The sequence below is a fragment of the Patiria miniata genome, unplaced genomic scaffold (genome assembly GCF_015706575.1).
Source record: "Patiria miniata isolate m_02_andy unplaced genomic scaffold, ASM1570657v1 HiC_scaffold_3, whole genome shotgun sequence".
In the NCBI taxonomy this organism is placed as follows: Eukaryota; Metazoa; Echinodermata; class Asteroidea; order Valvatida; family Asterinidae; genus Patiria; species Patiria miniata.
The window spans coordinates 40,493,539-40,565,627 of NW_024037069.1; the positions used below are offsets into that span (position 1 = coordinate 40,493,539).

Genomic DNA, 72,089 nt, shown 5'->3' on the forward strand with positions numbered 1-72,089 from the left:
GGACACACAAAGAATGCTTACATCATCTTACCAATTCATTATTTCGCAGCTGGTGTTTTCAACATCGTCTTTCTCGTCTTTCTGGACTAACGAAATAACTCAGTATGGATGGACAATCACAGGCTGCTGTCAGGGAGGAGGACACTCAGGATGAAGCCGGTCCTAGCAGGCCAAAAAGAAGCAAAACCAATCCCAAGAATCTGGAGGTATGTATGGCTTCATTTCATTTTACTGCCTATTTTAAAATGTGATGTACTAGGGGATAAACTACTTGAATTGTGTTTTTTGTTCGTAGAAATGTAAAGGGGCGTCACCAGCTGGGGCGGGTAAAAGGGGGGGGGGGATTTACCCCCCAATATTTTTTAAAGACTGCCCTTTCCATTTTAATCCCCTATTTAAACAAGCGCTCCCCCACTGTTTTTGTAAGTGCCTTTTTTAAGAAGTCCTTTTTTTATTATCAGCGTTCTGTCACGAGTGCCCTTCTTTTTAGTTGTGCGCGACCGTCGGCGGCGTAGTCAGGGTTTTCAAGGGAGCGAAGGGGGGGGGGGGAGGATGTTACAGTGGAGGGGTGCCCAATTTCACCCGTGGTTGAAAGGTTGACAGGGCTTTTTTTTCACCGGACACCCGGCCTCCGTACATTCAAAAGTTGGAGGGGGAACGGGCAAGTGAAGAGCATATGGATAAACTATTTACATTTTGGAAAGTCATGTAGGCATACACTCGCAAAAAGTGCTGGGTCAAATTATGACCCGGAATCGGGCCCTATGGAGCGTGACACTTTCCCGGCTCAAAGTGACACTTTTCCCGGTCAAAATTAAACTCCTTTGACTCATTTTTTGGGTTATCTGACCTGGAAACTTGTCAGATCTCATAGGACCGGACTTCGGATAATTTAACGGTAGCATATCTAGGGAGTAATGGGGAGGTCTTAATGACTTTAAGCATAACCCAGTTTTCTCAAATAATTAAAAGAAAATCTCAATCTGGATCAAACAGCGAATACAAAGACTCATAAAGAATTTGCCAAGAGAAAACAAAATCTTTGCCGAAGAAACAAAAATGCCATTGGATAAAATTGTAAGAGAATAAAAGAAAACCAAGGTATTAAAAGGCGGGAAAGGGAAAAAACAGGCGAAAATCCACACTGCACAATTGCAAATCACACTTAAAAGTACAAAAACAAAAACGGAGCAGACACTTGTGGAAATGAAAAGTACATGCAATGTAGCAAAGATGCTAAGGGCTTACTTATGTGTGTGTCTTGTCTGAGTGCTGCTTGTCTGCTGCATAAAACTACATGTGGCTTGACCATGTAGCAACGGTTTAAGGAGGGACTTGTTGTCTGACATAACACATTACCAAGACTGGAAGAGACACATCTCAACTAAAACTAAAATGATTTTCTTTTTATCAAGGGCAGCTTCTCTACTGACTCAGGTATCTCAACACACTGACTCAGGTATCAAACCATTTTGAGGTCTTATCTGATTAGTTTTTGAACTGCCTGATTAGAAGGCCAAAGAACAACATAACTATTTGTTTGTTTACACTAACTTCCTGCAAATTGATCGCAATAGGGGACTATAATATTGTACACAAAAAGATGCAGGTATAAATGGTTTAATGTTGAGGTCTTTTATCGCCCGTGTTGGTCTGTATAGTGCTAAATTTGTTGATTTTAGAGGTTTTTATAAGGCGCTCTTATGGTCGACCTGCGATTTGCTTCAGTTTTGTGCTGAGGTCACACAACTGATATGAGAAATTGCGTGATTCTCGTGGAACATGTAGTTAGCATAGCCACACTACGAACGTCTCATAATCCGAGCATGCAATTGTATGTTACCCCGTTCGCCAGCCATTCGGAGTCAATTAGAAACTGGGACGTCATTTTGAGCAGAAATGCGGACTGAGCTGTTGATTGGTCAGTTTGGCTGTCATGTTTTAGCTATACAACAACAGGTTACGGAATACCCGATAGAAGGCGCTTGCTGAATGGTCAGAATCTGGAGGTCAAGATGCAGTCTTAATGTCAGTTTGCATAATTCTTGGCCGAATAAGCGTATATCACCGATTGATACTCATCGTCGACCTGAGGGCTGCTTATTAACAGCAGTTTGATATCGTTCTACACAATCATTCGGTTTATTTAGCACTTACTGTAAAAAAAAAAAAAAAAAATCAAAATACAGTTTACTTTTTTTGCGTCAAATTATTGGCAGCTGAACTGTGAGGTTGGCAAGTTGGAAGCAAACAATCCTGGTTTTATATTTTGCCTAATGGGGCGCAGATTATCGATATTTTTTTTTTGCAGATCCATGTTTAGATGACAAAACTCTGTCCAAGGTCGCTACGATGCTTGCTGGTAAATGGGTAACACTAGCAGTTGAGGAGCTGGGCTTCACCATGCCACAGTTGAGACTATCGAGAAAAATCATGAAAAAGATCTCAAAAGGCAAGGTCTGGAAATGCTTGTAACATGGAAACAGCGCCAGTCCACCAGTGTTAACAGCAGAAGAACCACGCTGTGCACAGCATTGAAGAAGATCGGAAGAGCAGATATTGCAGAATTTCTTCGTCGCGGTAAATTCATGTTTATTGTATGTGTAATGTGAAGAGAAATTTAATGATTGACGTTACTTTCAGATATTGAATTTATGTGTTCAGTAATATTGCTAAAAAAAAAAAAAGTAAGGTATTTGCTCTGGGTTGCATGTCTATGATTGTATGTTCTAATGTCATGGAACCGCAACAAATTATTTAATGCAAACTTGTTTTCTTCTTTAAAAAAAAAGCAACGAAGGATTTAAAGCAACTTCGGAATCGATGGCGTATTTTTCACATATTTTTTTTTATTTCACTTGGTAGATGTCCACAATCTAGGATAGGGGACCACTGAATCAGGTGTTAATTTATTATTTCGTCACTGCTAAAGAACTCCCTGAAAGCAGCAACAACCTTAAAGTTGAGTTTCCTGTGCTCAACAAATTTTTCAACCTTTCACCACTATGTTTATTCCAAAAAACTCGCTTCTCCCCTCTGTGGACAATGGTAATCCTCTAAACAATAAACTTTTTTTTTTTGGGTACAAACAGATCCGCTTTGGGAGCAGACTGGCTCCCGGTCCGTTCACTATCGTTTCTGATTGTGGGGCGGCAATCAGCTTTACCCCACACCATTTAGACCAGTATTTATTGTCTTGAACCAATCATTCTAAATTGTAAAGTAATAATTCAATAACTAAAAATGGACTGATTTTGTCGGTCGATGTCTAGTTCAAAAGTGAATATCTTTTATATTGCTAGTAAAATAACAATTTATTTGAAACGGAATCTGTTTGCCCGTGAATATACTCGAAACAAGCGTGGGGGAACACAGCTTTAACTAAACCTGGGATGGTTATGCATTTACAACGACAATAATATAAGCATATTGTTTGTGAGACTCTCATTTTGTAGAAACGGGATCGAATGCCGAAGAAAAATAAGAGTACAACTTATCTTAACATTCATCTGTCACCGAATGAACTTATAATTTCAATTGCACGATAATGAAACATTCATTGTTTGTTTTATATACAACGCCTAAATGAATCCTCGTCTTCAGACTGTTAATTGTAACTGCTGCTAACACACGCTCAATGTTTCAGCATCAGAGCTGTGTTATAACGCAACAAGAGTGTGACCGTGCATTGGACGATTTACGGTGGAATTGAACTTCTATTTTTTTTCGACACGATCACGCTGTCCGTTGGGACGAATTATTCAATGACTCGTGACCAACGACCCACCAATCAGATGACGGGGATTTGCTCAGGAATTGTATACTCAACATATCTTTCGATCGACGGGTTGTGATTTCTGTGTTTGTTTTGATATCGAATGTTTTCTAATGTCCCTTCTAACAAATCGAAAGATCAAACAAAATCTTTTTGTTATGTTTCTCATACTGCATTAGGTATGTCACATGCCCAGGAGACCGCTAAATCAGGTATGTATTGGTGAATTTGGCGCCCCTTAAGTTATCAATGCATCACAATGCTGGAAAACGGTTTCTGCAATGTGGTGGCTTTCTAATAATAATAATATTCAAAATTCATAATATATACTAGGAGGTTTTGCAGCGTTACCGCTGTGAGGTAAAGCTCAGCCAGTGTTACTTAACATTGATGCTTAGTGTGTCAATGATATGAAATATTTGTAGCAAATGTCCAGTCCGCTGAGATGTATAAATCTATAACACATCCCTTTTTGATAAAAACAACATTGTTCATACTTTCCTGGCGACTAAGCTAAGGGCGCTCTTCCTTGATATTACTTAAAGGACACTGGAACCAAAACGCTCTTGAAATGACAATATGAAGAATATTAAAAAAGCAAGTTAAATCGGACACAGATGTTAATTTCAAGCAATGAGTTTGAAGAGTTTTATTACATGGGCCCTTTAATGTCTCTTGAAAGTTCAGAGTGCAAAGAAATGCAATCAAATTCACGCGAGGTGCTGACTTTGCTGGATACACACCCGTACCCCCGTAAAGGTCCTGGGTCGGTTTCGACTCTGATTCTGAATCAGATTTGACCTAACAATTTTCAGGGTCAAAATGACATTTTCATGGGTTCACTTTTCTAGGCCATTTTGAAAGTGTCATTTTGCACAAGAAAATATTTTCATCTTGACAAATAGTATGTCAGGTCGTATCTAACCAGATTTTGTTTTTTTAGAGTGCACGAAGCTTCTAGCAAGAACGGTTTGGGAGAAAGATAAATTCACAGCACCTGCGTCGCCAGATCACTTTTTGAGGAGGGGGGGGGGGGTTGAAGACTAAATTTGCAGCAAACCACTCGGTGCTGGTAGGTAGCCAGAACTGTTCCACGACAAAATTGAAAGTACGGTGGCTTGACAGCCTCTGAGTTACTTGGCTTGCTGTTAAAAAAAACAAGAGAAATCACTAACAATATTATCGACAGGACCATTTTTCCGAACAAAACAATTGGGGGGGGGGCCACCCCAACGCCCCCTGATTAAAAGTCATTTAAATATATTTATGTCAAATGCATTATATTTCATGAGTCATAATCATGGAATATATTGTGGCCTTATGCATTTTTAATATGGACACCTCTCACTTGTCCATAGGTCCTGATCATCTAAAGATTTGCCAGCAGCTGCTTTTCAGTTTCTACGAAGCCCATGCAAGTAAAATCCCAGAGCTCGTGTCTTCTTCCGTGTTACCGGCGTTGGGTGTTGATGAGTTTCTATATTCATTTAAATCTCCTTAAGAGTGGTCAGCAAACAACACGTGAAGACGTGAAAATGTATGAGAAAACTAAGATTTTGAATAGACCCAAAACACAGAGCAACTGGACACATGGGAGGATATGTATGATGAAAAGAAGGTAGGGGAGAAAATGGTTCTTCTTTCAGGTGGGGCTGGATTCGGCAAATCGACTCTATGTGTGTGACGATAGCGAATACTTGGAAGAAACGTAAAGAGTCAAAAGTTGCCAAATTACGTAAAGGGTCAAAAGTCGCCAAATTACGTAAAGTGTCAAAAGTTGCCAAATTACGTAAAGGGTCAAACGTTGCCAAATTCGAGCTCCTGTTCTTGTTGAAGTTGAGTCAATTCAAGACAAGTTGTGTCATAGATGAAATTTTTGATCAGTTGTTGCAGCGCACTGACAAACTGACCAAGTCAGATGTGAAAAAGGTTATCAGTGACAACGAAGATAAGGTCGCATTCTTGATGGATGGGTTGGATGAAATACCGAGCCACATTTTACAATCTACCGAGGGTGTATATACAATCAATGATTTGTTGACAAACAAGGTATTGCTCAAAGCTGTGTGTTGGTGACAACACGGCCAGACATGGTTCGACTATGTCATTAGGGCTTCGAAGGTTACGCTAGGGTTGAAACGAAAGGCTTTACAGTCGATAACAGAGATAGTTTATCAAAGCACACTTTCCAACAATATATCGCATCCGGAGAAGACTTAATTTCGTGGTTGAAATCACACCACTCTCTCCAGGAATTGTCACTGAGTCCAATCATTGCATGTATGCTATGTGTGCTTTGGCCGAACAGACCTGACCCATCATTACCATTGCCAGACAAGTTAACAACTGTGTACACTGAATTTGCAGAAGTTCTTGTTGAACGCCGCTTTAGCTCACTCAGTGATGCTGATAAGCAGCAAGTAATGAACAAATCTTGAAGGGATCGGGACAAGTTGCATTCGAAGGGCTTCTAGATGGAGAAAGACTTCATTTCTCCCAGAAGAGTTCAGTAGGGACAATCTGTCTTGAAGGACGGTTGTCAAATGGGTATCTTGCAGAGAGAAACTGTCTCGAGCGGTCTGAAGAGTGTTGAAGTTGTCACTTTTCTTCATAAGTCCCACCTAGAATACTGCGCGGCACACTACCTTATCAGTTTGCTAGATAGTGATGAACAGAGCTTCCGTCGATGTATTGATAAAATCATCATAGCACTCGGTGTTTCGAAAGTAGAATATGTGCTTCGATTTTGCTGCGGTTTATCAAAACAGGCTGCTGCCCTCATCCTGAGCCGTGTAGGACACGGTGACGACAATGTTGCACGATTGTGTTTGTTTGAGTCTGGTTCAAAAAGGCTAGCATCTAAACTATGGCCTCCAAGTAAAATTTTCTGCTACGGCCAACAGGACTTAGTAGCACTGCACTATTACCTTACAGAGTCTGGTATTAAACTAAATGGACAGCCTTCAAAATCAAGTGCAATTCATGTGCCGACCTGCGAGTTTTTGGAGATATTGTTCGATGTTGCAAAAGTGACATTCGGAGTATGACCATCGATTGTGTCCTGCAGGATCAAGGTAATGAGATGTTGCGGCTACTTGCGAAACACTTCAAGCAGCGGATAGGGCATTGCTAAACAAGAAATTGTTAGGTATAAGAGGTTTCCATTCGTGATGGTGAAAATGTTGATGCTAAGCGTCTAGCAGAGTGTATTTCCCATTTACCAAATCAATTATGGACGGTCCATGTACCCTACATATCGCATGATGACACTGCGCATTAGCGGATGCACTGAAAGGATGCCAGTTACATTTCTTTACATCGCTGCGCGTCAACATGCACAGTCACGTTGCTAGATTGGGTCCTCTTGTTACACCATCCTTGAGGTCCTTGGCGTTAAGTTTCTGTAGACTGGATGATACTGATGTTGAGGGCGTTGTCAGCCTCCTCCCTAACGGGCATGGTTTGACCAACATTCTTCTTGATAAAAATGCATTCATTTTGAAGGCAGTGAAGACACTAGCAGGTCATTGTCGGGCTCTTTCTAACCTGACCTGTTTGGTATTTAGATTATTTGATGATGATGATGTCGAGGAAGTGTTGGAGCAATATCTTCCACAACTGAAACACAATTCTGAAAAAAGTATGGAGGGTAATTTTATCTGCAACTCATATCAGGAGGTACAACAGCTCAAACAAAATCTTGGCGTGGCTGATCTGTCCGGAGGGATATATATATACTACACCATGTCGGAGCGCTGGAGAGAAGAGCTAGAACTGCTTGAGGAAACATTCCGATCATTAGACGAACGGCTCCTCGGTCAAATGGAGCTCATATTAATGGTTGATGTTCTGAGTGTCGTTGATATCGAGTGGCTTGCAGGATGCATGAGCCATCGTTACACTCAAGTTGAGAGGTTAAGCCTCCAGGTGTTATCCCTATCACCATCATATGTCACTGGCCTACTAAATGCACTGACTGAGGGATGCAGTTTAAGCAGTCTTGAAGTATGTGGAACCAACATGCACGGTCATGTGAGGGATTTGGCTTCACTTGTTACTCCATCCTTGGAGAGGTTGACATTAGAAGACTGTGACCTGGATGATGATGACATGACAGACTTGACTCGCATACTTTCTGCTGCGCAGTATTTGGAATCACTGGATGTTTCAGGCAACAGTTTCAGTTTGAGAGCAGTGAAGGCTCTTACTATCTATCTCCAAAGTTTCCAGTACCTGCACTATTTGGAGCTTGGAACGACGATCTCGATTGCAATCTTGTAAAACGGGTTGTTAAAGAAAATCTTCCAAATGTCAAGATAGAATCTTGAAGATTCTATGAAACAAAGGTCTTGACAACAACTAGCTCAAATAAAAATCACTTTTAGTTGGTTGGTTAAATGTAAGCTTCCAAACGTAACAAAATCAATATGATCACCGAATCAAATCATAAATTCGAACCAAAATAGTGATTTGTTTCTTCAGAAAAAAAGCTTTTTCTGTAAGAAAAAAACCCAAGATCGAACTAGTCTACACACATTATAATTACATTAATATCAGTGATAGGCGATCGTAAAAATGAGAAACACACAGCATCTTATGTTTGAAAGTTGGAAATTATCTAAGCGTATAAAAAAGGAGGAAATTCAATTTTGTATTCAGTCTCTGCTATTGCTTACATTGACAAAATGGAGCCGTGATGTCCTCTTTGATGATAGATGCGTGATTTGCAGGGACAGTATTTTTCAGAGTATTTTTTCGTCCTTGGTTTTGAAGCAGTTGTTTTCTCATCTACATTTGCACTTGTGTTTACTGTGTCGGAGTTTTTGTATGGTTCCTTTTTTAACAATTGGAAGGCTCATGCTTGATTCCCATCGAAGCTTAAAGTCACAACAAACCAATTGCGCCAGAAAAACTAAAAATGTTTCCACACAAGTGTTGACTGAAATGTTTTGAATCCTCCGAAAAATGTTTTCCTGTATTATATAAACTATCGAAGCCAAATGCATCATGCATGTGATGTGAACACCCAAGACATGAACGCCCCCCAGTCGCCCCCCCCCCCCCCACTCCACTGAGATTTTGAGTTTCTAAAAAAAATATCATTGATCTACATGACGCCCCCATGTAATGTTCCAGCCCCCCAGCGCCCCCCAACACTGAAAAATTCCTGGCTACGCCACTGATGAACGCAAAGTTCGTGACATATTTTCGTTGAAAGTTTCTTGTTTGGTTCTAAACATTTATGCCATGTGTCAGCATTATCAATGTCAACAATTTCATTGGCATGAATAATTTAGCTCACTACATCATTCCTTTAACACGAGCATCAAATATTGTCTCCCACGCATAATTTGCTGTCTTTACATATGTCACTAATGATCTGTCATACCAAGATGACAGTTCAAACCATTTCATCTTAAAACTATGTCATCTTAAGGTCATCTTAAGGACTTGTGAACCTTGGTCCGTATAGTTCTACGTTCTCTGTGTATAATACTGCACAAGATGGGCCACAAGCAGCACTGAATACGTTATGAACCGTTGAAAGAAAGAAGTACAAATTACAAACAGCAACTGGTAAATGAATTGCATCTCTGACTGTTTATAACATGGAGCATCACCTGAAAGAAGTAGCAGGGTAAAAAGGGGAATAATTTTGTAGCTTTAATTTTGATGGACAAACATATTTGTTTAAGCTTTCATAATATTGAATTTCCACAACCACGGAGAGAACTCAGATAACAGGAGCATAAATATTCATAATTCAATTTCGTTGTGGTGTTTCATTTTTTCACCGAATGATTAATGTAAGTGATGAAATTCCAACAAGAGCAACTCTACATCTGGCTCAGTAAGGGGTTTGTTTTTATTAATTGATTTCAACAAACTAATCCAGAAATGCAGTCTAAAATCTTATTTTTTATACCAATAACTATTATGATCTTGAAAACACCTGTATGTTTTGAAAGCAGAATCGTGTCAAATTTGAGGTTTTGTGTTCTTTCTTTACGTATAACGTTTTCCTAACTGTATGTTTGTATATATAACATTTGCTTGGACATTTGTGCATCTTGAACAGAAAATTAATGTTAAAAGCATTGTAGAAACAAAATCGTGAAACAACTGGGGCAAGTTGTCTGTGTTAAGGTTTGGCATTATATTGTCACGGTTGAGCAGTTATTTACCGTGTATCACAAATTTAAACAAAGCTTAGATTAGAATGTGTTTGTTGAAATCACTATAATGTTGTTTTCTACGTCGTCGTCTTCATTTAGTTCTTTTTTTGTAATGAGTAAGAATTATATTTGTAATGAAGATCACCATTTTGCCTTGAACCAGTTTTTATTATACTGACACATTTGTAATTGTTGGCAATCATAACGTGAATCATAAATCTCAACAATGTTTCTATTTTTAAATGAACTTCCACATGGTCTACACTGAATAGGGCACAACGAGATTGAAACTTTGATGAGAAATAAACTAGTGATTTTTCCCCCACAATGTTGACATATCAAGATACTGTAAACAAAACTGTGTTAAATGTTTGAACAATTTTTTTTTAAACTGAATTATAACCACTTCTTTTCATTGGATTTTTTTCTCAGATGTCAGTTGATGACGAATGCTGGTTAGTACCATCAAGTACACATTGTAAAAGTAAATATTTACTTATCGGGTTGAAGTCCAATGACCGGCTAAATACCCGATTGTTTGATCAACAGTTTCAGAGGAGCACACTTTAAAATAAGTGTGCTTGTTTTTATATTGTTGATAATACTAACAGACTTTCATACTTTGCAAAAAATCTAAACATGTCTTTGACCAAAGTTTTGAGGAAGTCGGCACAAAAAGTGTTCAAACTTTATGTATCAATTGTAGAGTGGAGAATGGGGAAACGTGGAACAAACAAGAGTCAGAATTAGAGAATGATTAATAATTTGAAATCAATGGGCAATGATAATTGCTTACATGGGGATTGATAAGGACGATGTTGAAAGCTTGAAGATGGGTAATGAACATTATGTGATGTTATCACACGAATGTATTAATTGAGGTCTCTTTCATTGAAGGATTATAAAGTTTTGCGTCAAAGATAGAATGAGATTCAATAAATGTGGTTGTAGATTAATGAAAAGGACCAACACAGATTGTTATTTGTTATAATTATATTTGGAAATATTTAGAATTTAGAAAGCTTTCTTGTTTGATTTGTTGAAACACCAAGTGTCTTTTTGCAACACTGATCATATCTCAAGGGATGCTTGTGCAGTGCACAAAAGAACGTGAAAGTATCACGCGACTGCACATCCAATTTGTAAACATATATATTTTGGTCTATACATGTAGTTACTGATTCAAGATGGTTCCTGTGAACCATCTTGGAAGCAGACAATTTATCTGAAGATTATTCATCTTTGATGTAATCAACCCGTTCATGAATTTCTGTTACAGTTCATAAACCGATATGCCAGAAATCATTCAATTTTGTAGCAAAGTTCCTTTTTAGAGTAAATGATGCATCCACATGGATTGTACTAAACTGTATTGAAACTGTAGATATGCAAGTGTGCCTAAAGAATATAAATGGTTTATATTTTTCTGTGTAACCTTGTTCAACTTCCAACGTTGATCTTTTTTCGCTACAACTCTAGCTAATGATAATGTGTATATTTTGGACAAAAAAATTATATTCTTCTATAAACATTTGCTTTTCTAATAATTTGCCAAAATATTCCCAACCGAAATAAAAGGATTGAAATTAAAGAAAAGAATTTCATTTCAATGTGTTTTATTGTAGCATTGTGTGTTTATTTGATACGGTGACAAGAGGCGCTCACTTGTAGCTCAGTCCAAAAAGCACTAATATGCTATTTAAAAACTGTAATTTCATTCATTTTTTTTTACAAGAAAAGGAAACTTATAAACAAAACAAAGAGAAAAAGACAGCATAATAACTGTCACGGTGACCATAGATGAAAATATGATGTAGATCAATAATTCCATGTCAACAACCCAAAGTAAACATGAACCCATAAGTTTAAAAGGGCCAGATTGAAGGGCCATCGCTCCACTAAATCAAAAATAATTAATCAGTTGATAACAGCTGGCAGCTAAACTTTAAACAACAAAGATGACTGGGACAAATTCCAGGCTTCCTTCCATCACACGCCCTGCCAGCCCTCATTCTAATTGGTCTGGAGACGCCTGTGCTGGAAATAATAGAGACAACGTTTCTTTAATATGTTGGAACATCACCTAGTAGGGAGAATCCCAACTTGCACAGGGTTTGTAGTCAATACATTCTCCCTCGAGATGTAATAATGGGGATATCCAAACTCATTACCAATCGAATTATGAAATGATACTTATTGTATCGCTTTAGTTGTTGATAGAATATGAAAGAACACCTGTCCAATACGATTGGATCTGTGTGGAAAGTCGTTCCTCGTTTCGTTTCGTCTTCAGATGTCACGAATGTACACGGTGCCACCTCAAACAAAAACCCGAACCGTTAAAGCGCCCTTCTTTTCACATCTTGTATTTAGTGCATGCATGCCATGATTTTTTTTATGGTTTTTATTAGGCATAATAGTAACGATGTTATCACCACATCCCCTTTTTATTACCCCATGCGACAAAACAGCTGGTAAAGAAATCAGGCTTCGACAAGTAACAGAACTTTGTTTACGTTCGGCCAGAGCAGTTTATTGCCAGATCGATTATCAGCAAAAGTTTTCCGGTCGCTGCAATCCGCGAAAACTTGTTCATTTTGTTAAGTAAAACATCAAATTGTCTCCAATTGTTTGCGATCATAGGAATTGTTAAACATTAACGCAAATATTAACAATGATTTTCCGGTCGTGGCGATCCCCGCGAAAATCTATAGCCCAATGTCATGTTCCCGGTCGTAGCGATCCCCGTGGAACCCAATAACAGAGCTAAACAATAACTGTACAAGTATTATTTCCGGTCGTTGCGATCCCCGCGAAATAATAACGTATATCCAGTATTCCAATTTTTTCCGGTCGTAGCGATCCCCGCGAAACAGCAACAAAGCAATAACATAACTGTACAAGTATATTTCCGGTCGTTGCGATTCCCGCGAAATAATAACGTATAAACCAATAATCCCATTTGTTTCCGGTCGTAGCGATCTCCGCGAAACACGTTAACGAAACAATCACATTAACTGTACAAGTACAAGTGTATTTCCGGTCGTTGCGATCCCCGCGAAATAACAAAATATATCATCACTATTCCAATTGGTTTCCGGTCGTGGCGATCCCCGCGAAACCCAAAATCCGCCTTACGGTTAATTGCGTGCCAAGCAAAACATTCCATCATAATTCTCCGTCCCCGTTAATTTGCCAAACAACTTGCATGTTTCCCGAACTCCACTAATTTACACGGATTTATAATACATGAAAAACAAGGTCTGTTGTACAAAAATGTACAGTGAGGTTCAACACGAGCCCGTGATAAATCGGTGTAGTGATTGACATTAAAAATGTTGTCCGACATGACTTTTATCAAATTCAATGATTTCAATGGTGACTACAAAATTCGGGGATGTCAACCTTGAGTAAATTGATAAGCTTTAGACTTATGCAGGCGTTCTGAATGAAATTCCGCTCTGGACTCCAATTCGGGGAGGGGCGAAAACCTCCTGGAAACCTCAATAAATTGCTCTTGATCTGTTACCGTGAGTTTCTGGTTTAATTGTTTCAATTTTAATCAGTGATGCAGTTTGCTTTTATTGTTAACTTTGATTCACGTTTTTTAAAGGTTGCATTCGCTTTTATTATTTGAAGACAGATCATATTCGCGATATGGAATGTATTCTGGAAACAAAACAAGGAACGGGTTTAGATTCGCAGAGTTCCCAAAATGAAACCAAAGCGGTCCCATTGAGATAAGTATTTGTGGATAGCTTTAAAGCAATTGTTAAAATGAATCAAAACATAATCACGTGTAGACAAAAGACTGTTAATAAACCATTTTAAATAGTTTGTACATTCTTTGAGGGTTTATCACAACGCTAGCACTGCTTCTTGGAAACATTTCTTTGAAGACAATTTTGTGCACGACAAAATTGTATTTCCCTGCAAGTTCAACACAGTCCCCAGTGAAATTAATTTTCAGGTGTCGTACAGCGCGTCCTTCACACGCTGCAATAGTTACCATTGAGCTTCATCAGTTTCAGCGTAAGCACATTTGTTGTGCTCTGGTAGATCTGAATGGGTTCTGAGTTGAGTATTGCGTTCTCTACGCCTCCCCCGTCACAACACCACAGCACTGTATCTATGGTAACCGACTTGTTTACCTGTCAAACCATCGCTCTTATTGCTTTGCCGCGGCTGGGAGTCGTCATTCCAGCACTGATTCGCTCTGTATCAAGCCTCGTCCTGGTTTCAGAGATACAGATATTTGGAATAGTCCTTAGCAACATCTTCAGTTCATCATGGCGTTTTGGTCCGAATTTATCGTCATCGTTGCTATCATTTCATCTATCAAAACTGTACTTGGCTCAGGGTTCTGTCCTTCTCGGCTCTCTGTCAAATGCCTCTCTCGGCTCATTGTGGAATGTTCTTGCCCGCCAGAGTGGCAACTGTGGGGGAACGAGTGTTATCGCATCACTCCTTTACCGCATACTAGGGATGACGCCAAGACAGCTTGCCAAGACATGGGAAGCAAGATGGCTGCTCCTCGCTCGCTGGAGGAAATGAACTTTATGGTGGAATTGGCGCAAAAGGTGGACAGTGCATACTCTGCCTGGATCGCCTGCAATGACAAAGAAATTGAAGGAACTTGGGAGTGTGACGGTCAGGAAGGTCGCAAGCCCTTCTTACTTTGGGATGATGGGCAACCAAATGATTTATTCAATCAAGATTGTGTGGCAATAAAGTCGACAAAAAACGGCAAAATGGATGACGAATACTGTTATCGCTCTCACTTGGCGTTTTGTGTTCGTCGAGCTGCCTGTACTCACGGCCTATTAAACCAAACTTCGTCACTGATGCCTCTCTACCGACACACACGGCCGCAGTCTCAACCCAACCTGCCTCCGCGACCGCAACATCCGGGGGTTCATCACCGAGAGCGTGGCCGTCCGTGGCTCAACCGACAAGGAGCCCAGATGTCGCTCTTTCAACAATAACATATCTGCAGAAGGGAATCAGCTGAATCCAGGACACATATCAACAGAGGGCACCGGCTAGTCATGGACATTGAAGTGTCTTGGAAAGGTAGTCTACCAACATGATTTAGTTTAACACTTACATTTACTTACCGGTACAAGAATTGTATACGGGAAGTTGGTGACGATGCAATTAATTCGCTTTTCCGGAAAATAAGAAAACGGGCGACCGAACTTTTGTTCGAGAAAGCAAAAAAGGTTATCAATAATCGTTTCTATAGCAGATAAGATTTGATTTGAATTTTAAAACACAATTATATTTGAATTGCTTTTGTCTGACTCGTTTTATCCAAATAGAAATGCACTTTAATTTATAAGTTTCTGCGTTAGTCAAACCGCGTAATTACAACTATACAAACAATTCAGTTTTAAATATTCTTAAATTCTTATGTTTTCGTAGATGTGACTGTGAATGAATAGTTCTTGTATTTCCACGTCTGCTTGCAAATTCACATGACATAACTCAAAAGTTTGTATTGGTTTGTATGTGTTAAAAAATCAAATGATAGATTCAGTCTTAACAGCAAAATATCAAAACTAATACTTAGTTGTCAGATCGATGTGATGTTACGTGAAATTAATTTTAAAACAAGATTTTGGTGGTAATTTATGAATAATATTGTAACGAAATGTGTCCAAAGATCAGCCAACAGCCGGAATTTTATTGAACATTTAATTATTTGAAACTGTTTAATCACTTAATTTGGTTACATGTCTGTTTCAATTGAAAAAAAGTGTGAAACTTTTGCTAGTAAACGTACGTTGAATTTCACACTTAGGAGGACAGTCAAGCAATTTTTTGGTTATGAATGACGTTACTTTCAACAAAATATATATATATAAAAAATAGCCAACAGCCGGTCATTTAACTACCGATGTCTATGAACCATTTAATCATTTTAATTAAATGGTTTTAGCAGCTAATTTTGGATCCAAGTAGGTTTCAATTTTAATTGGGAATAGTTAGGATTGTGAAGATATGTTGTGGTAGTTAATTAAAAATAAGTTTTGAAGCTAATTGTATCTTTGTTTTGCGGCTGTGCTTTCTACCTTTGCAAAGCCCCATTTTTAGGGCGTGCCTAAAATGGTTAAACAAGTCAAAATAGTATCAAAATTCTGTGTCAGACATTGACAACCCGTTTTCGTTAATCCATTCGACTTCAATGCCAAGACACTAGAATGGCGTACACGTATAGCGAACACATCTGATCATCTTCAAACTCTTGCTACCGAAGGACTAACGAATCATCATGTACTTATTCAAAGGTTTTAGCATTGTAGCAATCACTTCAGCGATCAATGCTCAATTTAGGTCAGGTTCCTGCCACTCTCGACTCACTGCCCAATACTCTTGCCGGCCAGAGTGGCAATTGTGGGGGAACGGGTGTTATCGCCTCACCCCTTCAACCGTACGCATACTTGGGTGACGACAAGACAGCTTAATTTTGCCAAAACATGGGAGGCAAGATGGCCGTTCCTCGCTCGTTTGAGGAAATGCATTCCATGGCGGAATTAGCAAAAGATGGGCAGTAAATGCTCTGTCTGGATTGCTTGCAATGACACCGAAGTTGAAGGAACTTGGGAGTGTGATGGTCAGGAAGGAAGCGAGCCCTTTTTGGAATGGAATGATTGAGAACCAAATAATTCCGGCAATCAAGATTGTGCTCGGATGGTCTCATATCACCATGACAGAATGGATGACAGTCAATGCAGTCAGTCACACAGGGCCTTTTGTGTTCGTCGAGCAGCCTGCACCCACGACCTAATCCAACTCCGTCACTAACTCCGCCTCTCTACCGACACCCACGACCGCATTCTCAACTCAACCTGCCTCCTCGACCACAACATCCGGGAGTTTATCACAGAGGGCGTGGTCACCTATAAGGACATGTCCGCCTAAGGACGAGTTTCAAAACACTGATTATTTCTGTCTCTACTCTGAATAGTGTATCAGCTAGTCATGAACACTGGAACCAAGTAGGATGGTTTCTACAAACCTGAACTACCTGAACACACACATGTCACTTTTAGTGACAATATATTCGTTGTTTCCGCTTTTTAGACAAAAAATACGGCGCTCGATATTTTTATTAAAAAAAACAAGGTAAGCAAAACTCGTCCTCATAACAAAACAGAAAGAAATTTGATCTAAAAGGCGAAATATAACTGATTGAAATGTTAAGACAGACAAATTAAAACCGAATAGCTGTAAATAACTTGTGTAAACCGCATTTTTGAACATTACAAACAAGCTTATATTTGAATATTCTTAATTTCGTAAATGGTTATTGTTAATTGTTGTGGGTGTGACTGTTAAAATTTCCCCACGAGTCTGCTTGTAAATTTGCTTGAAATTACCGACACATTCTGTGGAAGAGTTTGTGTAGACCTGATCATTGAGGTGTAGTAGAGGTTTGTATCGCTTGGATTAGTCAAACGTTTGTGCTTTCATTGTTACTCAATTATAAGAACAAAGAACAACCTCAGACGTTCCTTCATCGAATAGGGTCTCTATGTGCATATATTGTTTGCCTTTAAAAATATGTATTCGGTGCAGAAAAATAATACGTAGTTGTCAGATCGGTGTAGTGCATTTTACATGTATTGGTTATTTATGACAAACGTTACTTGTCAATCATTTTCCTCCGATGTTAACACTCACAGAGTTTATCTGAACACCTTTTTCATATTATAGTTTGAATTAATATTTTATGGTTGTTTAACATATTCCAATTCCAATTCAATTCAATTCAAATAATTTGTGCACGACAATTTCCTTAAAAATGCATCACAGTCTCCAGTGAAATTAATTTGCAGGTGTCGCACAGCGAGTCGTTCACACGCTTCATTAGCTACCCTTGAGCTTCATCAGTTTTCAGCGGAAGTACATTTGTTGTGCTCTGATAAAGTTGAATGGTGTCCGAGTTGAATATTGAGTTTTCTGCGCTTCCCCTGAAAGACAATTAATCAGTGTCTCTATGGTAACCGACTGTATGAAGTTGTTTACCATTAACAAAAATCGTTTCGTATTGCTTCGCCGCTGATTCACTCTGTATCATGCACAGTCCTGGTTTCAGAGCTACAGATACTTTGAATAGTCCTGAGCGACATCTTTACTTCTCCGTTCATCATGGCGTTTTGGTCCGAATTTATCGTCATCGTTGCTGTCATTTCATCTATCAAGGCTGTATTTGGCTCAGGGCTCGGCCCATCTCGGCTCTCTGTCAAATGCCACTCTCGGCTCATTGTTGAATGCTCTTGCCCGCCAAAGTGGCAATTGTGGGGGAAAGCGTGTTATCTACTCTCCGAAACACCGGCTACTTGGGACGACAGCCAATCGGATTGCCAAGCCATGGGAGGTAAGATGGCCGCTCCTCGCTCGCAGGAGGAAATGACCTTGATGGTGGAATTGGCGCGAAATGTGGACTTAAAGTTCTATGCCTGGATTGCTTGCGATGACAAAGTCGTCGAAGGATCTTGGGATTGTGATGGTCAGGAAGGAAGCGAGCCCTTCTTGGCTTGGCATCAAGGAGAACCAAATAATTCGGAAAGCCAACAAGATTGCGCTCAAATAGGCCAGGGTGGAATGGATGACGTATCTTGTGATTTGTCAAGCAGGGCGTTTTGTGCTCGTCAAGCTGCCTGCATTCACGGCCTGACCCATATCCGTCACTAATGCCTCTCTACTGACACTCACGGCAGCAGTCTCAACCCAACCTGCCTCCTCGATCACAACATCCGGGAGTTTATCACCAAATGTCACCTGTGGCTCAGCCTGCGTAAAGGAGCCCGGATGTCGCTCCTTCAACATCGAATAACTGACAAAGGGAATACGATATATCAACCGAAATCTAGTCATGAACATTCGAACAATTTTTGAAACGTAGTCTGCAAACTTGATCTTAACACTCATACATTTATTCGAGAATTTTGTGACAATTAATTCGCTTTCCAGCTATTATAGGAAAAATGGGGCGACAGAAATTTGTTCAAATACGCAATGTAAACCATTTACGAATGAGGTAAAAATTGAATTGAAATGGAAAACAAATGTATTTAAATGACTATGGTCTGACTCTGTATCTCAAACAGAATGCGGTGTTTTATATTATGAGTTTTTGTCATTCGACACCGAATATCAATACTGTTTCATCAGATATGGAAACCATGTAATCTCAATTTTTAAAACATCAATTCACTTTACGTTCTCTTAATTTCGCAAATATAAATGACTGTGAATGAAGTGTACTTTTTATCCTAATCTGCTTGTAAATTCGCACGAAATTTCTCAAGAGTTTTTATTGGTTGTATTTGTTAAACTTTAAACTGCTGAATAATTGTCGAGCTGCAAATAATATTACTTTTGTTAAGACATAATCTAATAACTGAACGTCAGTGCATTTTTTTCGGTCGATGTCTCATTCGAAAGTGGATACAAGTATGAGGAAAACAATCTTCTTTTTGCGAGGTTAAACTTGATATAACCGGGAAAAATGCCTCTTTAATTTATTCGATATATAGTGACGAAATGTGTTTTAAGATCGGTTCAAACACAACTTTTATCTTATCTCGATTTGATTTCGTGTGTTTCTTGTTTCTTTATTTGAAATCAATTTGCTTAATGATTGTTACGTTTTTAAGGTCATATTTTGCCGTTTTATAAATTGTAGTCATTTCAGTATTAATGTAATTATGACTGCCCATGTTGTTATAAAAATGATTTTACTTTATAGAAGCAACAAAAAAAAAAGTGCCTGACTTTTTGTTGGACAAATAGTCAAAACCACATTTCTGAAAATTTAACTTCGTGAAATATCACTACCATCATATGGAATTGATTAGATTTTAAGTTTTATACAACCATGGATTTACTCTGTTGCCTCAAATCTATTAGTTGTTGAAGTTTAGGAATATAAAGTAGTCAAAATGTTATGGTTTCTTTATATCTTGTCAGCGACTCAAATAACCCACATTGATGTATGATGGAAACAAAGAAGTGTTTGGTCAGGTGACAAGTCAGGTGACTGCGGATATATTCTGCCCTGCACGGATAAGGAAAACAAATAGGTTTTTAATTTTTGCCTTTGAAAAATATTATGTTGAGATTGAAACATCAGGCAATCTAATTTTGTGGATTACAATACACAAAAAATAAACTTTCAAAATTTTTCGCATTCCAATTTTCCTTTGTTCAGCTTGGGAATTTTGAAATTTAGGTTAAGTGGGCTGCAGGGGGTAAGATATACCAGCTGTGGACACATCTCCAACACATTATTTTTTTAATATTGGAAATGGGAATAGATCCTTAGAATACATAGTAGGGTACACTATAGAGTGGGCCCACGGCGATTCAATAGACTACGGGACATTTTAAAGAAAGTGTTGGCTTTTTTTGTTTAAATGTTGCATGCGGAGGTAGCATAGTCATTTTGAAACGATGAAAGCACTTTGTTAAGAGCGAACCATAAAACCTTGGAAGGCCAGAGATTTCGAAAGGCGGGCGTTGCATCATGCCGTCCGGCTGGCGGCTGTCACGTCATGCCGTCACTTCGCTACCCCATCCTGCCGTATTTCTTGCCTACACTTGGCCGATGCTGTCACGAATTTACAAATTCACTACTTCCACTACAATATTAAGACTTAAATTAATCTGCAAAATGAAAAAAAATACAAAAGGAAGTATTTCTTTAATGTCAGCTACATGTAAAATAACGTTACTTACTTTGCATTCACGTGTAAACCGAGTCCTCTTTTGTGACCCCTGTAGATGAGGGTAGATAGAAATGAAGGGTCGTATTGCTCTGAACTTGTATATCAGTGACATTTGGGATGAAAATTATTGCAATGGAGTGGAGGAATCATATTCTTCAGCAAACGATGGGCTTCGGGACTGCTTTGGGAGGTGATCATTTTTGAACGGAAAACTCACCATAAAGACATCTGTGATAATCGCCCAAAATCCCCCAACGAATAGTAAAAGAGGGTAAAACAGGCTGTGAGTTGATATTTGTCTTGATCACCATGATTAGTCCCCCCTTGTTTGGACCTGGGCCGAATTGTCATTGCTGCCTATGGCGGTCTATGTGCCTCTATTTTTGAAAGGCCTATGGGTACTGGAGGGAATCTCACTTAAAAAAATAATGATATCCACATAGAACTAAATAATTCGGGTCAAGTAATTCGTGGTCATTGGTCCTTTTTAGTCAGTTTAAAAGATTGAATATGCACAATGTGAACCTGTGATTTATTAACGTGTTTATGTTTAACTTTGGTCACTACGCCCACTGCAGGAACATCACGTGCACTTGCTATACAAACATCCTTTTCCTTTGTAATCATTTCTATACGAAACGCAACACAGCTCAACAATCCCAGACAAAATTACGTAGCAAAAAAGTACGTAGTTCTAGGTAATATTTTGAAAAAGATGCATGAATAACAATCATCGTAGGTTATTTTGGTTTTAGCAAAAGTGCATCTAAATATTAAAGCTACATATATAATTGACATGCTATAAGAGGCTTCAAATGATCACTGCCCTGCAGAATTACTGAAGTTGATACACAATTTATGTACTTCACATCCAAAACACCTCAGTAATAATGGTTTTGTCCAGTCTGCTTGGTCATGTGATCATAGCTTGATCACGCCACTGTCTGCATGACGGTAGCGCCAGTATCACAACTCGAGTGATACACTTATGGTAATTTATGCGGTGATTATAGCGTCATCGAACTTATGAATTATGTACAATGTACATGTACATGTGCATGGGTTCGGCAGTACAACTACGTGCCGGGTGTATCTATAGTGTCACTTAGTCGTAAACGTTGGTACCTTGATCCTGTCTGAACTTATTTTTTTTAAATGGGGCTTGCGGTCGCTGCCGAAGTTATAGAGCGTGATGATTGAAAGGGAGTAATAAATAACCGTCTGATATTTTCATTTAAAACCCCCGGTGTAGGGGGTTTTGCACAGAAACAAACTTTTACCACAATGTGTTAGTACAATCTAAAAACTGAAGTGTTAAATAAGGGAATAAATGTGTGCTCCGGAGGTTTTTATCACTCTGTTTAATACCACTTAGAGTCTGGGTGCTGATAATTACCCGAGCCGGAGGCGAGGGTAATTATCAGCACCCAGACTCTAAGTGGTATTAAACAGAGTGATAAATACCGACGGAGTACATATTTATTCCCATTCATAAATACCTTTTCGGTAAAAAAAAATCATATAATTCGTTCAAAACATCCCGATTTTGTTCAACAAATTCACTTTATGCTTTTGGAATCACCCCTCCTGCAAAATAATGGAGTGTTCAGCTGGCGAGTAAGATAAAAACAACCCTTTTATGGAGATTGACGCGCGCGTATCATGTTCTATGCGATGTCGCGCAGAACGCACCTGGCGCGTTGCGTTTTGAATTTAGAACTATAAAATTCTAACTCCCTGGTAGTGTTGCGCATGCCTACGTGAGGATTGTGAACGTTCAACCAATGAAACGATCAGAGGCACTGGATTTTTAGGAGTCCACATTTTATTGTGACCCTGGAAAAGTGTTTAAGACCAGCTAGCCATGTCTTTATCATCCGTTTAATACCGGCCACGTGACGGGCTCTCGACCAATAGGAATGGCTAAACTGTCTGAGGTATTTATGAATCCAACTTTACAAATGATAAGCTCGACACTTGCTATGTGTTCGGTCAGTGACCACACTTTAAAAGTTGATTCAACACTTTCCAAAATGTTACAGATTCCAACACTTTTAGAAAGTTGCAAAGGTATTGGCCCCTTTTGCAATACGATCTGTACTTTAACATGAATTGATACATCATGCAAATCAAATGCAGGTATGTATAGCGATATCCATCTGGTCACAGGACTAAGATCTAAAATTATCCTTAAATTTCGTCCGACATGAAAGTAATATAACATCAAAATATGCAGTGTTTCTATATACGATAATATCTCAGTATAAAAAAAATCTCACCTTTATTTCAACTGGTTATATCATATCATGATGGTCGGCGATGTTGGTCGATGTGTAGGACAAAAGTTTATGAAGAACGCAACGCCATATTGCAGCTCGGACAGAAAATGATCTAGTGCGCGCGCGCGACGCGATGACTCGGTATCCAATCAAATTGCCCAGTCGCCTAATACATTACTGCGCATGCGTCTATGCGGGAAAGCTCACAACACTTTTAAAATGTTAAAAGTCGCATCTTGTCACAAATTCAACACTTCAGTTTTTAGAGTGTACTAGGTTATAATGAATACTAGAATAATAGAAATATATACTAGAATAATGCATCATTTAAGCTTGCATGGTGGGCCCATATGTTTTCCTCGATTAACCCCCCCCCCCCCCAAAAAAAAAAAAATAAAAAAAAAAATATGGTAATTATTTTGGTGATACCACCAGCCATCTTGGCACAAAAATTACCCCTTGTTTCTGCATATGTGGAAAGTTTCAGCTTCACAGTTAATTTATTGTTCACTGTGGAAAATATTGAGACAAGCAAGGTCAAGTTGGTCAACTATCCCTTTACACTTTGAACACTGAATTGCATCTCCGAGGAATTTTGTGGTTATGCGCTATAGTCCTCAGACAGTACATATCGAAGTAATCGAACTTTTAGCGCGGCCTCCCCTAATCTATTCGTATTATTTTTAAACACACGTCGCCTATCGACTAAATGCCGACATTGTGTAAAATATATCCGCCGAGCACTAGGCATGCTAACTCTAGGCATGCTAACCTAGACAAACTTACACCAACCACGGACCATGGTCCGTGCACCAACTATATACTGACAGACCAGAGCCCGTGGCCCAAGCAACCGAATGCGATTGTTTATACACTAGTTGCATATAGTTCGAGATAAGGTGGCCGTACACGTACGTCAGAGCTGGCCCTGCTTTAAACACAACATTATTGATGATTAGGCTTATTCCGGGCCTGTTCATGACCGATTTCGATGCGAAACCCCTCCCCCCTCATTCCAGCTCTCCGCTTGTAGCTGCATAATTTTGACTACTGTGACGTACCGTGACTTGTGGTGACGTAAGAATAATTTATCATAAGTGTATCGCTCGAGTTGTGATACTGGCGCTGTCACGCAGTTCACTAATGGCTGTCTATTCAGTGGGATACAACCGATCTTGCCTAGACCCAAAATATGAATACATTCGCACTTTACAGAGGAGTATTTTCCTGTTGCACCCAATACAAGGTATCCCACCTTGTTCTCATAATACAGGGTCAGTGATTTGCCGGTACACATAGGTAAGTAACTACAGTGTATAAGTTCCAAATTTTTTTGCAGCAGGAATGTACGTATGACCAAGTAACACTATCAGCTCACCGCTGTTTTCAGGACGATATTAGGTTTGGGCGCATGTCCGTGTTTTAGCTCGTAAAAACGCCCTTTTGGGACCGAATGTATCCAGTCTTGTTTTGCGTAGAAACAGCTGAAAATGGAGGACGTCTTTTCAAATCACCTTTTTAAATTACAAATAAGTTTTTGATATTCGAGATATAACAATAAATCGACAGAAAAATGGCTATATTATATATATCTTTTTTATCAGATAGGACTGTGAACTTTTCGGACAGACACTTGATGAGAAAACACCTCCGAAAATTACCTTTCATTGCAATGTTCATAAGTGTCTCAATCGGAACCAAAAAAATGGTCACGTTTCGTGGGATTTTTCGTCATCTTGGGAAGTTTATTATGAATCAAGTAAATTACCATTGAAAATACTAAATAAAGGAGAACACCACTGTGGAAGACTTTTGAGAGCAAACCATGTTGGAGCCACTTATGTGCTATTAAATACAGACACTAAATGCAAACAAATGAAGCCATGTGTGCACAAATCCACATACCGGTAGCATGCAGGCACTATGCGTCCCGGCCCTGGGCATGTAGCACGGGCCAATCACGTGTCGGCATGGTTGTTTGAATTGCAAACCCTGAGTTCTGTGTTATATTGTGCAGTTGAGTGTGAAAACCACACTCCAGGTTCAGCAAACCCACCAGGGAATCCCCCATTTGCAGGCGAGTTTAGGGGTTGCTCTTTTGAAATCACCGTTAATACAACATTTAAAGTCTAATAATTGATGCTTGCATGGCAGTCTTAATACTAGCTTAATTTACTTGATTGCAGAAAAAAATGCTTTCTTTCGGACCTTTTTTTCGCTGGTTGCTTATTTCGCGAAAATACGACATCGCATTTAAAATATACGATGTATATGGTATGGATATATGTTTTTTAAAGGGAAAATACAACATTTGCAAACATCAAAAAATAAAACTACCAAATCATTTTGAAAAACCTTGCTGGACTGTTAGTGAATGACAGTGTAAAGCATCCTGTAAAATCATGGCACCTGGTATACTGTCATTTTCAAGAAAAGTGGTATTTTTGTATCAATTTCCAACGCTGATCGGCCGATCAGCGTTGGAAAAAACTGGCTTTTTTTTCCAATACTGGCCCAAATTGACCATCGCACTTGTTTGCAATCGATTACAAACCTATGAACGGGTTCGAGCCAGCTAGACTGGTTCCCTGACCTTACAATTCCACAATGTATATAAACTGCTCTGTTTCTTCTTATATAGAGTCAGGGAACCAGACTACAGAAAAATGATGTTTTTCTTGGTTTTTATATCATTTTCGAACCCAAAACCTCAAAAAAGTCAGTGTAACTATATTTGCTATATATTTCCAACCCCCCAATTCCATCTATTTCTGAAAATTACAGCAAAAGCAAATGATGTATATTCCCTTTAACCTACTTTGGGACAAATCTTTCGGCTTCACTACCGATTTCGTGCATTTATGAGCAGTTTTTTGGAAGGCCGTTCTCAGCGACTTGTTTTTTATGAACGAGCTCATGAATATTCATTTTACAGCACAACCAGGAGAAACATTAATTTTGAGTGAAACTTTTTGCTGAAAAATAATTCCGAAATGAGTGCAGGATTTTTAATCAGGCAGGTATATAGCTTTCATATAGTTCAAACTCAGAGAACATAACTTTTTTCAAGAATTTTAGCGCTCATTGCTATGTGTGGCACATGATACGGAGGAAGTCCAGCATTTGAGACACATGGGACTACCTTTAAGGGTTAATCTCAAATTGTTAACCTTGAATAGAGTGTGAACATGCGAGACAAAAAATAACTGACTCAAGACCAGTCTAGTCAATGCATAAACAAAGTGTGTCAAGGAAACCACAAGTCTGTCTGTGCATTATGTCTTCGTTTTGACACGCTCTACTCCATTTCGATATTTGAATTGAAATTTGATATTTGGGCAGACATCACATCACAGGCTGCGGTCCTCGTAGTCTTGGAGTCCAGTGGTTGAATAGTCCAGTTTTTATAGCGATTGGATACACGTAGGCCTACATGACGCACATGTACAGTACACAGTGGCGTAGCCACGGGGGGCGTGGGGGGGGGGGGGGGGCGACAGCCCCCCATGAAAGCTTGTGACCCCCCCCCCCCCCAGTCGCCCCTGAAAAATTATCATTGATCTACATGACGCCCCCCATGAAATGTTCCAGCCCCCCCCCCCCATGAAACCTTGTCGCCCCCCAGGCGCCCCTAAAAAATTATCATTGATCTACATGACGCCCCCCATGAAATGTTCCAGCCCCTCCAGCGCCAACCCCCCCCCCCCCCCCCCCTGAAAAATTCCAGGCTACGCCACTGGCCCCGGTTGACCATGCACACCATGGCTCGAACTATAGTTTGATCCGGTACACTCGCTGGCCCCGTCCAGCTGTTGCTTCCCCGTCACTGTAGCGGTCCGCTCCCGCTTCAGTCCGGCCGTCTCTGCGAAGCGAAAGCTCGTACCGTGCCCACTCGGTTCAGCTAGAATCTTTGGTATACTTGGTTCCCCCAGTTAGTGTTGTGAGACTCCGATACCGGTGTTGAAACCAAGGAAAAGCCTGACGTTGGAGGAATCCCCACGAAGTTAAATAAACCAGTAAAGTCACTGAGTGAAAGCTCTGTTTCCCGCCAAATTCGTTATCATAGATAATAATGTTGATTCTAATATAAAGTTAATGAACTAATAGGGAATGCAACAATAATTTCAGGAATGAATTGCAGGGCAGCTCCGTCGCACAGCCTTTAACGTTTCACCACTTGAAACTTAGAACTGATAGACACATGGATTACAAGATAAGAGAACTGTGCAATTGCCTCATTGATGTTCTCCGAAGTCACCGTGTTAAAATTAGAAAAAGTTTTAACTATGGAAGGTTGTGAATCTTTTTTTTTTTAAACTGAGGGAGGAATTATTGCAGTCATATTTATTTTATCGTCAATGTAAAATTGTATCTTATTTCATTTTGTTCCCGGGTATTTTCTTGTTGTTTCTTTAGTGTGTGTATTTAATGTGAGTGTAGACGTATGTATGTCAACTAGGTTGTTTGTTTTTATGGTTTGCATTTTTCTCTCTGGGGAATGGGATTGCTTTCGTTTCTCGGTTTTGTTTGGTTTTGTTGGTAATAATCTTTTAAGCCCGTTTGTCATTCATTCCCGTTATTGAGTCTGGTTGTTTGTTTTTGTTTGTTTGTTTGTTTGTTTGTTGGGGGTGTAAGAGTATTTGTTTATTAGTTCGTTTTTATATTTTTGTATCTGTCTGGCTTGTCCAATGTTTCACTCTATGATTTTTTTGCTGAGTCTTGTCTCATCTCCCCGTCTTGTCTCGTCTCGTCATGTCTCGTCATGTCTCGTCTCGTATGATTTGTACAATTTACTTTTCAATAGTACTTTCATTTTTATGAATGGAATTTTAAATCTGTTTTATTGGCAGGGGTTTGGATAAATGTCTGATGACAATTGTTTTTTTTTTACTTTTACATATCCGTGGCAGCCTGTTCAACTTTTAGCTTTTATTTTATGTTTTAAAATTTAAAATAAAATAAAATAATTGAATCATATAAATCAATTAAAGTTTCTTCAAGTCTTTATTACGCTGGAGATTTCCCGATCGCAGTACATAATGAGAGGCAGCCCAAATAGGCGCGACCTAATCCGGCCAAATTACGATTTGTATACTAGTTTATCTGTAATAATAAAGAATTTTGGCCCCTGCACTTGAGGGTCTGTATTTGTAGAAGTGAAGGGTCCATGTTCCTGAATTTAGATTTCTGAACCAAACATTTGAATGGAATCTATATTGATATGGAGTGGAAGGAATCTGTTTGTTTTTGTTTTGTTTTCAAAATGGCGATGGGGTGATCATCGTTGGAGGGAAAAATCACCTAAAAGTCATAGGTCAACCCCCCCCCCCCAAAAAAAAAAGATTTCCAAAAAGATAAAGAGGATTAATTCAGCTTTCATTTGATGTATGTTTTGATCACCTGTGAGGGTTCAGAATATGTTCCCCGATTTGTTTAAATCGGGGTATTTATCTTTGGTGCCTATGGGAATTTATGTATTTGTGGATTCCCAGCACAACTCCTCACAATAAGCCCAGTGTTAACAATATTTCTCGTTGTGGGTCTGAAAATGAAAATTGTCGGTTTGTGTATTATGGATATGATCAAGTGAAATTATTTATGCAGTATTTTGCCCATTTCCCTCAAAATTGCATAGTGTAATATTGTACATTTTTAACAATTTGCTAGAATATGTGATACCTCACCAACAAGTATCTTTTAACGAAATTCAATCAGAATATTTATCAATTGTTAAATTTTTTTTTAGTTGTGTTACTTGTTGGTGTCCCTGCCACACTGTACGATGGTGTAGCCGTGCGTTATGCACGTGGATTGTGTACTTTCGTTTTGACGGGGACTTTACTGAATAGAGTCTGGTGACTGTACATAGAAATTTCTTTGAATAAAAGTCGAATCGTTCCTTTATGTGCACTTGTTATGCAAAGCAGGGGCAGTGGTTCAAGGATATCTAGTATGTCGACTTGCAGAAAGTGTGCAAGAACGCGACTTGAATGCTTTTATGAGTTCACAATACAACGACGCTGTTTAGTTATTTCACTGTGTGACACAGTGAGAAATTTTGGAATCATAATGGCGTCAGCGATACTTGCTGGGGAGCTCTTGCGTACGACTTTCTGTACTTTGGTTCTGTTGTTTCCAGGACAATTGTGTGTACAGTAACCCGACGTACCCAGATTATTATATAATCGATGTTGGTCGAGACTCACGGTGAGTTAGAAAAATTGTTAGTACGTTGTAAGTTCACGGACTCCGTCGGCTGCTCATCGAAGAACCGTGCTCCCCATATATATGTGTATTTAACATGTTTTGTTACAGCGAGGGATGACAGGCGCAATAGGAAATAATTTATTTCCGTTTGAGCTTGCGAATTAGGAAATAACTATCTTTCTTTGTTTTTTTAATCTTTTTTTTCCATGGAAAGTGAATTTCGATTTTCAATTATGTAGCTTGACCCACCCACCCACAATTTGGAAAAAAGATCGAAATTTTAAAACATTGCAAATTCTGAATGGCCCCTAAGGATCTCACATTTGTCCTCAAACATTGTATCAGATGAGGAATGAGTGAGATTTGCCTCACCTAGGCAGATTTTTCTGCACTGTATCGTGGTCCAAATTCGAGACGAACATTGCAACGGTGGGACACTCTTTGCCTGCAGGACACGCAAATAATGCTGGGATCATCCAACTCTTATTGTGATTGTTGATTCATTATTTCTCAGCTGATGCTAAAAGCATAGTCTTTCTCCAATCTGGACAACGAAACAACGCAGCATGGACTGTCAGGATGAAGCAGATCTTAGCAGGCCATCTACATGTGCAAAACAGGCCGCACACAAGCATCTGGAGGTACTTGTTCTTTTATAGTTGTTCACTAAACTAATCAATGTTTTTAAACACATTTTTCAATCATCAATTGTGTCTTTTAAGTAAATCCCAGTGTATATAGTTTACCTTGTGTGTGTACATGTTGTTTAGACCCAAGATGTGTTTTCCTTTTTAATAATTCCCAGTGTACAGTGACGAGAATGATCTAACACAGAAAGCCCTATACATGCCCTTACCTTCTCCTCCACTGCATGAATATTTCCTGATTACAAAGTCTTAAATGGAAAGGTTGTGCCGATATTCTGTACACAAGGTTATAGTTTTGACTGATTTTGGTGGGGGCAGTGAAGTAAAATCCTAAAATTTGGAATTGGTGACACTTATTTTTTAGTTTCCCATGGTTTCCCAAAATAACGCGATAATTGGGTACATGTATAGTCATCCGGTGTAATGCAAAGTACATGTAGTGTCCGCCTAGTATTAGCATTGTCGAGAATATTGCACTTTTGACTACATTGTGCGTCCAGACGGCGCCGTAAGCAGACACTCTTTGGTACCGGACAATTTTTGGCATGACACCAGGCCCTGCTGCTCGTCGAGCAGGCGCTAGGCGTGCGTGCGTGGCCCCTGGATACGATTTTGGACAGCCAGGAGAGGCCTTCCAAAAGGGCGTTTATCGCGTTTTGGATTAAACTCTTCATACATTTGTATCTACAGTGTGTCCCAAAAGGGCATCCCACAAACAAACGGATGATGTGAACAGACTATGAACTTATGGACCATAATTATTTATGATTTGTATAGACCAGTAAGCTTTCATTTATGTCTTAGATCCACTCCTTTGGTCATGAATCACCGAGTGGGGGATAAGGGATCATGGTATGACCAAAATCCTAAAATTGCCCGGTTTAGGAAATTCCAAGGGGGAGGGAAGGGGGGGGGGGCGGGCTGGACACCACATTGCATAAGGGGGCACTGTTTATGGCACAAAAGTACATCTATATGGTATAGTCTGTTTTCGAACTATCTATCAAATGGGAAGGATGGGCCCGTTTTTTTCTGTAACAAGATGGTATTGTCTGGTTTCCGAACTTTCTTTTAGGAAGATATTAGTCACAGCCAAACTATTGATGAGTTTTCATCATGCTGATTCAAGTACTACAATTTTTTTTTCATTGACTATAAGAATAATTGTGCAACAGCGAAAAGTGATTCCCTTAAAAAAATCCTGGCTCAAATGATTATGGCGAGATTTACTTTTAGAAACTGGAACAAAAGAAACATGGAATCAAGGATTTAAAATGGAATTCTCAAACAGCTCTAGTTTTTCCTATTAAAAAAATGAGATCTTTTGAAACAAAAATGTTTTCGTTAAATAAATGCAAAAAAAACCCAGTTTCCTCAAATAATTCGAAAAATTTCAAACGTGATCAAAGAACGAATAAAAAAAATCAATAAGAATTTAACAAGGGGATAATAAATCTTTGCCAAAGAAAAAAATTACGATTGGATAAGCTTTTAGGAGAATACGAAGGAAAACAAGGTCCATAAAAGGGAGAAATGGAAAAAAAAACAGGGGATAACCCACACAGCACATTTGGCAAATCACTCCCAAAATATACATGTACAGACATGATCTATAAACCAAAAAACGGAGCAGACACTTGTGGGAATGAAAAGTGCGTGCAATACAGCAAAGAAAATAAGGGCTTGTGTCTTGTTTTAAATGTGGCTTGACCAGGTTGCAACTAATAAAGGCGGACTTGTGGGCCATACTTCGAGCGTCTGATATATCTGAGAATGGAAATTTTATGCAACCCCTAATCCAGAATGACCCAGAATTATGCCGATTAAGTGTATTCGTAAGTTACTCGTATAAAATTTTTTTGATACACTTTTTTGATACATTTGCATTGATTTGGCATGATTCTGGACTATTATAACACCAAAACAACTCAACGAAACTTGCAAGAATGCTGTAAGAATGTCCAGAATGCTTTGAGAATAAACAGAATAAGTTACGAATACAACAAGAATAAACTAAGAATTGAAATTGGTTCCCGAATCACCCCGACAATTTTGAACATGTCCAAAATTGTCGGGGCGCTTTCCGATAACAGAATCATCCAAAGGCAGCCAAGAACCATTCCCCGATTTACTCAAGAATTGTTATTATCGGCGATTCGGGAATGTGTGACCCAGCATAATGTAAATACGAAAAATCGTGCTAATTCGCCTGATTGCTACAAACAAGCATTTAGACATCGAAATGAATAATGAAAACGGACCATACATATGGGCCTACATAGAAAGGGAGCAAGCTTTGTGAATTAACTGAAAAAAGACATATAAATATTAATACAAGATTTCGATATATTCCATTGTTTCCAACACATGTCTGCGTGACATGTTTTACGTTGCTGAAGTATGTTCCATGGCTCGAGCATGTCCCAATTTGGCTCTTATTTTTTCAACGTCATTGCTTTTAATGTAGTGATTGGAAATAGTGTATGAATATTGCATTCATGGATGCCTTATGTTCTTTCACTAGACTCACTGCGCCATGCGAAAAAAATCTAGTTTATTTTTAACTTTGGTCACAATGCCCACTGCAGGAACGTCACGTGTATATCATATACAAACAACCTTCTCAACCTTCAACCGATGCCATGGGGTATATAACCCCCCCCCCCCCCACCACCACACATTTTGACCGGGGACTAATGGGGCTATGGGCTATTGGATCATCCCCCCTCCCACTTGTTCTTGGTGTGGAACCAAAAAAAGGCTGATGTTGAGGTATTTTTCGAACTTGCCAACAACCAAATGTATTCAATAGTACCAGAAAAGTCGAGAAAAAAGTAAAAAAGTACAAAAAAAGTTAAAGGGCGTAAGTATACATAAGATGTGCATCTGTATCATTAACAGCGCCCTTACTGTCGTGTGGTGTCCAGCAAGCCCCCCCCCCCCCTCAGTCCCCGGCACAGATATACGCCACCGGCCGTAGCAAAAGTGCACCATTAATGACCTACACATGTATAATCAACATACTATAAGCGACATCACACGATCACTGCTCTGTAGAAATAATGGTTTTACCCAGTCCGCTGGGTCATGTGATCATAGCTCTGTCACGTCTGTGACGCTGAGGGTGACCGTTTTAGCCGATTTCGGCTAGATCTGACAAATTTGTTTTGGACAAAAAAACGAATCCAGCAGAAAATCTATTTCTAGCAAAATTCTGTAAAATCGGTGATCCTAGCAAAAAAAAAATCGCAGATTTGGTAAGAAGGGCGTAAATCATGTAAACGAGACGTACCGTTCAATTTTGGGCTCTTCGAAATTTGATGTACGATCACAATTTTCAGCCCCTAAGCCTGCTCTCAGCTGTATCAGATCAACGCTGGCTAGCGGGATTCCGTCCACCGATGCTCACTTCACAGATCATCTGCAGGATAAAAATACCTACTCTTTATTTCTTACTCTCACCGACCCCTCTGAAATCTGTCAAGTTGTTCATGAACTTGAAAATGCCAGTTGTGGGTTTGATACTATCTACCAGTAGTTAAATCCTGCATTCCCTTCATCTCTCCTCCTCTTGCGCACATTAATAAATTGTTCGTACAGGTTACGTTCCTTCTAATCTAGAAATAGCAAAGGCAACTCCAGTTTTTAAAACCGGTCACAGCCGTGAATTTTCCAATTATCGGCCTTTCTTTTTCCTTCGATGCTTCTCAAAAATATTGGAAAAGCTTCTCTCCAAATATCATCTTCTTTATGATTAACAATTCGGCTTTTGGAACAAGTATTCCACAAGTATTTGCACTTATCCATCTTGTTGATTACTTCGCTCGTACCCCTGCCCTGCAAACAGGACGCTGAGATACTTTGATGAATTCACGCTCTGATTGGATAGATTTTGCGTGACCTATGGCGAGGGCATGACCTGCAAGTCATCACGGCCACGACCCCTGCAAGGTTTCAAACGGCTCGCGAACGGCCGTTAAGACTGATTTATTACTCTTTTATTCCAATTCATAAATGCTTTTGTTTTCATCGAAAAAGCGTTATAATGTAGAAATTTGCAATTCCGTCACTTGCTATAAGGCTCCGTTTCGAAGTCATGAAGGGTTAATGATTGCATTATGCGACGCTCAAAATTTGTTCACATGGACCGCAATGAAAAAGAAATCACGTCCGGCGCATTTCTGGGAGAAGTTTTCGGATAGCATTCGCGCGCATTGTCTAACTGCGGTCTTAAACAGCTACAGCCAGATACTTTATTATGTCATACGTCACTTCCTTCACAAGATTCTGTAAAGCTCATCAGCATATCCAAGCGCCCTGTGTGCAGGGGGGGGGGGGGTGGGTACGAGCGAAGTTGATTACATCTTTAGCTGTCTCTCTCTTTCTCTGATAAAATGCACTCTGTTAGTGTATTTGTTGATCTTTTTTTATATAAGGCTTTCGATACAATTGACCGTGTCTTGAGCGTATTTTTGAATAGGCGGATTTTGGCGCTATATGAATGTTCATTATGATTATACATGTTTTTATTATTATTATTGTGGGAGTCCCGATATTGTAGGAAACCGTGGCTATGGGTCGTAGAACTTTAAATTAGGGGTTCCATTTTACTATGACACCGCTGCTGTATATTGCGTGCGGAGGGATTTTCCCCTATGAGAAATATTTTGTGTGCACAGCATGTTGGGCAGTGGGATTCTCCCCAATGAGAAATAATTTTGTGTTGAGTGGACGATGAGGAATTCGAACTGACGCAGTTCACTGATGGCTGGCTATTAGTAGGATGCCATCGATTTTGACTATGAATAAACTTGTACTTTACAGATTTATTTTTCAATCGCAACGAAGGCAAGGTTTTCTCGCCATGTTCATGATCCAGTGTCGGCGATTTTCCGGTACACCAAAGTATAGGTAAGTAACCACAGTATATAACTTGCCTATGCAGCTTGTTTTTGCGGCAGAAAGGTAAACATTGTATATGGCACAATGTCACATGATTTAAGCCTACTCGAGAAAAGTGAGACATAGGCCTATTAACCTGAACAGGTCCTGCTCCTCATTTTTGTCCAGAACCTCCCTGCATCCTCAAATTTCTTCACGAGAAACCAGTGAACAAATTATCTTGATTTCTTTTTCATTCTTTTTTTCAGAGAAAATAAACAAGTCCCATTTATACTACAAAATAGTTGCGCGACTCTATCATTCTCTGTCCGACAAAATCCTACAGAAAATCCCGACGCTTTTGTGGTTTAATTTATATTGTTTGTGCTGTTACCTTGTCGCGAACGTTTCTTCATGCCACATATTAATTCACTCCACATTCACCTGTATTATGTTAAATATTATAAAAAAATAGGCCCGTTTATTCGTCTCAAATACTGTACCGTATTATAAGCCACATCAATGTGTGCTAAATTTCCTTAAAATTATGTTCCCCAAATTTGAAATCTAGACTCGATATTCACCTGGGGGAAAAAAAATCAATTCTCCTACATACTATAGGCGCCTATATAGGGCCTACTGTAATTGTTAGGGGCATTCATGCCGAGCAAATTGTCAAAAATGACTGCGTGATTTTGTAGAGGATACTCACATGTGTAGACGTACTAGAATATTATATTTCCAGGTAAGAACATAATGCCTTCATATACATGTAGTTCAAATACAGGGAACATAAATTTTGTAGGACATTTTCTGTGTGGCTCACGATATGAAGGATGTCCAGTATTTTTGACACATTTTGAGGCTGACTAATAAGAGTAAAAGGGTGAATCTCAAAATTGTAAGCCTTTGATTATATGTTAATGGACTAAAAACATTCGAGACAATGAAATAGACTGGCCCAAGACCAGTCTAGTCAGTGCATAATGAGCACAGTGTGTCAACAGAAACACAAGTACTCTAAGGCCAAAAAAAAAATTCTCCGGTTTCTGGTATTAAGCTTGCCCCAAAAGTGGTGCGGCGACGCAGCTTTTTTTTTTTTTTACCTGTTTTTTTTTTTTTTTTTTTGGCTTCAAATGTCGGCTGATGACTGCAAATGGTGCCCGACTAAACTTAGTGCAAATATATGGGAGTCCAGAGAGGCCACATAAATCTTATTCTTGATCATAACCCCATCTAAAAACACGTTAAAATTGTGCAGCAGCAGAATTCCAGTCAAACCAGTGAGTTTGGCGGTTTTAAAACATCATCTTGTATTGAAAAAAAACCTTTTTCATTTTGCCGACGCGCATGGCTACGGCGACGCGCGCTCATACCAGAAACCGGAGACTTTTTTTTTTGGCCTAAATGTGAACGAGTGACAAACCACTCTTTTTAGGAGCCGTGGGGAACAATAATTTTTGCGAGTGATTTCTTTCCAACCTTCTAGGGTGAGGCTTGCATCTGTTTAATTGTTTTTTCAATTTTTCTAAAAAGGTAATTAAGTTCCACTCTTTTTAACCCTAACCCCCTGTACGTGGCTGTCATGGACCAAATACCATAGAATATTACATGTGTTGTGCACACTGGAAAGAAATGCATACTACAGGTTCCATTAGTATTTTGTAGCTTTAGGGTTGGTTGTAGGGTTAAAGAGCAATATGGGGGACACCTTCGAATGATTTGTCACTCTTTTACATTGAGATACTCTGTGCATTCTGTCTACCGTTTTGACACACGACTCCTTGTTAGTTTTTGAATTTAGACTTCAAACTTAATCCGTGATGTATAAGCATCTCACCTCCGCCGTCAGAATTAGTTTTATCAGGGGTGTGAAATCTCAGCTTTAAAGCTGATTTCAGCTTTTTTTGTTATGGATTTCAGCTCTTTTTTCAGCTTTTTCCCTCACTTGCTGTGTACAAAAGTATAGGAGATTTCCAAAGTTCTGCTTTTTTACACTTTTTCCAGCTGTTTTCAGCTATTTTTATCAGTGGTCTCTCACACCCCTGTTTATATGAAGAGTTAGTGAAAGTATCCTTAATTTAATATGCTTGTTTTTTTTCTGCACTCGTGGTAAAAAATTGAGACGAACACTTCAAACGGTGGGAAACATTGATTTTGCATTTAGGGCACACAAAGAACGCTTAGATCATCCAACTATAGTTGTGACTGTTGATTTATTGTTTCTCAGCTGATGCTGTAAGCATCGTCTTTCTCAATTCTGGACCACGACACAACACAGTATGGGTGCAAAAAAACGGGCTTCTGTCAGGAAGGGGGACATTCAGGATGGAGCAGGTCCTAGCAGGCCAAAAAGAGCAACACCAGCAGGTATGTGTGGTTACATGTCATTCTACTTTCGCCCGCCTATTTCATAAATCTTGTTCTGGCATCTACATATTAAGTGAAGCTTCAGGGAAGTGGTAACTTTAGTTAAACCAGATAGCCCAACTGCAGAGAAAAAAGAACACGATGGCCAAAGGTCAGAGCTTCGGTTTCCATTTAGTCTTTATTCCACGGTAAACTGTAATGAAAAATAAACAATGGCAAAATTAAGTATGTCGTTCAAATCAAACTCTAAAATCATGAAAGTGACCTTAGTTAGAGCAGGTGTAGTCTAAATTGAAGGGAAAAGTCAGCTCCAAACGAAGGAACAACTTATAAACGAGTCTACAGTGGTTTTCTCAAAAACCTTAAAATAAGGGATGGCTCCTGGGTATGAGTGTACGGAGACCGTATGACAGAGCCGCGGGGCCCAGTTTCATAAAGCTGCTTAAGCAGAAAATTTGCTTAAGCACAAAAAAACATTGCTTAGTAAAATTAGGTTACCGGCCAAAACTCCATGTGATGTACATTGCTTGTGACTGGTATTTAGCTGTTGTTTACTTAGCATAACTATCGCATGGAGTTTTGGCCGGTAACCTGATTTTATTAAGCAAGACGTTTTTGTGCTTAAGCAAATTTTGTGCTTAAGCAGCTCTATGAAATTGGCCCCGAGGCTACATAAGCTAAATACAGGGATCGCTCCTACTCGAAAATTTGGCGTAAAAACGCCCGCGGGTTTAAATTTCTCAAACGAGGGTTTATAATCTACCCAGAAAACGATATAAAAATACTTTAAATAGAACTGGGATCTAAAAAATCCAAGTAGAACTACTTTAAAACCGTAAAACTAGGGCAGGCCGTTGGAGACCAAAGTTTAACGTTAAAACACAGGTCACTGAAGAAAATTCACAAAAAAAAACCCAGTAATAACATAGAAATCAACTTACGTGACTGAGGGTCCTAGAGGGGGTGTCAAGGTAAGGAGCGGTGGGTTCGATAAGGACTGAGATTGATGGTTTGAACTATTAAATTGTGAATTGTTAACAAAAGTGGGTGACGAAAATGGCTTCTCCAAAAATGTGCTCTCCTCGGCTCGAGTCAGTGGCCAAGATCGAGTGCGCCCTCTCGTGTTGAGAAAAGGTAGGCGCCGGAGGCCGCTACAGATTTAAAGACCGTTTTTGGATTAAACGACGTCGGATTTATGAGGCATCGCCGCATCGGACTTATGTATGCCGCCTCATAGCTCCGACGCCTCATAAGTTCAATGATTATAAGAATAATTGCACCAAGTATCACAACACACTGACTCAGGCCAAACCATTTTGACGTTTTATCTGATTAGAATTTGGACTGCCTGGGTAGAAGGCCAAAGAAACAAAATAAACAACACAGAGTTTGTGGACAAACAACAGCTGTTTCGGCTGTGACATGTGATGAGGACATGACCACGCTACTTCTAATTCACAGATAACACATCCCAGTTTTAAATATATATATGCATGTAAAACTTACTTGGCATATTTCTATCATTATGATTTGCAGAATCCTGTATAAAGGACAAAACTCTGTCCATAGTCGCTAGGAAACTTGGTCGTGAATGGGTAACACTGGCAGTTGAGGAGCTGGGCTTTACCATGACAGAGGTTGGGACTATCGAGGCAAATCATCCAAAGGATACCACAAGGCGAGGTCTCGATATGCTTACAAAATGGAAACAGGCCCAGCTCATCGGTTTTGAACAGCAGATTATCACGTTGCGCACAGCGTTGGAGAACATCGGAAGAGCAGATATTCTTCGCGGTAAATACATGTCTCTGGTAATAAGCCAGTTCGGTATTCCAAAACAAGGGCGGATCCAGGGGGGGGGGGGCAAAGGGGGCCATGCCCCCCCCCCCCCCAATACGTAATCAATTTTTAAATTTTTTTATGTGACATCGCAATAAAGGCAGGCAATGAGTACACCACCATCTTTTCCTCATAAAAAATTGGTTAAAGTGGTCAGAAATTGCCTCAGATCGCACCACAGAGCATCTAGAATCCAAAATTTTTTCGGGGCCCTTAAGCGGGCCCCGAACGCCACGCCGTAATTTTTTTGACCCACTTTTTTGGGGGACCAAATTTTTTTTGGGCCCCCCAAAAAATTGTGTTCTGGATCTGCCCTTGTTCCAATATAGTCTGGTGCACAACAAGATTCCACGGTTATTTTTTGGGAATAAACGCGGCAAATAAATGCACACAAAGCTATGGGGGACGTGGTAACCGAATATGCGTTCTGTGTAATTTTTCGTGCAATCGAAAAGAGATGGAATCTTTTGTTCGCACAAAAGTTTGCACACACAAGAAATCTAAAAACACTTTGCTGTCTAAAAATTTTTTTGCAAAATGTTACTTCAAAACATGGTGATCTCTTACTGATCTCAAGCATACGATGAACACATGCGCAGTTGGAATACCAAACTGGCTAATGTGAAGTGGAATTTTTAGAAATTGAATCCATATATTCCATAGTAATATTGAACAAAAATTAGTAAAATAAATCGTTTACTCCACTCATGAGATGCGTTTCTGAAAGCGGTTGCATGTCAATGATTTTATGTTATAATGTCAGTGAAACCGCAACAAATCATTTAATGCATTTTTTTCTCTTTTAAAAAACGGGAATGACACTGGAATTGATTGTTCAAAATGCCATATTTTGTGATTGTTCTTTTTGTTTATGTTCACATCCATTGGTACATGTTAACCACACAAGTCCAGGTGTTATTTTGTGATTTTGTGATTTTTGACTGCGAAAGCTCTCCCTTAAGCAGCAACACACACACTTTAAAGTTGTGTTGCCTGTTCTCTTCAAGAAATAGGGCCTATTTGTTTTTCTATTTTATTACATTTTTCAACTAATATATGTGTAATCCAACCAAACACTTATTCCTTTTTCCCTTTTTAGAATTTTCGGGGCACATCTGCAACCCTCTGAAATTTTATTTTGTTTTTGAGCAAACTGGCTCCCGGTCCGTGCAGTACTGATAGTAATTGTGTAGCGGAAACCAGCCTACCCTGGGATGATGGAATTATATAATTGTCTGTGACCAAAAATTTGGAATTGTAAAGTAATACTTGATGATTTTTTTTCAGTCGATATCTCATGAGCCTACTTTTGCATTGCTAGAAAAAAATGTAGAATAGGAATATTTATTTTTGAGGTAAAACTTGAAAATTGCATTGGGAATGCAGCTTTAAGTAGGGGCAAATGTACATGGTTTAACGCAAGAATTATGAGCATATATTTATTTTTTTGTTTGAGACCATCATTTGCATGGGCGTAAATACCGGAGGATGGGGAGGATAAATCCATGTTCTGTGGAAAACACTGATGTGACTGTCACAGGATAATGGGCACCACGCAAAATAACACGATGAGAATAATAAGCATATTATTATTTGTGGCTTTTCCGCCAAGTTGCGGAAAAAGCCTTCTTTTTCCTTTTCATTCATTCGTTAGACATAGGCATTTGCACGTGGTCTCCTCCTCAAATTATACACAGTTGGGATCACTGGTGCCGCTCCCACCACAGCCCGTCTTTCCAGTGCTGCTGCTTTCAGTTCGTTGGTGTCACACCCAGACCATTCACGGATGTTGTCCACCCAGCGCATCTTTGGCCGGCCCACGGAGCGACGACATCCCACTGGCATCCCATCCATAACAGCTGCCGCCATGCCACCATGCTGAACCACATGGCCCAACCATGCTGCCTTTCGTTGCATCACAGTGCTACTGCTGAAGCACCACCGGTCGCCGATCATCTCCATCAGTCTTTCATTTGTCACATGATCTTGCCACTTGATGTTGAGCAGGTGACGCCAAATGGTTCGGCCAAAACTGTCTAGGCGTTTGATGTCAGCTGCCTTCAACGACAGGGTGATGGCACCATACAGTACCCTTGATATGACTAGGGCCCGAGCAAGCTGTACCTTTACCTCAAGGCTGACGCAGGGGGAGCGCAGATACTTGCACTGCCGAAGAGTGGATCTGCCCATACCTAACCGCATCCGAACTTCCTTGCTGTCGTCTAGTGTGTGGTCGATCAACACTCTTTTTGTTCCAACCCAACTCCTGGCATAGACTTTGCACATGTTTTATTCTTGCCGGCACTTGTAATAGACATAAAACAGAATCATATCCCAATAAAAGTTAACATAGGCAAAGACCTTATACGTAGGACCTATGTAGAATAGTGATGTCATGCTTTTAAGCATCCTCTACCTCCTCAGCTGTCTTTCTCTTTCTCTTTGTCTTACTGTCCATACTGTCCATTCAATCTTTTCGTACTCTCCTCTCTCATTCCTCCATCCTATACCACTCCCTTCTCATTTCCAATGAACATTTACACCTTTTCTCCCATTTATCGACCAATTTCGGGTGGACAGGACCCGTGGGTCTTGGACGGCAATTGTCTATGAGTGAAGCCCGATAGGCAGTCGTATAGATGACCTCCTTGTGTCTCTGGCAGCTTCTGCAGCAGAATCAGCTCCAGAATCAGCTCCAAATTTACAAGCTCGCTTTCCCTTTGGATCCAACTGATGAAGCCGAGAGGAAGATACTAACGATTGGGCTATCTAGTATCCCCATAATATCAACTGCACAGGCTCTTTAAACTGAAGAGTACATTTCAGTCGGGCCTTAATCCAACCCAGAAAACAATCACGGGCGACAGCAGTCACGAGTGATAAGTCCCTCTCGATTGGCGTAGATACGTGAACGTTACGGGTTGTTCCGGCAATGGGAGGGACCATCGTGTTCCACTGGTAAGTTGCCGCCCGCCTGAGCTTGGAAGTCCCGAGCCTGTCCGCCAGTGATTGTTTTCCCCCAAACGACATCCGCATGTGGTGTACGCTATGACGTTTTGGACTTTACTTCTCTTAAAAACATGAGACAAAAAATATAAGATTAGAAAAAAATGAATTCGAAATAATGAAATTCGGACTTTATTTCCCAAAGACTCAGATTTAAAAAGAGATCTGGTAAAAATGGAGTTTCGAACCCACAACGCGGGGATCCCTCGCGGTACAAAATCACGACCCACGACCCCATCAACTGAGCTATGGAACTGCTCGACAGTTTCTGGGAATTCATCGTAATATATACCTGCGTACGTCACAAAAAATATGTAGAGGGCCCTCAACAGCCATGTAATGTGGATGTTGTTTGGGGAAAAATAATTCGCGACCCGCAACAGTCTGTCTGCTTCACCAGGTGCTTGGAGCTTCAAGGATTTACCCTGACAAGCAGACTGAATATCATGCACCTATGAACAACAATAAACACAATGTACTAAAATATCCAACAATGAAAATGACAGGCTGGAATGTCAGCACTATGTGCCCTGGCATGAACGACGATAATTTGTCAATGATCAGCGATGACAGAAAACCGCTGTCATGGATAAAGAGCTGGACAAACCCAACATAGATATTGCTGCACTGTCTGAAACCACATTAGCAGAGAGCATAATTATCCCTGAGGTAAGAACACTATTCTTTCTTCTGCTTTGGGAAAAAAAAACAGGAAGAACGAAGAGAACATGACGTCGGGCTTGCCATTAATATGAACAGGTTGTTGCATGCCTCAACTTTGCCCTCACACTGCTAGGTATGAGAGGCTCGCCTCGTTGGGACTTGCTACCTCAATGGCTTCACTACAAGTATCTCAGCCTCTACGCACCTACGCTTTCCTCACAAGTATCTCAGCCTCTACGCACCTACGCTTTCCTCCTCAGCTGAGGAAAAGGACAAGTTCTATTATGCACTTCACTGCCTTCTTCAAAACCTCCTTTTTTTACCTGGTGACCGTTATCCCAGGGTAGGCACTGACTATGCTGCCTGGCCAGAGTGTCTTGCTCCCACGGAGTGGTCAATCTAAACAAAAACGGACAGAGGCTTTTGGAGCTTCGCAACGCAAACAGCCTCTGCTCACCAACTCCTCCTTGTACACAGAGCTACAATATAAGGTGTCTTGGAGGCATCATAGATCGCTACATTTGCATCAGCTTGACTTTGTTTTGACCAGAAGTAAGGATCTTCACAGCTTTTTGATTACTCATACCTATCACAGTGCTGACTGCGACACGGACTACTCACTGGTCTGTTGCAGAATCAAACTGCAACCAAAGAAACAGCACTTTATTAAACAGACGAAACCTCATATCAACATCATACAGAATATTATATAGCTTTTGTTCACCTTACCAAGACATTCGATGTATTCATCAGAGATGGGCTCTTCAAGTGCCTGGATGTATACTTACTTGGCGTATTTCTATCATTATGACAAGCGGCAGGTTGTATTATAAGTTCTGCTTTCCGGTTTCATTAGTCACTTATAATAAAGTCAGCAATTGGGAAAATATCAACAATTTCAATTATTTGCGTCATATACCTACACATGTATAACTTACTTGGCTTATTTCTTTCATTATGATTTGCAGAATCCTGTATAAATGACAAAACTCTGTCCATAGTCGCTAGGAAACTTGGTTGTGAATGGGTAACACTGGCAGTTGAGGAGCTGGACTTTACCATGACAGAGGTTGAGACTATCGAGACAAATCGCCCAAAGGATATCATAAGGCAAGGTCTCGATATGCTTACAAAATGGAAACATGCCCAACCCACCGGTTTTGAACAGCAGATTAGCACATTGCGCACAGCATTGAAGAACATCGGAAGAGCAGATATTCTTCTCGGTAAATACATGTCTCTGTCCGAAATAGAATCCACGTATTTAGTAATAATTGCACAAATTGGTAAAATACACCCTTTGCTCTACTCATGAGTTGTGTTTCTAAAACCGGTTGCACGTCTTTGATTGTGTATTCTTATGTCAATGAACCGCAACAAATCATTCAATGCTTTTTTTTCTCTCTAAAAACAGCTTTTAAGAATGAAAAGCAACATTAGAATTAGTTTTTTAAATTCATTTGGTACATGCTATCCATGATTCAATCTGGTGTTATTTTGGGATTTCTTTACTGCTAAAGCTCTTCTTCAATACAGCATCACACAAGCTTGAAAGTTGTGTTCCCTGTGCTCTTTAAAATTTAGATACTTTTTGACTTTCAATTGAGAGCAACCCTCTGAAATTTTATTTAGTTTTGAACACAAACAGATCCGCCTTGCGAGCAAAATGGCTCCCGGTCAGGAACCAGCGGGATCGGAATATCATTGTTTGGTGACCAAAATTTCGAAATTGTAAATAATCAGTTAGTAGCTAAACATTTACCGATTTATTCAGTCAATGACTCATTCAGAAGTGAATATTCTTACCTTAATATGCTAGAAAAATTGCAATTTAGAAAAGCATGTCTTTTTTCGAGATGAAACTTGCTAATTGCAATGGAAATTAGCTTATACCAGCGCTGAATGGTTTTACAACACAAGAATAATAAGCAAAGGGCCTATTTGTATTTTTGTATGAGACCCTCATTTGCATGGGCGTAAAGTCTGGACGATGGGGAGAATACATCCCTGTGGAAAACACTGATTTGACTTCCATTAAAGATGTGACTGTCACAGGAAAATGGACACTACAAAACGTAAAATTAAATATCAAGTGTAACTTTAAGTCTAGAAAAAAATCTGCTAAGATTCAAAGTCGATTTTTTAAAAATACCCAATATAATATCGAATTGCTCTTAATTCTGAGATGTTTCGTGGTCCATTGTTTTTTTTCCCCCAGCGTTTCCAACAGTGGCAATACAGACGAACGCAATATGGACGAAGACCGCTCGCGCTGCCGGTCACTGGGATGGAGCACGTCATCAAGTCTCGGCTGTCCTAGAATCATTTGACGGAGTGCTTGACCAAGTAAACAGTGGGTCTGTGATATTTGTTGTTCGCATCATGAGTCGGGAGGGTCTGGACAGACTCTGGAGGATGTACAACACTGGAGAACTCGCCAAGAAACTGACAGAGATTCTCAGCACGGATGAACGGACTATCCGGTCGACTATACAGGAAAGCAATTACAATCAGGCCTGCGGATTCTTTGATGAATTGGAAAAAACCCAGAGGCAAGGTACTGTAATTGAATAATACATGTACGTGTACATGTATGACATGACTGAGAAAAATGGAGAAAATTGTTTAACTCTTACTCTGGCTACCTCATTTTTCCATTCTTTTGCGATTCGACTTAACTTGATCGAGTTTAGTAACCAGTGTTGTAGTCGAGTACTTTTTGCCGAGTACCGAGTACTGCCGAGTACATAGGTTGCCGAGTACGAGTACGAGTACTTGTGCTTCCAAGTAAAAGAACAGGTCTCCGAGTACGATTTCTTGAACGTCCGAGTACGAGTACTTGTACTTAAACTCCCGAGTACGAGTACGAGTACTTGTATTCTGAGTGCGAGTACGAGTATGAGTACTTTATTTCCGAATACGGCACCGGGTACATTGTGCATAATTGAAGCTTAAATGTATGTGTTCTGTATCAATTGTGATACAAACTAGGGTTCGTCTTTCAATTATTTGAAATTAATTTGTTTTTAAATCGGCAACAGCAGCCTCAAATCAATGTAAGTAAATGTATTTTCCAAGGAAATGGCAGCTGAGATACAGACAAAGCTTAGGTCAACTGTCATTTAATAAAATTAATCTACAATCTTGTGCATTTAATTTTTATTTTTATTATCCATGTATTTTTGTGTCCTTGGATTCCTTAGACAAAAAACAGAACCACAAGTACAACAAGCATTCAAATGGCTGAGAAAAGATTTCTCTATCTCTGCTTAGTTTCAACCACTGTTCTTAGTGTTTTTACAAAAGCAGGGTGTTTCTTCCGCATATGCTTGATAAAGTTCCGCAGTATGCTTGAGGAAGTTCGAAGATGAAGTTCGAAGATGAAGTTCGAAGTTGTCCCATATGTTTCTGATATGCGAACAGCACAAAGCATGCACGCTGCACTGTGGCGTTTCACGCCATTTTGGACAAATTTCCTGTCATGATACATGCATTTTGGGGTTCTTTTTACGAACAATGTATACAATTTGGGTACAAAAAAGTGAAAAGTGCCACACAGGCAAGCGTAAGTGAACATCGACGGTACACGTACAAAGTACAAAGAACACATGCAACGTGCATACAAAAAAAACCCAGCAGATTCGCGTTTTCTTGGTGTCTACGCATTTAGTGTGCTTCCCATTCCTAGACCTCTGTTTGGCCGCCATAACCAGGCTAGCTAGGGGCCATTTTCCTAACGTCGACTTTGGCTGTGTCTCTTTCTCCATTCATGCAGATCGGCAATGGGGCTAGACCCGTATCATATGATCGAAACCGGGGTTCAGAAAACAGCTTTTCTCCAATCACCCAAGTTAATCGTACAACCATTTTGTGGAACACCTCGGCGTACAGTGTGTACAATGATTGGCCATTGTGCCCGCATACGGCAAATGGGTCATTGTGCGTAATTTGCCCAGGCCCGGTCAGACCTATATACAGACCCAGTCACGGCTAGCTGTCAATTGTGTTTGTCCGGACGTGCGTAGAGTAGAGAAAATTTCGATTTCTCCGCAATCGACCATTTAAAACTGAAAGTATAGATAAAATAAGGCCCTGTTACTGTTAGTCCAGAAAAAAATCTGCCAAGATTCTTAGCAGGAGTTTTTTTTTTTTATTTCACTTGTACATTAAATTACTCTTAATTCTGAGGTGTCACGTGGTCTTTCGTTTTGCAGAATATCCAACATTGCCAATAGAGACGGACGCATCATGGAATGGGACGGAGACCGCTGGGGCTACTGCTCATCCCAGGATGGACACGGCCGACTCATGTGATTGGGAGGGACAGGATTATACACGTCATCAAGTCTCAGCTGTCCTAGAATCATGTGACGGAGTGCTTGAACAAGGAAACCCTGGGTCTGAGACATTTGTTGTTCGTATCATGAGTCGGGAGGGTCTGGACAGACTCTGGAGGATGTACACCACTGGAGAACTCGCCAAGAAACTGACAGAGATTCTCAGCACGGATGAACGGACTATCCAGTCGACTATACCGGAAAGCAATTACAATCAGGCCTGCAGATTCTTTGATGATTTGGAAAAATTCCAGCGGAAAGGTGGCTGAATAATACATGTACATGTACACAAATTGTACATGTACGTGTGCGTGTAGATGACATGATTGTAGAAAATGGAGAAATTGCACTCTGGATGCCTCGAATTTTCTGTCATTGCCTTGAGATTCGACTGAAAGGGAGTTTCTTGTAATAACTAGTCTCAATGAAAAATATGCAGTGCAACCTGTCTTTGTCAATTTTTTTGGTTCAAACGTAACGTTTCTCTTGTCGGATATTATTTTTTTTACAGATGAAGAGGACTCAATCGGCATGATGGATGAAGAGCACAAAGAACTTGGTGAGAGCAGCCCAGCAGCGACGGCTTCTAGTAGCGATCCAGCTGAACACTCTGTAGAGAGATCGGCCGAAACAAATGAGAGATTGCATACGACCACAGGTAGATATTCGGTGGTATAATCTGTGCCAGCTGGGGGGGATCAAGGGTGACCAACATCCTAAATTAGCCCGGCCGACGGAATTCGAAAGGCAGGGAGGAGGGGGAGGGGGAGCTGGACACCCCATGGCAATATGAGGCCGCAAGTCATGACACAAAATGCAGTCCTACATCTGCAAAACGACACGCTCACAATACGTCAAGAGAGTGCCTTTAAAGCTTTTGTGGTATGCATGCTCCGTTTTGCATTTCTATTTAATGCCTCTGGAATGTTGGAAAATTTGGAAATATACCTAAAATCGGCATTTCTTGTTTCTCGCCACAAAGGTCGCAGGAACGTGTTATCCAATGGCGCATCCCTAGTTCAAGAAATGGGTGAAGGGGGTGTTTATATCCTTCCAACCCACGCCCCGGTGATTTACGCCCTTGTTGGTATTCATCAATGGGTATGGGTATCAATGAATAGGTAGATGGTGACACCAAGCAGTTCGTAATGACAAAGCCAGGATTGGTTAAGGATGGCGGTGAGACGGAGAAAAAATACCGAAGTAATGTTTTCCCTCGAGACTGATTTGGAGGCTGATATAATATGTAGGCCTACATATAATATTTATTTGTTTTTTTCAGATGGAGAGGATTCGAGCAGCATGATGGAAGTAGAGCATAAACAACTTAGAAGAAGCAGCCCAGCAACGACGAGTTATAGTAGTGATCCAGCTGAACACTCTGAAGCGAGATGGACAAACAGAGAGGAGATATTGCATACGATCACAGGTAGATATCCAGTGTTTAATTTGTGCCGGTGATTAAGAGGTATTTCCTTCACCCTAAAACTGCCCCGGCCGTCCAAATTCGAAAAGCGAGGGTGGAGGGAGGGGGGAGGCTTGAAACCACATTGCACGATGGGGGAGTTAATTCATGACACACTTTTAGTACAAATTTGCGTGCTTACTATACATCCTGATGATGTATTTAGAGCTTTTGCGTTGTTCGTTCTCCAGTTTTCATTTCTATTTGTTTGAATTTATATAGACTTTTGGAAAATTAGTAATTAACCTTAAAATTGTATTTTTTTCTCGCTACAAACATGGGGGGGGGGGGGCTGGGGGTGGGGCGGTGTGCTCCAATGGCTCATCCCCCGTTCAAAAAATGAGGTGGAGGGAGGTATATTGCCCAGCCCCGGGATTTACGCACTTGTAGAAATTTATAAATGGTCAAATGGGTAGATAGTGACACCAAGAAGATTATAATGCCTAAGGCCAAAAAAAAGTCTCCGGTTTCTGGTATGCGCGCGCGTCGCCGTAGCCATGCGCGTCGGCAAAATGAAAACATTTTTTTTTCAATGAAAGATGATGTCTCAAAACCGCCAAACTCACTGGAATCCTGCTGCTGCACAGTTTTAACGTGTTTTTAGATTGGGTTATGGTCGAGAATAAGCTTTATGTGGCCTCTCTGGACTCCCATATATTTGCACTAAGTTTGGTCGGGCACCATTTGCAGTCATCAGCCGACATTTGAAGCAAAAAAAAATCAGATAAAAAAAAAAAGCCGCGTCGCCGCACCACTTTTTGGGCAAGCTCCATACCAGAAACCGGATACTTTTTTTTGGCCTAAGCTTACATTGGTTAAGGCTGGCGATGAGACACAGAAAAAATATCCGAAGTAGTGATTGCCCTTGGTACTAAATGCGGCATACCAGGGTAATTACTTTTTGTCCTTTTTTACCACAGATGAAGAGGACTCAAGTAGCATGATGGAGGTAGAACACAAACAACTAGGAGAAAGCAGCACATCAATGACTGCTTCTAGTAGCGATCGAGATGAGCTCGCTGAAGAGAGATTGGCCGAAAAAATGAAGAGATTGCATACGACCACAGGTAGATATTCAGTGGCATCAATCTGTGCCGGCAGGGGGGGGGGGGATGGTGGATGACCAAAATCCTGAAACTGCCCGGCCGTCGAAATACGAAAAGCTGGGGGAGGAGGAGGGGGGGGGGGGGGGAGGGAGCTTGACACCACATGGCACTATGAGGGCGCTGTTCATGATACAAATGTACATATTGGCATAGCGGTAATTTCCTCCGACCCGGGTTTCATTTCTGCTTGGGCCCAGCAAGCCTCTGTACTGATGACGTTACACTTTGTTTACACGTGCGTTTTTCTATGGGAGCCTGGTGGGGACGACAGATTTGTAGCCTAATAGAAAAGCGCACAAGTAAAAAAAAGTGTGACGTCATCAGTACAGAGGCTTATTGGATCGGGTTTTATTATTATTATTATTATTTATTCGACCAAAATTACAAACAGAAATGGGCCAGGGGCAGCAAAAGTAAAAATACTGTGGTCCGCGGACGTATTGCCCCACATCAAAGTGCTTAAAAATCATATATAGAAACATAAATAGAAAATTAATATAAACCATACACAACTATATATATAGAAAAATTAATATGAAACATACACAATGTTTAAAAGACGAAATTGGCACAAAATGATTACAAACAGATATAAAAAAAAAATAAAAAATACAACTCTGTATAAAAAATGGAAGTAAAATCACGACTAAACTGCCAATGGATAAGAAAAAAAATTAAAAATTGATAAAAAATAAATATAAAAAAAACACCCACCTAACAGTCATTGGATAAGAAAAACCCCAGTCCCAACCAGAAAAAAAAAAAACCAAGAACTACAGAAGAGACAATTGAGGAGAAGTATAGATATAACCCAAACCACACTATGGTCCCAAGCAAAAGACTCAGCAGCATTAAAAAAAAAAAGATTACAAATGGATTAAAAAAAAATTAAATATAACAAAAGAATTTGTTTAAAAAAAAAAAAAAAAAAAAATCAATGAAGAATATTCCATAAAAAGGAGACAACTTGAGGTCTTACCCATGCGAGTTTAAAAAAAGCAATACAAAAAATATGTCGAAGATAAAACAGGTTTAACACTAGGGCACATGCAGATTCCTTAAGACTGCGGAGCCAGGTATGCAAGGAAACAGTTAAAAAATCTATTCGAAGCAGTTTAGGAAGTTCATCCCAAAGTACGAGTATTCCAACACTGCTGGTGCTGCTTTGGAGATCTGCTTAAGGCCTGAAATAATAAAAAATTGGTCTTTAATAAGAGTGACTTTAAAGTCAGTCAAGAGATGTATAGGTAATTTGTATACTTTAAATAAAGTGTACAAGCCTACACAAATCATGATACAACTTTGATTGATTCATTAATTAATCAATGTATTGTAGGCCTAATTAATCAGTAATGTGTTTTTTTCTTAAATACAAAAAGGACTATGTGAACTGTGACAGGCTATGTGATGCGATTGGGGCAAATGCTGAGCAAAAAAACGATTTTCTTCATGTTTCTAAAGACTACACCACCTGGTTTAGCTCAATCATCATGATAAATTAAATATTCAATCATTCAATTAAACATTCCTCATAAGTTACTATTGTTATAACGGTAACACATAATTGAATTCTAAGCTTGAACAGGCGTAGGTAAATATATACACTGCGCGGTAAATCGGCTGCACATGTAGCGAAATAGATTGATCATTATAAATTATAAGGAAAACAGGATTGCAGATGTGCCTTCGATCTCGCACTAAAATGAAATGTCAATATTCTAAAATCAGGGCACATTTTGGGAAATCGTACGCTGATTTTGTTTACGACTGAATACACTTTCATGGAAGTAGAATTATCATTTGTAAAATAGAAACAGGGATTTTGAACGTTCATTCTATTTCGCACGAAAACGAATGCTTCTTGTACAAATTCATGTACATATTGTCCAAAATTGTCCGGGAAAACCTATATATTCGTAAATATATGAAAACTATATATTTTACATTCTGTTTTGGTTAATCTTATCGCAAAGTGTACTTCTGTAAACATTTAAAAGTGTCCATGCTTTTCCGTTCTACTGAGCGCGCTGTTGCTGTGGTGTCATTTCAGGAAGACACTGTTCAGTGTAGGGGTTTTCTGTTCAAATTGTGAACCCAAAATGTGATATTTGAAACCATATTTGAAAAGGGTTGCTCATTGAAAAGGGTTGCCCATGTACCATCATAACAACGAAGCACCAAAGAAAAGGAATTTCTGACAGCAAAATAGCCACAATTGTAGCAACTTTTTGTGCTGAAATAACCGTGTAACATTAGTCTGCCCGGAATGACATCACAAATTTCCTCATGAAAATGGAACTTTGTATTAGCATAGAAACGGATAAGGCACCAAAAATCCCTTTAAACATGGAAAAACAAAACTTTAAAATAATGTTAAATACATCAGCGTAGCTACGGGGGGGGGGGGGGGGGGGGGGGGGGAGCGTTTCAATTAAGCAATCTTATTACAGAAATTAATTGCCCATAAGTGGAAAAGAAACGAAAATCAAGTGCACCGACGTTCGCTAATTTGAAAGCGTCAACCATCAAAAGATTTCAAAAAGAAAGAAAGTATTGAATGCACCAAAACGAAATAGAATGCATGCCCCCAAACGAAACAGAACATTCAGAGTAAAATCTTGGATGCCTAAAAATTGAAATGGAATGCACCGAATGAAGAAGAAACCCCAATTTGATCACATGTGTAAACATTTTCTCCAAATTGAATGGCTGGTAATGAAAATGATTAGAAATATTCGGATAGTGAAACCTATATTAAGTTAGCAATTGGATGACATACCATTTTTTTTTTGGCGTCAAATTTATTGCACCAAAACTGTGAGATCGGCAATTTGGCACCAAACAATCTGGTAGCTCGGGTTACCTTAGGCCCTGAACATTTTTTTGTCTGCTGGGCGTGCATTATCCATAATATTTCTTAGTAAGCCTATATGTATTTCTATCATTTTTTTTGCAGAACCATGTTTAGATGAAAAATCTCTGTTCAGGGTCGCTATGATGCTTGCTTGTGAATGGGTAACACTGGCAGTTGAGGAGCTGGACTTTACCATAACAGAGGTTGAGACTATCGAGACAAATCACCCAAAGGATACCATGAGGCAAGGTCTCGATATGCTTACAAAATGGAAACAGGCCCAGTCCACCAGTGTTGAACAGCAGATCACCAAGTTGTGTACAGCATTGAAGAGCATCGGAAGAGCAGACATTGCCGGATTTCTGCACGGTAAGTACACGTCTTGGCTCCTTGTATGCCTAATGCAAAGATGAATTAAAGAAAAACGCTATTTTCAGAAATTGAAAACATGTATTTAGTGACATTGCAAAAAATGGTTAAATCTAGGCCATTTGCTCTACTTATGAGTTCGTTTCTGAAAGTGGTTCGATGTCTATGATTATATTTTCTTATTTCAATGAAACGGAAAGAAATTATTAAACGAAACCTTTTCTTTTTCTCTTTAAAAAAGGCAACAAATTAGGACAGAAAAGCAGCAATCGGACTTTTTAAAAGCAATATTTTGTGTTTTATATTTTATAATTTGCTTGGTACATTTCTGGGACACCACTGATTCAGGTGTCACGAAATTGTTGTGATTTCTTTACTGCTAACGATCATCTTAAAGGCAGCGACACACAAACTTTAAAGTTGCGTACACCGTGCTCCTCCACAAGTGCAGTTGTTGTTCTTCTTAATACATTTCAACTACTATGTTTTCTTCCAGCCAAAACACTTTGTTTTCCCCCTTTTCCGACGTCCATAATCCTCCAAAAAAGGTTTTGTATTGAGCACAAACAGATCCGCTTTGCAAGCAGACTGCTCATGGTCTATACATTTCCGAAAGTGATTGTGTGGCGGCAACCAGCCTTCCCTACGAGTAAAGAATTATTGTCTGAGTAATAAGCCATAATTCAATAACTAAAAATTGACCGATTTTCTTTTTGGTCGATGTCTTGTTCAAAAGTAAATAATTTTTGTTTCCCTAAAAAAAGAGTAACTTAGAAAATCAACTACCAAGCAATCAGAGGAGGATTTATTCAGGTCTTGTATAATCCCGCACATATCTTATCGATGGGTCCTGATTTGCTGTGATTGCTGTGAAACAGCAATTTTAAGTTTCCCTTCTTAAAAACCGAAAGATCATACTGTTGTTTTAATGATTCTCATACTGCATTAAGTATATCACATGCCCAGGAGACCGCTAAACCAGATATGTATTGGTGAATTTGGCGCCCTTAAAGTTCCCAAAACATCACAATGCTAAATCAAATGGTTCCTGCAATGTGGTGGCTTTCTAATTAACTTCGTGTTCTTTAATTCAACAATTACCAGGAGGTTTTGAGGATATTTGCTGGAGGTAGAGCTCAACCACTTTTACTTAACAGGATGCTTATAGTGTCCATGAAATAAGTTTTATACGGGTGCATATTTGTAGCAAATTTCCAATCTTCAGAAATGTTTGAAAACTATATAAGACATCGATTTTTGGTAAAACAAAATGCAAAGCTCACTGTTTTAAACATTTCAAATGTTTTATGCTTTTCCTGACGACTAAGGGCGCTGTTGCTTTGAAATCACTTTAGGAACACAGGTACCAAAACGTTCTTGGAATGAAATCCATTACATTGACCCTTTAATGTCTCTTGAAAGTTCAAAGTGCAAAGAAATGCAAAGAAGTTGTGGCTTTGCTGGATTTACACACTTAAAGTTCCTGGTCGATTTCGACCCGGAATCTGGATCAGGTTTGTTTTGACATAACACTTTTTCAGGTCAAATTGACACTTTATGGAGTCACTTTTATTGGCCATTTGAAAATTGTAAGTTTGACACGAAAAATTGTCGTTTTGACACGAAACATTGTCATTTTGACACACAGGTATGTCAGGTCGAATCTAACCCAAGTTTTTTTGAGAGTGCAGGAAGCTACCAGCAAAAACATTTTGGAGAAAGTATACATTTATAGCACATGCGTTGCGAGACCAATTTTTGAGGGGAAGGGGGGGGGGGGAGAACAAATTAGCAAGAATCCACCCCTCCTGGTAGGTAGCCATATTATTTCCGCAACAAAATCGAAAGTTAAATAGTCATTTCAAATCTATATATGTCAATGCAGTTTTATGTAGATGTGCGGTCAACAGTATAGTTTAGGTTCATACAAAGCTCCATCGAAACGTACAATTGAGTAATAATCATGGAATATATTGTCGCCTCATTTTTTTCCATATTGACACCTTCCCTTGACCAACAGGTCCTGATCATCTGAAGATTTGCCAGCAGCTGCTTTTTAGTTTCTACGAAGAACATACAGGCTTCATCCAAGAAATCGTAACGTCTTCCAGGTCACTGGCGTTGGGTGTTAATGAGTTCAATATTGATTTAAATCTCCTTCAGAGTGGTCAGCAAACAACACGTGAAGACGTGAAAATGTATGGGAAAACTACGATTTTGAATAGACCCAAAACAGAGCAACTGGACACATGGGAGGATATGTATGATGAAAAGAAGGTAGGGGAGAAAATGGTTCTTCTTTCAGGTGGGGCTGGATTCGGCAAATCGACTCTATGTGTGACGATAGCGAATACTTGGAAGAAACGTAAAGAGTCAAAAGTTGCCAAATTACGTAAAGGGTCAAAAGTCGCCAAATTACGTAAAGTGTCAAAAGTTGCCAAATTACGTAAAGGGTCAAACGTTGCCAAATTCGAGCTCCTGTTCTTGTTGAAGTTGAGTCAATTCAAGACAAGTTGTGTCATAGATGAAATTTTTGATCAGTTGTTGCAGCGCACTGACAAACTGACCAAGTCAGATGTGAAAAAGGTTATCAGTGACAACGAAGATAAGGTCGCATTCTTGATGGATGGGTTGGATGAAATACCGAGCCACATTTTACAATCTACCGAGGGTGTATATACAATCAATGATTTGTTGACAAACAAGGTATTGATCAAAAGCTGTGTGTTGGTGACAACACGGCCAGACATGGTCGACGATGTAATTCAGGGCTTCCAAGGCTATGCCAGGGTTGAAACGAAGGGCTTTACAGTCGATAACAGAGATAAGTTTATCAAAGCACACTTTCCAGACAATATCGCATCCGGAGAAGACTTAATTTCGTGGTTGAAATCACACCACTCTCTCCAGGAATTGTCACTGAGTCCAATCATTGCATGTATGCTATGTGTGCTTTGGCCGAACAGACCTGACCCATCATTACCATTGCCAGACAAGTTAACAACTGTGTACACTGAATTTGCAGAAGTTCTTGTTGAACGCCGCTTTAACTCACTCAGTGATGCTGATAAGCAGCAAGTAATGAACAAAATCTTGAAGGGATCGGGACAAGTTGCTATAGATGGGCTTCTAGATGGAGAAAGACTTCATTTCTCCCCAGAAGAGTTCAGTAGGGACGAATCTGTCTTGAAGGACGGTTGTCAAATGGGTATCTTGCAGAGAGAAACTGTCTCGAGCCGTGTGACGAGTGTTGAAGTTGTCACTTTTCTTCATAAGTCCCACCTAGAATACTGCGCGGCACACTACCTTATCAGTTTGCTAAATAGTGATGAACAGAGCTTCCGTCGATATATTGATAAAATCATAGCACTCGGTGTTTCGAAAGTAGAATATGTGCTTCGATTTTGCTGCGGTTTATCAAAACAGGCTGCTGCCCTCATCCTGAGCCGTGTAGGACACGGTGACGACAATGTTGCACGATTGTGTTTGTTTGAGTCTGGTTCAAAAAGGCTAGCATCTAAACTATGGCCTCCAAGTAGAATTTCCTGCTACGGCCAACAGGACTTAGTAGCACTGCACTATTACCTTACAGAGTCTGGTATTAAACTAAACTGGACAACCTTCAGAATCGAGTGCAATTCATGTGCCGACCTGCGAGTTCTTGGAGATATTTTTCGATGTTGCAAAAGTGACATTCGGAGTATGACCATCGATTGTGTCCTGCGGGATCAATCTAATGAGATGTTGCGGCTACTTGTGGAAACACTTCAAGCAGCGGATAGGGCATTGCTAAACAAGAAATTGTTAGGTATTGAGGTTGGTATTCGTGATGGTGAAAATGTTGATGCTAACCGTCTAGCAGAGTGCATTTCCCATTTACCAAATCAATTATGGACGGTCCATGTATCCTACATATCGCATGATGACACCTGCGCATTAGCGGATGCACTGAAAGGATGTAAGTTACACGGTTTACATGTATCTCGCGTCAACATGCACAGTCACGTTGCTAGATTGGGTCCTCTTGTTACACCATCCTTGAGGACCTTGGAGTTAAGTTTCTGTGGACTGGATGATACTGACGTTGAGGGCGTTGTCAGCCTCCTCCCTAACGGGCATGGTTTGACCGGAATTTTTCTTGATAAAAATGCATTCAGTTTGAAGGCAGTGAAGACACTAGCAGGTCATTTTCGGGCTCTTTCTAACCTGACCTGTTTGGTATTTGGAGTCTTTGATGATGATGTCGAGCAAGTATTGGAGCAATATCTTCCACAACTGAAACACAATTCTGAAAAAAGTATGGAGGGTAATTTTGTCTGCAACTCATATCAGAAGGTACAACAGCTCAAACAAAATCTTGGCGGGGCTGATCTGTCCGAAGGGATATATATACACTACACCATGTCGGAGCGCTGGAGAGAAGAGCTAGAGCTGCTTGAGGAAACATTCGGATCATTAGACGAACGGCTCCTCGGTCAAATGGAGCTCATATTAACGGTTTTTGTTCTGAGTGTCGTTGATATCGAGTGGCTTGCAGGATGCATGAGCCATCGTTACACTCATGTTGAGAGGTTAAGCCTCCGGGTGTTTTCCCTATCACCATCATATGTCACTGGCCTACTAAATGCACTGACTGAGGGATGCAATTTAAGCAGACTTGAAGTATTTGGAACCAACATGCATGGTCATGTGAGGGATTTGGCTTCACTTGTTACTCCATCCTTGGAGCGTATGACATTAAAAGACTGTGGCCTTGATGATGATGACATGACAGGCTTGACTCGCATACTTTCTGCTGCGCAGTATTTGGTATCACTGGATGTTTCACGCAACAGTTTCAGTTTGAGAGCAGTGAAGGCTCTTACTATCTATCTCCAAGGTTTTCAATACCTGCACGATTTGGAGCTTGGGAACAACGATCTCGATTGCAATCTTGTAAAACGGGTTGTTAAAGAAAATCTTCCAAATGTCAAGATACCAGTGATGTAGTGCCTTGATGCTGGGCCCTGGCCTTAAGGCTGCCTTAAGGCTGGACCTTAGGGCCTTGGCCTTGGCCTCGAGGCTTGAGGGCAAAAGCCTTGGCCTTGGCCTTGGCCTTGAGGGATCAGTGCCTTGCAATTTTGAGTCAAGGCTCTTCAAGGCCCATAGATTTTTGCATTTTCCAGATAAATCTGTTTGAAATTTTGCTGTTACCATTTTAAACGTGTTACCATGTAGGAGGGAAACACCCTATAGACTTGTGTGCTGGGCACACTTCCACTTTTATAGCATCATATTTTGTTACCATTGTAGTAGATTTGCTGCAACAATATTCTGTACACTTGTGGGACTAATGAGATGATCACTTAAATTGTGTACAATTATGGAATAGATCTGGTTGGTTGTATATATCTTCCTGATAAGTGCTAAAGATTTGCATGTATCTATTTTAGATAATGCTAAAATTTCTGACCATGTTGGCCCAGCAAATTAAAATTTCCAAAATCAGTTTCTTGGATCCCCTTTTGTTACACTTGGGAGAATTGTGCGTCAATATAAAGGTAAATCGTTATTTTGTTTTAGTTAAACCATATTCAAGAAGACCTGAACTTATGCTTTAATAGATACAATGCAGTCATAAAACAGTGTGTGCGAGCATGTTGATTGCAATTAAGACAAGTTGTTCTTCTTAATGAGCGATTCGTGATGATGTGTCATGTGACTATAATTAGTTCTATATTAGTGGTCATGTTATAAAACAGGGCCTTGGCCTTGGCCTTAGCCTTGAGGGTTAAGCCTTGGCCTTGGCCTTGAGGCTTGAGGGTCAAAGCCTTGGCCTTGGCCTTGGCCTTGAGGGTCAAAGCCTTGGCCTTGGCTTTGGCCTTGAGGGTCAAAGCCTTTGCTCCAACACTGCAAGATTCTATGAAACAAAGATCTTGACAACAACTAGCTCAAATAAAAATCACTTTTAGTTGGTTAAATGTAAGCATCCAAACGTAACAAAATCAATATGATCACCGAATCAAATCATAAATTCGAACCAAAATAGTGATTTGTTTCTGCAGAAAAAAAGCTTTACTGTAAGAAGAAAACCAAGATCGAACTAGTCTACACATTATAATTACATTAATATCAGTGATAGGTATAATTACATTAATATCAGTGATTGGCACCATGAAGTAAACATTGTAAAAGTAAATATTTACTTATCGGGTTGAAGTCCAATGACCGGCTAAACACACGCAGTTTTTATCAATAGTTTCAGAGGAGCACACTTAAAATACAATTGTGCTTGTTTTTTGTATTGTTGATAAAACGGTGGTGTATCTCTCGTCTGATTGAAGCTGTTTTGGCTAGTTTATTTTGAAAGTGTTCCTTTGGGATGCAGTTTATCAGTTTTAACTATTCTGGTGTATAATAGAAATGTTTGATTTTGGACGATCTTGACACTTGTGCGGACTGTTGTGCTCTGTCCCGGCTTAATTGTCCATGGAATTGATTCCATTCATGGGATGATTGGGACGGGACCCAGTGTAGTGAGTTTGCGCGGGTGTCGAGACTGCGCTGGTTCGTCTGCACTTTGGTGCATTTTAGTCTTTAACTTTTCTTAAATGTTTTTTTGTTGTGGTGACAATTTTTAATAAACCTTTTATGAATGAATGAATGAATGAAAACTAACAGGCTTTCATACTTTGCAAAAAAAAATCTAAACATGTCTTTGACTGAACATATGAATAAGTCGGCACAAAAACTTTATGTACTATTTTTAGAGTGGAGAATGGGAAAGAAGTGGAACAAACAAGAGTAAGAATTAGAAAATGATTAATAATTTGAAATCAATAGGCAATGATAATTGCTTACATGAGGATTGATAAGGACGATGTTGAAAGCTAAAAGATGGGTAATGAACACGATGTGATGATATCACATGAATGTATTAATCGAGGTCTCTTTCATTGAAGGATTATAAAGTTTTGTGGCAAAGACAGAATGAGATTCACTAAAATTTGGTTGTAGAGTAATAATATAAAGGACCAACACAGATTGTTATTTTTATATTTTATATTTATAATTTTATATTTGGAAATAGTTAGATTTTAGAAAGCTTTCTTGTTTGATTTGTTGAAACACCAAGTGTCTTTTGGCAACACTGATCACATCTGAAGGGATGCTTGCGCAGTGCACAAAAGAACGTATCACGTGACTGCACATCCAATTTGTAAACATATATATTTTGGTCTATACATGTAGTTACTGATTCTAGATGGTTCATGTGAACCAGCTTGGAAGCAGACAATTTATCTGAAGATTATTCATCTTTGATGCCATCAACCCGTTCATGAATTTCTGTTACAGTTCATAAACCGATATGCCAGAAATCATTCAATTTTGTAGCAAATTTCCTTTTAAGAGTAAATGATCCACATGAATTCTACCAGACTGTGTTTAAACTATTAGATATGCAAGTGTGCCTAACAAATATAAATGGTTATATGTTCCTGTGTAACCTTGTTCAACTTCCAACGTTGATCTATTTTCGCTACAACTCTAGCTTTTGATGATGTGTATAATTTGGACATTTATATTCTTCTATAAATATATGCTTTTCTATTAATTTGCCAAAATATTCCCAACCGAAATAAAAGGACTGAAATTAAAGAAAAGAATTTCATTTCAATGTGTTTCATTGTAGCATTGTGTGTTTATTTGATACAGTGACAAACTGGCGCTCAGTGGTAGCTCAGTTCAAAAAGCACTAATATGCTATTTAAAAACTGTAATTTCAATGTTTTAACTACATTATAACTGTCATTGTGACATTGAAAATTTGATGTAGATCACTAATTTCATGTCAACAAGCGAAAGTCAACAAGAACCCATGATTAATGTAAAAGGGGCGGGGTTGAAGGGCCGTGACTCCACTGAATCCCAGATCATTAATCAGTTGATAACAGCTGGCAGCTAAGCTCTAAATTGAAACAACGAAGATGACCGGGGACAAATTCCAGGCTTCCTTCCATCACACAGTGGTCCGTCGGCAATTATGTTTTTACACGCCCAGCCAGCTTTCATTCTAATTGGTCTGGAGACGCCTGTGCTGGAAATAATAGAGACAACGTTTCTTTAATATGTTGGAACAACATCTAGTAGGGAGAATCCCAACTTGCACAGGGTTTGTAGTCAATACATTCTCCCTCGGGATGTAATAATGGGGATATCAAAACTCATTCCCAGTCGAATTATGAAATGATACTTATTGTATCGCTTCAGTTGTTGATAGAATATGCATGAACACCCGTCCAATACGATTGGATCTGGGTGGAAACACGTAGGCCTACCTTGTTTCGTCTTCAGATGTCACGAATGTACACGGTGCCCCCTCAAACAAAAACCCGAACCGTTAAAGCGCCCTCCTTTTCACATCTTGGTTTTAGTGCATACGTGCCATGTTTTTTTATATGTTTTATTAGGCATTATACTAACGATAATCACCATTCCCCACCCCCCCCCTCCCCCGTTTTTTTTTTTTGTAAATTGCTCTTGATCTGTTATCGTGTGTTTCTTGTTTAATTGTTTTAATTTAAATCAGTGATGCAATTCGCTCTTATTGTCAACTTTGATTCACGTTTTTCTTAAGGTTTTATTATTTGGAGAGGGATCATATTCGGGATATGGAATGTGTTCTAAAAACAAAACAAGGAACGGGTTTGGATTCGCAGTTATCCCAACATGAAACCAAAACGGTCCAATCGAGATAAGTGTTTGTGGATAACATTAAAGCAATAATTCAAATGAATCAAAACAAAATCACATGCGAACAAAAGACTTTTAATAAACCATTTTGAATAGTTTGTACATCCTTTGAGGGTTCACTACAACGGTAACACTGCTTCTTGGAAACATTTCTTTGAAGACAATTTTGAACACGACAAAAGTCCCCAGTGAAATTAATTTTCAGGTGTCGTACAGCTCGTCCATTACACGCTGCAATAGTTACCATTGAGCTTCATCAGTTTCAGCGTAAGCACATTTGTTGTGCTCTGGTAGATCTGAATGGGTTCTGAATTGAATATTGTGTTCTCTACGCCTCCCCCGTCACAACACCACAGCACTGTATCTATGGTAACCGACTTGTTTACCTGTAAAAACATCGCTCTTATTGCTTTGCCTCGAGTGGGAGTCGTCATTCCAGCCACTGATTTGCTCTGTATCAAGCCTCGTCCTGGTTTCAGAGATACAGATATTTGGAATAGTCCTTAGCAACATCTTCAGTTCATCATGGCGTTTTGGTCCGAATTTATCGTCATCGTTGCTATCATTTCATCTATCAAAACTGTACTTGGCTCAGGGTTCTGTCCTTCTCGGCTCTCTGTCAAATGTCTCTCTCGGCTCATTGTGGAATGCTCTTGCCCGCCAGAGTGGCAACTGTGGGGGAACGAGTGTTATCGCATCACTCCTTTACCGCATACTAGGGATGACGCCAAGACAGCTTGCCAAGACATGGGAAGCAAGATGGCTGCTCCTCGCTCGCTGGAGGAAATGAACTTTATGGTGGAATTGGCGCAAAAGGTGGACAGTGCATACTCTGCCTGGATCGCCTGCAATGACAAAGAAATTGAAGGAACTTGGGAGTGTGACGGTCAGGAAGGTCGCAAGCCCTTCTTACTTTGGGATGATGGGCAACCAAATGATTTATTCAATCAAGATTGTGTGGCAATAAAGTCGACAAAAAACGGCAAAATGGATGACGAATACTGTTATCGCTCTCACTTGGCGTTTTGTGTTCGTCGAGCTGCCTGCACTCACGGCCTAACCCAACTCCGTCACTGATGCCTCTCTACCGACACACACGGCCGCAGTCTCAACCCAACCTGCCTCCGCGACCGCAACATCCGGGGGTTCATCACCGAGAGCGTGGCCGTCCGTGGCTCAACCGACAAGGGGCCCAGATGTCGCTCTTTCAACAATAACATATCTGCAGAAGGGAATCAGCTGAATCCAGGACACATATCAACATAGGGCACCGGCTAGTCATGGACATTGAAGTGTGTTGGAAAGGTAGTCTACCAACGTTATTTAGTTTAACACTTACATTTACTTACCCGGGTACAAACATTGTATACGGGAAGTTAGTGATGATGCAATTAATTCGCTTTTCCGGAAAATAAGAAAACGGGCGACCAAACTTTTGTTCGAGAAAGCAAGGTAATCAGTAATCGTTTTTATAGCAAATAAGATTTGATTTGAATTTAAAAACAAATTTTCTTTTGAATTGCTTTAGTCTGACTCGTTTTATTCAAATAGAAATGCACTTTAATTTGTAAGTTTCTGCGTCAGTCAAACCGCGTAATTACAACTATACAAACAATTCAATTTTAAATATTCTTAAATTCTTATGTTTTCGTAGATGCGACTATGATTGAATAGTTCTTGTATTTCCACGTCTGCTTGCAAATTCACATGAAATAACTCAAAAGTTTGTATTGGTTTGTATGTGTTAAAAAATCAAATGATAGATTCAGTCTTAACAGCAAAATATCAAAACTAATACTTAGTTGTCAGATCGATGTGATGTTACGTGAAATTAATTTTAAAACAAGGGGGGCCTGTCGAAGATTTTGGTAGTAGTTTATGAATAATATTGTAACGAAATGTGTCCAAAGATCAGCCAACAGCCGGAATTTTATTGAACATTTAATTATTTGAAACTGTTTAATCACTTAATTTTGGTTCCATGTCTGTTTCCATTGAAAAAAAGTGTGAAATACTTATGCTAGTAAACGTATGTTGAATTTCACACTTGGGAGGACAGTCAAACAATTTTTTTGGTTATGAATGACGTTACTTTAAACAAAATATATATACAAAAACAGCCAACAGCCGGTCATTTAACTACCGATGTCTATGAACCATTTAATCATTTTAATTAAATGGTTTTAGCAGCTAATTTTGGATCCAAGTAGGTTTCAATTTTAATTGGGAATAGAATCGTGAAGATATTTTGTGGTAGTTAATTAAAAATAAGTATTGAAGCTAATTGTAGCTTTGTTTTGCGGCTGTGCTTTCTACCTTTACAAAGCCCCATTTTTAGGGCGTGCCTAAAATGGTTAAACAAGTCAAAATAGTATCAAAATTCTGCGTCAGACAAAACTCGTCTTTTTTTACATTGACAACTCGTTTTCGTTAATCCATTCGACTTCAATGCCAAGACACTAGAATGGCGTACACGTATAGAGAACACATCTGATCATCTTCAAACTCTTGCTACCGAAGGACTAACGAATCATCCTGTACCTTTTCAAAGTTTTTAGCATTGTAGCAATCAATTCAGCGATCAATGCTCAATTTAGGTCAGGTTCCTGCCACTCTCGACTCACTGCCCAATACTCTTGCCCGCCAGAGTGGCAATTGTGGGGGAACGGGTGTTATCGCCTCACCCCTTCAACCGTACGCATACTTGGGTGACGACAAGACAGCTTAATTTTGCCAAAACATGGGAGGCAAGATGGCCGTTCCTCGCTCGTTTGAGGAAATACATTCCATGGAGGAATTAGTAAAAGATGGGCAGTAAATGCTCTGTCTGGATTGCTTGCAATGACACCGAAGTTGAAGGAACTTGGGAGTGTGATGGTCAGGAAGGAAGCGAGCCCTTTTTGGAATGGAATGATTGAGAACCAAATAATTCCGGCAATCAAGATTGTGCTCGGATGGTCTCAGATCACCATGACGGAATGGATGACAGTCAATGCAGTCAGTCACACAGGGCCTTTTGCGTTCGTCGAGCTGCTTGCACCCACGACCTAATCCAACTCCGTCACTAACTCCGCCTCTCTACCGACACTCACGACCGCATTCTCAACACAACCTGCCTCCTCGACCACAACATCCGGGAGTTTATCACAGAGGGCGTGGTCGCCTAAGGACATGTTCGCCTAAGTACTGGTTATTTCTGTCTCTACTCTGAATAGTATACATCGGCTAGTCATGAACATTGAAACCATCTTGGATATCAAGTGAATTGGACAGGAAACGAACTTGCATGCTCCATCTTAGATATATTTTTTACAAACCTAAACTATCTTAACACACAAATTTCACTTATAGTGACAATTTATTCGTTGTTTCCCCTCTTTAGACAAAAAAATATGGCGCTCGATATTTCTATTTAAAAAAAAACAAGGTAAGAAAAAAATCGTTCTCATAACAAAAGAGAAAGAAATTTGATCTAAAAGGGGAAATATAACTGATTGAAATGTTAAGATTAAATTTAAATTAAAACGAATAACTGTAAATATCTTGTGTAAACTGCATTTTCGAAACATTTGAAACAAGATTATATTTGAATATTCGTAATTTCGTAAATGTTTATTATTACTTGTGACTGTAAACGTTTTGTCTACGCGTCTGCTTGTAAATTTGCATGAAATTTCTAACACAATGTGTGAAAGAGTTTATAAAACCTGATCATGTAGGTGTAGTAGAGGTTTGTATCGATTAGTATACCTTTTGTGCTTTCATTGTAACTAAATTATAAGAACAAAGAACAACCTCTGAAGTACCTTCATTGAATAGGGTCTCTATGTGCATATATTGTTTGCCTTTACAAATTTGTATTCGGTTGCAGAAAAATAATACGTAGTTGTCAGATCGATGTAGTGCATTTTACAGGTATTGGCTATTTATGACAAACGTTACTTGTCAATCATTTGTCTCCGATGTTAATACTCACCGCATTTGCCGGAACACCTTTTTCATATTATAGTTTGAATTAATATTTTATGGTTGTTTAACATATTTCAATTCAAATTCAATTCAATTCAAATAATTTGTGCACAACAATTTCCTTAAAAATGCGTCACAGTGAAATTAATTTGCAGGTGTCGTCCAGCGCGTCGTTTACACGCTACATTAGTTACCCTTGAGCTTCATCAGTTTTCAGCGGAAGTACATTTGTTGTGCTCTGGTAACGTTGAATGGTGTCCGAGTTGAATATTGAGTTCTCTCCACTTCCCCTACTATGGTAACCGACTGTATGAAGTTGTTTACCATTAACAAAAATCGTTTCGTATTGCTTCGGCGCTGATTCACTCTGTATCAAGCACAGTCCTGGTTTCAGAGCTACAGATACTTTGAATAGTCCTGAGCGACATCTTTACTTCTCCGTTCATCATGGCGTTTTGGTCCGAATTTATCGTCATCGTCGCTGTCATTTCATCTATCAAGGCTGTATTTGGCTCAGGGCTCTGCCCATCTCGGCTCTCTGTCAAATGCCACTCTCGGCTCATTGTTGAATGCTCTTGCCCGCCAAAGTGGCAATTGTGGGGGAAAGCGTGTTATCAACTCTCCGAAACACCGGCTACTTGGGACGACAGCCAATCGGATTGCCAAGCCATGGGAGGCAAGATGGCCGCTCCTCGCTCGCAGGGGGAAATGACCTTCATGGTGGAATTGGCGCGAAATGTGGACTTAAAGTTCTATGCCTGGATTGCTTGCGATGACAAAGTCGTCGAAGGATCTTGGGATTGTGATGGTCAGGAAGGGAGCGAGCCCTTCTTGGCTTGGCATCAAGGAGAACCAAATAATTCGGGAGGCCAACAAGATTGCGCTCAAATAGGCCAGGGTGGAATGGATGACGTATCTTGTGATTTGTCAAGCAGGGCGTTTTGTGTACGTCAAGCTGCCTGCACCCACGGCCTAATCCAACTCCGTCACTAATGCCTCTCTACCGACACTCACGGCAGCAGTCTCACCCAACCTGCCTCCTCGATCACAACATCCGGGAGTTTATTACCAAGGGCGTGGTCGCCTGTGGCTCAGCCTGCGTAAAGGAGCCCGGATGTCGCTCCTTCAACATCGAATAACTGATAAAGGGAATACGATATATCAACCGACATCTAGTCATGAACATTGGAACAATTTTTGAAACGTAGTCTACAAACTTGATCTTAGCACTTATACATTTATTCAAGAACTATGTGACGATTAATTCGCTTTCCAGCTATTAGGAAAAATGGAGCGACGGAAATTTGTTCAAATACGCAATGTAAACCATATACAATAGAGATGAAAATTGAATTGAAATGGAAAACAAATGTATTGAAATGACTATGGTCTGACTCTTTATCTCAAACAGAAATGCAGTGTTTTAAATTATTCGATTTTATATCATTCAACACCGAATATCGATACCGAATATCGATATCGTTATGGAAACCATGTAATCTCAATTATTAAGACATCAATTCATTTTAAGTTCCCTTAATTTCGTAAATATAAATACATTACTTTCTTAGATGTGACTGTGAATGAAGTGTACGTTTTTCCTCATCTGCTTGTAAATTTGCACGAAATTTCTCAAGAGTTTTTATTGGTTGTATTTGTTAAACTTTAAAATGGTCGGTTCAGTCTTAGCAACAAAATATGAAAAATTTTGCTTAAGAGCCAGCCTAAGATCCGTAAATTGCTACATGAAGTGCAATTTAACTCTTCGGAGGCCAATCGAATGACAAACATTAAAGGAACAAACTTTTGATTGGATGACCGATGTTTACTGAACATGCAATCATTTTAAATGTATCTGAAACCTAATTTTAGTTTCAAGTCTGTTTCAATTTAAATTGAAAAATATTTATGATTGGAATCATATTTCGTGGTAGTTGAAAATAAGTATTGATTAGTTAATTGTATCTTTGCTTTAGCGGCACTACCTTATACATTTGTCATGCCCATGTTTTAGTGCATGCTTTCGAAGCTGAAACATGTCAAAATATGAGCAAGACGTGCCTGCCTTACCATTGATGCAATCACAAATGTAACAATTTGTCAATTCTGTCAATTAATCGATGTCATAGTTTTCTTTTATCATCAATTCTGAGACAGAGATCCGCTTCTGTTCCTGCTTGGTTTGATAGATTTTTAATTACACGAAAGGGAAAATGTCAGTCTATTTTTGGTAGCACAATCAACGATTTCGTAATATAATACTCGATTAAAGTGTTAGGACTTACATTGACAAAAAAAATAAACTGATATGAATTACCCGACTGTTTGTAGGTCAATGCCGCTACAAATGTCAGTCAGGCCTATATATAGTTTCCTACTGCTCCTGTGCTTTGATAAATGAGTGTACTTTAAAAGCAAATTAGATTTTTTCAGTTTATTGTACAAGTTCGAATTACATTTGGAAAAATTAAATTATGACATATCAATACGATTAATAACTGAGGGCGTGGTCGCCTGAGAACAGGATACATATGAAAAGACTGGTTATTCCTGTCTCCATTCTGGAGAGGGTATCTCGAAAACGTGTTCTACAAACTTAATCACAGCAATTTTGTGGAGATTGATTAGATTTTCCAGCACTAAAGAAAAAAAGCTACCGAGTTTTTTTTTTCTTCTAGGAAGCAAGGTAAGCCTTAATTGTCGTATTTATCAATGATAAGATATTTGAGATTAACTGGACATTTTAATTAATTGCCTTCAAAATGCTTAATTTTGTCATTTCGAATAAAAGTTTGAAATTCTAAGTTTCTCTGTCATTCAATACCGAATATCAATAGCTTTTCTTAAAATTTTGAAACCACGTAATCTCAACTTTTAAAAGACGACTTCACATAAAATTTTCTTGATTTCGAAGGTTAAAAAGACAAATTCACTTTGTATTTTCTTGATTTCGTATGTAAATAGTTTACTTTCATAGATGTGACGGTGAACGAATTCTAGTTTATACCTTATGCGTTAAGGTGGATTAGAGGGCAGAGGTTTTGTATCGCTTGAATTTGTGTGAGAAATTCTTTTGTGCTTTCATTGTACTAAATTGTAATAGCAAAGAACGCCCTCTGTAGTACATGAAATGCATAAGGTCTATATAGGTTACGTGTGTTAAACATTAAAATAATTGATCCAATTGTTAAAAGTAAAAAGATGCAAAACTGAGATCGGTGTAGTATTTGTACAAGATTTAAGATCAGGAAGGACAATTTGACTTTTTGGCTATTTGTTACAAACGTTATGTTTTCTGAACACCCTCTCTTGAATTTAATGTTTATTTGTCGATATTGTCACATATTTCATATTAATTGTTAACACATTTCGTGTTAATTCAGAATTTGTATTGAGGATATTAAAGATTAAGTCTTTTGAGCGCAAATGCTCTGTATAATCGCAATTAAATGTCCGAGTTTTAGCGCATGCATGACGTGTTTTAAACATGCATGCCCCGCTCCACAAGCAAGACTAATTGTTTTGTTCTAACGATTTTTCAAATTGGCTGTGTTTGATTTTGACGTAAAAACTACTTATTTCTCTCTTCGCGGTGCCTGCTTAATTATTGTTGAGCCGCAAATAAAATTAATTTTGTAAAGAAATAATCCAAACGGCGAAATAAACTAAACGTCGGTGCATTTTCTGTTCGATATCTCATTCGAACTTGAATAAAAGTTGGGGAAAAAATCTTTTTCGAGGTGAAACTCGAGATAGCCCCCAAAAATGCCTCTTTAAATTATTCAACAAGATGACGAGATGTGTTTTAAGATCGGGTAAATACAACTTTTATTTTTTGTAAATCTTATCTCGATTTGATTTTACGTGTTTCTTGTTTCTTTATTTGAAATCAGTTTGCTTAATGACTATTACGTTTTTAAGGTTATTTATTGCTGCTTTGTAGTCATTTCAGTTTTAATGTAATTATGACTGCCCATGTTGTTTTAAAAGTGATTTTACTTTTAAAAGCAAAAAAACTTTGCCTGACTTTTTGTTGGACAAGACTGAGTCAAAACCACATTTCTGAAAATTTAACAGCGTGAAATATCACTAACATCATATTGAGTTTTTTTAGATTTTAAGTTTTATACAACCATTTTAAGTTTTATACAACCATGGATTTACTCTGTTGCCTCAAATCTATTAGTTGTTTAAGAACATAAACTGGTTGGCCAGGGGAACTGTCAGGTGACTGCGGATATCTTCTCTGCGCGGGTTAGAAAAAAATAGGTGTGATGGTTTTTGCCTTTGAAAAAAGATTATGTTCAGATCGAAACATAAGGCCATCTAATTTTGTTGATTACAATGCACCATAAAAAAATGAAATAAAACAAAATATCAATAAATTATTTCGCATTTCAATTTTCCTTGTTCAGCTTGGGAAGTTTTAAGGTAAATGGAATGCAGGGGGTTAGATGTACCGGCTGAGGACACATCCGGAACACATTATCTCTTTAAAATATCCATAGGCCAGTCAAAAATAGAGGCAAATAGACCCCCATAGACACCAATAACAATTCGGCCCAGGTCCAAACAAGGGGGAACTACTCAGAACTCTTACTGGGGATCAAGACAAGCAGCAAATCATGTCACAGCCTGTTTTACTAGCCGCTCAATTTTGGGGGTTCACAGATGTCTTTATGGTGATTTTTCCGTTCAAAAGTGATTACCTCTAAAAGCAGTCATGAAGCCCATCCTTTGCTTGATTCCTACACTCAATTGAAATATAGAGCAACTTTAGGGTCCAATTTAATTCCAAATGCCACAGAGATACAAATTGAGAGCTACGACCCTTCATTTATGTCATTAAAACATTATGTCATTTTTATTTTATTTTTTATTTTGAAGATTAATTTAAGTCTCAAAATTGAAGTGGAGTTAGTACATTTGTAAATTTGTGACAGGAGGAGTGAAGTGTAGGCACGAAAGACGGCAAGATGGGGAGGGCGATGTAACGGCATGACGTGACGGCCGGTCGGCATGACGTGTCGCCCGCCTTTCGCAATCCCTGGCCTATACCAAGGTTGTATATATGGTTCGCTCATAACAAAGTGTTTTCATCGTTTCAAAATGACTCAACTACAACCGAAAGCATATTTTTTGATTAGTTCTTATGATCCAAATTTTGATTTAAAAAAATGCCAACTCTTTCCCTAACATTGTCCAGAGTCTATTGTATTGCCCTGGACCCACTTACTAGTGTACCCTACTTTGTATTCTAAGGATCTTTTCCCATTTCCAATATTAAAAAAACCTCCCACTGAAAAAAATAATGATTACCACATAGAACTCAGTAATTCGGGTCAAGTAGTTCATGGTTATTGGTCCTTTGTCAGCCAGTTCCTAGATTGAATGCACAATCTGAACCTCAATGCTGAACCTGAACAATCTGAATCACAATGCTCACTGAGGGAACGTCACGTACGTGCACGTGCTATACAAACATCCTTTTCCTTTGTAATCATTTCTATACAAAACGCAACACAGCTCAACAATCCCAGACAAACTTCCGTAGTAAAAAAAAAGTACGTAGTTCTAGGTAATATTTTGAAAAAGATGCATAATTACAATCATCGTCTGATATTTTCGTCTTAGCAAAAGTGCATCAAAATAAGCTACATATATATATTGACATGCTTTAAGCAAATTCAAATGATCACTGCCCTGCAGAATTACTGAAATTAAAACACAAAGTCTGTACTTCACATCAAGTAGACCTCACTAATAATGGTTTTGTCTAGTCTGCTTGGTCATGTGATCATAGTTTGATCACGCCACTGTCTGTGACGCAGTTCACTGATGGATCATGGCTGGCTATTCAGCAGGATACAACCGATCTTGACTAGACCAGAAAATGAATACATTCGCACTTTACAGAGGAGTATTTGCCTGTTGCAACCAAGTACAAGGTTTTCCCACCTTGTTCTCATAATACAGGATCAGTGATTTGCCGGTACACCAAAGTATAGGTAAGTAACTATGGTGTATAAGTTATCTATTCAGTTTATTTTGCCCCCAAAAAGTGGGTCCAAAATTTACGGCGTTTGGGTTCGGGGCCCGCTCAAGGTCTCGGAAAATGTTTGGATTCTAGATGCTCTGCGGTGCGATCTGAGGCAATTTCTGACCACTTTGACCTTTTTTTTTTTGAGGAAAAGAGGAAAAGATGGTGGTGTACGCAGTGCCTGCCTTTATTGCGACGTCACTTAAAAAACAATGGGTTCGTTTGGGGTGGGGGGGGGGCATGACACCGTTGCCCCCCCCCCGGATCTGCCCTTGTTCATCCTTTGTCCCACAACACCTTTGACTGTATTTTATGTTTGCTGTGACGTTGTCGAGAACGTTTCTTAATGCCAAATTCCCTTCACATTAACAAGTATAATATTTAATATTATTCAAAAGGTAGCCTTATCAATTCGTCTCGCATACTGGACATCATCCATATTGTATTAAGGCCCACAGCATTGCGTGTTCAATTTCATGAAAGGTTTTGTTCCCCAAATTTGAAATGTAAAGACTGTTTTCCCACCCAATATTCACTAGAGAAAAACAAAATCTAATTGATAGTTATCCTATAATTTTGAGTGAAACACATTTTGCTGAAAATGACTTAATAATTCCGAAATGACTACAGGATTTTT

The 72,089-nt window shown here is 39.4% G+C and overlaps 5 protein-coding genes and 1 long non-coding RNA gene across 8 annotated transcripts; all 6 read left to right on the forward strand.

Moving 5' to 3' along the window:
- Positions 1–2,516: 2,516 nt before the first annotated feature.
- On the forward strand, positions 2,517–5,245 carry LOC119738736. Its single transcript, XR_005272498.1, has 3 exons — positions 2,517–2,580; positions 3,955–3,987; positions 5,134–5,245. It is a non-coding gene; the product is annotated as an uncharacterized LOC119738736 (long non-coding RNA).
- Positions 5,246–14,240: 8,995 nt separating this feature from the next.
- LOC119736813 (perlucin-like protein) lies at positions 14,241–14,936 on the forward strand. Its single transcript, XM_038210823.1, has one exon. It carries the CDS (start codon positions 14,241–14,243, stop codon positions 14,934–14,936), a length of 696 nt encoding a protein of 231 aa, XP_038066751.1.
- A 3,169-nt stretch (positions 14,937–18,105) lies between these two features.
- Positions 18,106–18,651, forward strand: LOC119736814 (C-type lectin domain family 4 member M-like). The gene has a single exon (XM_038210824.1). The coding sequence runs from the start codon at positions 18,106–18,108 to the stop codon at positions 18,649–18,651; it is 546 nt and encodes a 181-aa protein (XP_038066752.1).
- A 5,422-nt stretch (positions 18,652–24,073) lies between these two features.
- Positions 24,074–57,758, forward strand: LOC119737869. Of its 3 annotated transcripts, XM_038212501.1 has the most exons (13): positions 24,074–24,265; positions 29,688–29,814; positions 34,645–34,731; positions 36,932–37,071; positions 38,608–38,865; positions 43,548–43,805; positions 44,798–45,136; positions 46,794–47,177; positions 47,428–47,574; positions 48,199–48,345; positions 49,302–49,448; positions 52,444–52,710; positions 54,731–57,758. In XM_038212501.1, exons 4-13 carry the CDS (start codon positions 36,984–36,986, stop codon positions 57,697–57,699), a joined length of 5,004 nt encoding a protein of 1,667 aa, XP_038068429.1. In that variant the 5' UTR covers positions 24,074–24,265; positions 29,688–29,814; positions 34,645–34,731; positions 36,932–36,983; the 3' UTR covers positions 57,700–57,758. The 3 variants fall into 3 exon arrangements, with proteins under 3 accessions (XP_038068429.1, XP_038068430.1, XP_038068431.1); XM_038212502.1 differs by lacking the exon at positions 43,548–43,805; XM_038212503.1 differs by lacking the exons at positions 47,428–47,574; positions 48,199–48,345.
- A 4,210-nt stretch (positions 57,759–61,968) lies between these two features.
- LOC119736815 (perlucin-like protein) lies at positions 61,969–62,520 on the forward strand. Its single transcript, XM_038210825.1, has one exon. It carries the CDS (start codon positions 61,969–61,971, stop codon positions 62,518–62,520), a length of 552 nt encoding a protein of 183 aa, XP_038066753.1.
- A 3,339-nt stretch (positions 62,521–65,859) lies between these two features.
- On the forward strand, positions 65,860–66,405 carry LOC119736816 (C-type lectin domain family 4 member M-like). Its single transcript, XM_038210826.1, has one exon. The coding sequence runs from the start codon at positions 65,860–65,862 to the stop codon at positions 66,403–66,405; it is 546 nt and encodes a 181-aa protein (XP_038066754.1).
- Positions 66,406–72,089: the final 5,684 nt, after the last annotated feature.

What these genes read in the sequence shown, in the direction of transcription:
- LOC119737869 (XM_038212501.1), top strand. Translation starts at nt 36,984, where the DNA reads ATGGGTGCAAAAAAACGGGCTTCTGTCAGGAAGGGGGACATTCAGGAT. An exon ending in GGAAAAATTCCAGCGGAAAG is followed by an intron (nt 47,178 to 47,427) that starts GTGGCTGAATAA and finishes TTTTTTTTACAG; the next exon opens with ATGAAGAGGACTCAATCGGC. An exon ending in GAGATTGCATACGACCACAG is followed by an intron (nt 47,575 to 48,198) that starts GTAGATATTCGG and finishes TGTTTTTTTCAG; the next exon opens with ATGGAGAGGATTCGAGCAGC.
- LOC119736813 (XM_038210823.1), top strand. Translation starts at nt 14,241, where the DNA reads ATGGCGTTTTGGTCCGAATTTATCGTCATCGTTGCTATCATTTCATCT.
- LOC119736814 (XM_038210824.1), top strand. Translation starts at nt 18,106, where the DNA reads ATGGCGTTTTGGTCCGAATTTATCGTCATCGTTGCTGTCATTTCATCT.
- LOC119736815 (XM_038210825.1), top strand. Translation starts at nt 61,969, where the DNA reads ATGGCGTTTTGGTCCGAATTTATCGTCATCGTTGCTATCATTTCATCT.
- LOC119736816 (XM_038210826.1), top strand. Translation starts at nt 65,860, where the DNA reads ATGGCGTTTTGGTCCGAATTTATCGTCATCGTCGCTGTCATTTCATCT.